This window comes from Aquarana catesbeiana, linkage group LG01 (assembly GCF_042186555.1).
Source record: "Aquarana catesbeiana isolate 2022-GZ linkage group LG01, ASM4218655v1, whole genome shotgun sequence".
Lineage (NCBI taxonomy): Eukaryota > Metazoa > Chordata > Amphibia > Anura > Ranidae > Aquarana > Aquarana catesbeiana.
This window is the reverse complement of record NC_133324.1, coordinates 966,736,332-966,808,420: the sequence shown is the minus strand read 5'-3', so window position 1 is coordinate 966,808,420 and position 72,089 is coordinate 966,736,332. Positions and strand designations below refer to the sequence as shown.

At 46.1% G+C, this 72,089-nt stretch overlaps 2 protein-coding genes across 4 annotated transcripts; both read right to left on the bottom strand.

Moving 5' to 3' along the window:
• Positions 1-25,009: 25,009 nt before the first annotated feature.
• On the bottom strand, positions 25,010-48,357 carry MYORG (myogenesis regulating glycosidase). 3 transcript variants are annotated; one of them, XM_073611963.1, is made up of 2 exons: positions 48,253-48,357; positions 25,010-28,395 (listed from the first exon to the last, which is right to left on the bottom strand). In XM_073611963.1, exon 2 carries the CDS (start codon positions 28,314-28,316, stop codon positions 26,292-26,294), a length of 2,025 nt encoding a protein of 674 aa, XP_073468064.1. In that variant the 5' UTR covers positions 28,317-28,395; positions 48,253-48,357; the 3' UTR covers positions 25,010-26,291. The 3 variants fall into 3 exon arrangements, with proteins under 3 accessions (XP_073468064.1, XP_073468065.1, XP_073468066.1); XM_073611964.1 differs by lacking the exon at positions 48,253-48,357 and adding an exon at positions 38,502-38,658; XM_073611965.1 differs by lacking the exon at positions 48,253-48,357 and adding an exon at positions 36,214-36,292.
• A 14,567-nt stretch (positions 48,358-62,924) lies between these two features.
• Positions 62,925-70,060, bottom strand: B3GALNT2 (beta-1,3-N-acetylgalactosaminyltransferase 2). Its single transcript, XM_073611961.1, has 2 exons — positions 69,925-70,060; positions 62,925-65,732 (listed from the first exon to the last, which is right to left on the bottom strand). The coding sequence occupies exon 2, from the start codon at positions 65,011-65,013 to the stop codon at positions 63,556-63,558; it is 1,458 nt and encodes a 485-aa protein (XP_073468062.1). The 5' UTR covers positions 65,014-65,732; positions 69,925-70,060; the 3' UTR covers positions 62,925-63,555.
• Positions 70,061-72,089: the final 2,029 nt, after the last annotated feature.

Below are 72,089 nucleotides of genomic sequence, written 5' to 3'. Positions count from 1 at the left end.
CCTGCCTACTCACAAACTGTCCTATTTCAAGAAAAACACATAGGAAAGTATTTTAATATAAAAAAAATCTCCATTTATTCTAGCTCATAATAACAAAATAAAGAGGGAAGGCAACGCAGGAGAAACAGCTGGATTTTGCAAAGCCTTTGGCCCCCAGGGCAGACATCAACTCTGTGGCAAAAAAAAATGGTAGCTTGAGAAGTCTATATATAAGGGAGCACAATTTGGTCCAGGACTCACAGAGATCAGGAACAGCAGGAGATGACATATATGTCCCCAGGCTGTGGTACTACAACAGCCTGCATCTTCTGTCAGACCAGACTGAACCCAGGCAATCACTTTCTTCTCTTCGCTGCAGCCTTCCCTCCATGCTTCCCTGCAGCCTTCCTTGCAGGCTGTGGCTCTGGAGGTGGACATGTGGCAGGAGGAGGAGGAGAAGGAGGATGGGCGAGCTGACATAAGTGGACATCATCGGTCATTTGCCCCCTCAACCCCTTGTGAATGGCCTAAAAAAAATCTTTTTACAGTTGAAGCGTTGGCACTCCTCCATTTTGTGCAAATTCGAGGCTAGATAGTAGCTATAGGCCTCTCCAGCATCGAGGGGGGCTTTCAGGGCTTCATTAGCCTCCTTAATGAGGACAAGTGCTGCCTCCTCCACGTTCCTCCCCTTCCTGGGCCTTTTGGTTGGAAGGCGGAGGGGAGGCACCTGCGATTGGGTGAGGCTCCTACTGGGCTCGGCCACCTGCTGGCTGACACTAACCCCCACCTGGCTGACAGTTCCCCCCGCCTCCTCCTGTGTGCCACATTCCAGAGCCTCGTCCTGGCTGAGGTCCTCCTGTGTATGAAAAGGGACATAGTTTTAGTTTTTGGTTCATCGATCACACACAATTTTCAGCTCATGACTTGCCATTTGAATGTTAATAAATAGAAAAGACTATCATTCTGAGCCCAGCATTTTTTCATTCTTATCCCAATCATTTTTGGCCCCTACTGTCTATTGATATGTAAAACACTTTTTGGTAAATCATTCATTTGTTAGCAATAATAACATCTAGTTAACAACACTAATTTTACAAAAAAAATATGTTTACAAATAATATACCTGGCTCCAGCTGGGCTCCTCAATTTCTTCCTGGATGGAAAGCCTAGGTTGGTCCTCGGAAGCCTCAGCTGTGGTTGAGGGAAGGGTGGATGGAAGGGGGGCCGGAAGAGTCAAAAGTGATTCCCTGGCTTCCATCTGTTCTTCCAGAAACCGCATCTTGTTGTAGTACCACAGACTGGGTACATACACATCTTCTGCTGCTGCTCCTGACCTAATAGACTTCTGGACCTTCTGAAGCTCCTTCCTATACGTGCTTCTCAAGCTACCAATTTTCCTCTCAACAAAGTCGATGTCTACGTTGGGGACCTGCGTCTTCACAAGTTCCAGCAGTTTCTCCAGCGATGCCTTCCTAGCTGGTTTATTTCTATATAAGGGGTTTTTCACCTCCCACAAATTGCGCATATCCCTGTATTTATCAATGAACTGGCCCATGAATTCCGGGTCTTTAAATTGTTTCATTTTTGCCGCAAGACCAAACAAAATACAAAAATACTAATGTCAGAAGAACATGATTGATGTACTAGGAAGAATATAAATACCCAAAAAATGACACTTCTTTTTGTTTTTAACACATTTGTATGCATTTTAAAAGCCAAATTTTGAAGATGCACACAGTGTGTCAACATGTGCTATCTGCCATCAGGGGATATCAATGTACGCCTTTTGTGGCTGCAACCCCTTCCTCGCAACTCAAGTAGCTGAGAGGAAGTGGTTGCACCCCCAAAACACGTCCATTGATCCCCTATGATGGTAGCTAGCACATGTTGACATTAGGTATGGAATCAGGAGGAAAATCCCCAGTTTGACTCCCAATTTGTGTGCATCCTCAAAATTTGTCTTATACAGGGGTGACATCACCCAATCCAAGGAAGGCAATATCAACACATTTTGGACACTATAATGTCTGATATTGCCTTCAGTTTTTCAATGTTGAACTTTGTAAGTTCCTGAGTTGTGTATGTTATGTTTTGAAACATGCCTGTTTATGTACCCTAAAAAAAAAGAAAATCAAGGTAAAACTTTAAGAAACCCATATTTAAAAAAACAAGTTTTAAAACGCACATGTGCATGGAGTAAAAGGTTTTATACTCAACAATGTATGACTTCTTCTTTCAATGCTCAATACCAGTTTTTGTGTATTAAGTTGGTGTTTACAGTGACAATGGGTGTTATTTAATAATGGATAAACCACTTGGCACTAGGAGAACCTAGGAGACAGAAAAAAGAAACACAAGCAGTAAATGAAAATAAAGATTTTATCTGATAAAATACAAAATTTATTCAAAATTGGCTGTCAATGCAATGGCCCCCCTACCCGTAAAATATTCTACATATTTTTCCCGCACTTCACGGACGCTTTGGGCGGGCAAGCCAGGACGGCCTGCTTCCAGGGCCGTCAGTGTTTCATGAAGTCTGGCCTCAGGCACAACTAAGGCAACATAACTAGGTTTATTATTTTTTTAAAAGTTGTGCAGTATGCAGCAAGCTAACACAATGTGGTTTAGTTTGTACTCCGCCATATTTATGGCAATTAAAAAAAGGCGGAACCGGCTGGCCATTATCCTAAACGCATTCTCCATGACTCTTTTGGCTCTGGCCAGCCGGTAGGTAAAAACCCTCTTCTCCGGGGTGAGGGGGAATGGCCTCATCACGTGATCACCCAGATGGAATGCCTCATCTGCGACAAACACAAATGGCAGTCCCTCAACGTTCTCTGTGGCAATCCCAAGCCACCACTCTGGAAACATCAATAGAACTCGGTCCGGGCAAAAACTCCACCATCCAACATCCGTCCATTCCTCCCTACGTCCACATACAGAAACTCTTATGTCGCTGACACCACTGCCATCAACACGATACTATGAAACCCCTTATAGTTATAATAGTATGACCCCGAAAGGGGTGGTGGTACCATGTGGACGTGTTTCCCATCAATTGCCCCTCCACAGTTGGGAAAGTCCCAACGGTCGGCAAAGTGGGATGCCACAGTCTGCCATTCCTGTGGCGTTGAAGGAAACTGTGGAGTCAAACAAAAACATACAAATTAGTCATTTTGCACATAAACATTGCAAGCAGATTGGACACAAACATTCTTGGCCAACACCAGTATAACATTTTTTTTGAAGGAGTATTTAAATGCAAAAATCTTAAGGTCCACTTATCAGATTCCTCACCCCCTCTGATGGCCCATTGTAAAAAAAAAAAAAAAATGTTTTTTTTTTTTTGGGGGGGGGGGGGGAGATGTTTTGGACAGGCAACCCTCTCAACTTCATTGAGAGCTGAATGCATAAATAATGTGTATTACTTTGGCCAGCCCCTCCATAATTACACTATTGGAAGCCCACTGGACAGGTAAGAAGTGTCATACAAAAATATAAATACACACTGTACACAAATGGAGGCACATTTTTACATTCTGCAATTAACTAGCAAGATAATAGAAGAACAAAACTTTAAACAGTACCATTTGAAAGTATTCAGGCAGGCCCTTGCACTACATGCTTTGGGGAATTCATCCATAAATATGACCACAAAAGAGGTAGGTATAGTGTGTATGGGTTTGGTAAAACCAGCAGATAGAGGATTGGTATTGGTTGACTTAGCGGTTGGGGGGAGGGAGGGTTCCAAATGAGTTTGGGACCCCCAAAAAAAAAAAAAGCCTCTGGCACTCTGCCTGAATTTAAGGACACAAAAACATTTGTACACATTTTAAGGGGTGTTTAGGGTAAAGCACATCAATGGAGCTGTCAAAATACATTGTTAAATGACTAGGCTAGGTGGTATGGAGTGCTAAAGGTGCTGCCGCCCTAGGTAATAGAATATGGGAAGGTTCCCCCATTAGGGTATTGTCGCAGCAAAAGGTGGCGAATTAGAAAGTTGTTAAAAGAAATTCTTTATTTAAAAAGTTATCATCATAACATGAACACATTGCCATTAACCGCTTCAGCCCCGGAAGAATTTACCCCCTTCCTGACCAGAGCACTTTTTGCGATTCGGCACTGCGACGCTTTAACTGACAATTGCGCGGTCCTGCGACGTTGCTCCCAAACAAAATTTACGTCCTTTTTTCCCACAAATAGAGCTTTCTTTTGGTGGTATTTGATCACCTCTGCGGTTTTTATTTTTTGCGCTATAAACAAAATAAGAGCGACAATTTTGAAAAAAACGCATGATTTTTTACATTTTGCTATAATAAATATCCCCCAAAAATATATAAAAAAAACCATTTTTTTTCCTCAGTTTAGGCCGATACGTATTCTTCTACATATTTTTGGTAAAAAAAAAAAAAAAAAAAAAAATCGCAATAAGCGTTTATTGATTGGTTTGCGCAAAAGTTATAGCGTTTACTAAAAATTGGATAGTTTTATGGCATTTTTATTAATTTTTTTTACTAGTAATGGCGGCGATCAGCAATTTTTATTGTGACTGCGACGTTATGGCGGACATGTCGGACATTTTTGACACATTTTTGGGACCATTGTCATTTATACAGCGATCAGTGCGGTTAAAAATGCACTGATTACTGTGTAAATGACACTGGCAGTGAAGGGGTTAACCACTAGGGGGCGGGGAGGGGTTAAATGTGTCCTAGGGGAGTGATTATTAACTGTAGGGGGGATGGGCTAGCAGTGTCATTACTCTGATCACAGCTCCCAATGACAGGGAGCTGTGATCAGTGACACTTGTCACTAGGCAGAACGGGGAGATGCTGTTTACATCAGCATCTCCCCGTTCGTCCTCTCCGTGAGGCAATTGTGGGTATCCCCGCGGCGATCGAGTCCGTGGGACCCGCGACCCGACTCACGGAGCTCCCGGCCAGCGCGCACGCAATGGCACGGCGGGGAATTCAAATGGACGTACAGGTACGCCCATGAGCCCAGCCGTGCCATTCTGCCGACATACATCGTCGCGCGCCGGTCGGGAACCGGTTATGGTATGAAATCTGATTGGGGAATGTATTGCCATTAACAAATATACAAAAAAATTCAAAGAATTACACACAACATTGTCTATCGAATGTGTGTTGAAAAAAGTTGCCGACGCGTTTCAACCTGAATAATCACGGTCTTCCTCAGGGCATAGGTTTGCTGTTAACAAATTATATTTTAGCATTTCAATAGTCAACATATTAAAACAAAAAAGATAAATTTGTCATATGTATATGAGAAAGTTACATGGAGTATAATTACCAATAGGGGTATAAATGCAAAATTTCCCAAACAGAATTCCTCTAGAATTAGATCGGAAAATCACAGATGTTCTTGGCCACTCGTATTCTAGGGAAGGGGCGCCATAGTCACACATGTCTTACGAGGAGTCACACTGAAGAACACCCACTATGGAGACCGAGGGGTGGGAAGCCCTTCATCTGAAGCATAAACCCCAAAGGGGGTTGTCATGAAGATCCTGCCAATAATCAGCGATCTAGACGCAGGGGGACTCGGCCGCGGGTTCCACTGCGCATGTGCGCGCGTTCACGGGTGCTGTCACGCACGGGCATGCGCGCGCGCGCACTCCCGCTAGTGCCAGGCGGGCTATTTAAACCGGCCTGTCACACTCCATCCCCGCTGTCTGCTCTACAGCGTTCCGTGTGCCTTAACCTGATCTGACCTGTGTACCCTGCTATCTGACCCGGCTTTCTGTTAGACCATCCTGCTATCCGCCTGCACCAGACCCTCTTGGCTTGCCTGACCATCCCTCTGTGTTGTCCCTGGTACCTCTGCTGATCGACCGATACCGACCTCTGGCTTGTTTGACCACCCCTCAGTCTGATACCTGTATCCAGCATTCCAGTCTACTACCTGCTGCCTTGTTCCTGGTTCCAGTCCAGCGTTCCAGTCTACTACCTGCTGCCTTGTTCCTGGTTCCAGTCCAGCGTTCCAGTCTACTACCTGCTGCCTTGTCCCTGGTTCCAGTCCAGCGTTCCAGTCTACTACCTGCTGCTTGTTCCTGGTTCCAGTGCAGCGTTCCAGTCTACTACCTGCTGCCTTGTCCCTGGTTCCAGTCCAGCGTTCCAGTCTACTACCTGCTGCCTTGTCCCTGGTTCCAGTCCAGCGTTCCAGTCTACTACCTGCTGCCTTGTCCCTGGTTCCAGTCCAGCGTTCCAGTCTACTACCTGCTGCTTGTTCCTGGTTCCAGTGCAGCGTTCCAGTCTACTACCTGCTGCCTTGTCCCTGGTTCCAGTCCAGCGTTCCAGTCTACTACCTGCTGCCTTGTCCCTGGTTCCAGTCCAGCGTTCCAGTCTACTACCTGCTGCCTTGTCCCTGGTTCCAGTCCAGCGTTCCAGTCTACTACCTGCTGCTTGTTCCTGGTTCCAGTGCAGCGTTCCAGTCTACTACCTGCTGCTTGTTCCTGGTTCCAGTGCAGCGTTCCAGTCTACTACCTGCTGCCTTGTCCCTGGTTCCAGTCCAGCGTTCCAGTCTACTACCTGCTGCCTTGTCCCTGGTTCCAGTGCAGCGTTCCAGTCTACTACCTGCTGCCTTGTTCCTGGTTCCAGTCCAGCGTTCCAGGCTACTACCTGCTGCCTTGTTCCAGGTTCCAGTCCAGTGTTCCAGGCTACTACCTGCTGTTTGTTCCGGGTTCCAGTCCAGTGCTCCAGGCTACTACCTGCTGCTTGTTCCTGGTTCCAGTCCTGCTTACTTACCTGCTTCCTTATCTGCTGTGGCTCCGGGTCCTCTCTGCGATCCAGCGTCCTCTTCAGCTTCTGGACCCAGAGGGTGTCACCACTCCTGAACTTCCGGTGACTGTCGATCCTGCCAGGCACCCATACCACTCCTCACTCCTGGCCCTCTGTCTCCATTCCAGAGGAACAGGAGTGGGAGCTGTAAGGGAGGTCCTTCTCTGCACTTCAGGCTCACAACCTACCAGGTACGTGACAGGGGTGCCATTAGCTATACTTTTATATATTGGTTAAGGAATACTATCTTGGTTCTAAAGGGTCAAAAATAGTCTCCAACGTTTGTTCTACATATGTGTTCACTTTATATGAATGATTATAATTATGTAATAAAAAAGAGTTCCTATATACCAATCTATTATAGTTTATATATGTGATTGTATGTATTGCTGTGTAATAGAGGTGTGGTTAAATTAAAAAGAGTGACTCAGTGATTAGATAGGTGAATGAAAAAAGTGTTGAATAATAAGCAATGTTGCAACGTTGTAGGAGATAGAGAAAAAGAAAGTGAAATAGTGAAAAACTGTGTGGAAGGGTGTGAGTGAATGTGTGCAGTTGTGAAAATCTATGTTAATGTCACTGCAAACAGTGTAGGGCAGTAATGTGTATATATGGGAATAAAACTAGTACTAATATGTGTATCAATCATTGAGAGTATGCTTCAGTTAAGCTTAAAGCTAAAATTGGTGACAGTGACTGTTAAGGAAATGCTCATTAATATCAGACTGCGGCTCACACATAGAGCCTACAACACAAGAGTAGATAAACTTGGTTGCAAAAGACACATATAATGTGTGAGGCAGACAGAAAGTTAAACTGACCTGTATCAAGTAGTTAGAGCGTAAGAGACATATATGACCCTTCTATTCCCAGACGCTGGGGATCGATTTGGGATCCCCAAGCCTCATGGGATTTTTTATAGTGTTGCCGATTGGTAGATTAAACTATAATGCGCATCAGGTGCCAGGTTTTCAACCACTCCCTCCCCCAACATGGGCAACTCTGCCAACCGTGTGGTTCCCTCAGTGTCCCCGAAGGCAGGAAATCCCTGATAGTCATCGTCACATCCGCCGTAAATACGTGACGTCATGACATCGCACATGCGCACAAGGTGCTGAGCTGTCCGGAGGTGATCCGGGACGCCGCCAGCAGTGAAAGAGCTCCCTCAAGTGGCCGAAAGTGATTTCGGCCTTCTCGTGGAGCATAATGGGAGCAGACAAAAAACGTGTAAATGAAAAGTCATCCAGGACTTCATATATAAATGAAAGGTGACCCAAAATCCAAATGATGTGATGGGGAAAACACTCAACAGCCGCCCAGATCAATACTGGAGGACAAATGGATCCGAAGATGGCATCCACGGGATCTGGTGATAAACTTCTGTATAAAAAGTATAGGCATATGTACCCTTACCAGAGATGGTGGACTCCCAGTCAGCGACTTGGGAGTCAAACGAACTTGTATTGAAGTAGGGGGGGTAGCTCCTGGAACCCAATAGCTGCAGATGGTAGAGGAATGGCAGCACTCACCGACTCAATCACTCTGACCTCACCGATTATCCCATCAAAGGTGTCTGTGCTTGTTGTAGATCTAACTCCATAGGTAGGAAGTCAATCCTCAAAGGAAAAAAACGAAGGCTTCCCCATAGTGTGAATAGGTTAAGAACCAGCTTTATTAAACGAATAATAAAAACACTATGGCTCTTCAAAAAGAAGGACAATAAAAAATATAGCGCTAAAATTCAAATGGTGGCAAGACAGGCATAACAAACCCTACGCGTTTCGTCCAAAGGGACTTCAACTGGGGTATATATTGTGTGTGACACATATTTGTGACGTATCAAACTTCCTTTTGTTTTTTTCTGCACATGACCATTTTTCCCTATTGTTGGGTTAGGTGGTTCCTTACTTATTAATTTTGGGTCACTCATTTTATTTATATAGAAGTCCCTAGAAGGACTTTTTATTTACACGTTTTATTTGTGTATATTACCCATTGGAGACGTATTTAATATATTTTTTTGGTTCTTTTGTATCCAACTACTTTTCCCTAAAGTTGGGTTAGGTGGTTCTTTATTGGTTCATATATATATATTTTGTACATATGCACAGGTAATGTTTTGTCACTTTAGGGGCCACAACAATTTATATATGCTTCACTGATATATATATATTATTCTTATATTCTTACCATTTGTTCTGTTTTTTGGTGAAGACAACAACAGTCTTATAGGACCTAGTTTCATCAATATTCTTTATTGTGCATATTGCCTCTCAGACACCATTCTGTTTGGCTCCGCCCATTAAAGGACATCTTTTTAGCGCCACACTTATTTTATATATTCTTTACAATTTTGTCTGATTGTTGTGATTGGCTGCTCTGCCTTCTGGTTGGCGCATCATCATTTTTGATTTTGATAATGGGAGCAGGACAAGCCTGAACGCCTCTTTCCTGCCGGGAAGACACATGGGGGAGGCATCATGCAGAGGAAGTCGCCATGACTTGAAACCGCTGAGAATTCCAAAGGATGAATAGAGGAAAGGAGTATCAGTATATTAATAGTGATGGTGATTAATACTGTGTGGAAGGGTGTGAGTGAATGTGTGCAGTTGTGAAAATCTATGTGCTAATGTCTTAAAAACCTAGACTAGTGTGCACAAGTGTAGGGCAGTAATGTGTATATATGGGAAAAAAACTAGTACTAATATGTGTATCAATCATTGAGAGTATGCTTCAATTAAGCTTAAAGCTAAATTTGGGGACAGTGACTGTTAAGGAAATGCTCATTAATATCAGACTGCGGCTCACACATAGAGCCTACAACTCTGAGGGTAGACCAACAGAGGTCCAAAAGTTTATTTAGAGGAAATATTGGTATAACAAGGATGGTTTGTTAATTACATTTAGCTGTCAAAATTATACTAGGCCGACACAAGAGTAGATGAACTTGGTTGCAAAAGACATATAATGTGTGAGGCAGACAGAAAGTTAAACTGACCTGTATCAAGTAGTTTGAGCGTTGGAGACATACAAGACCCTTCTATTCCCAGACGCTGGGGATCGATTTGGGATCCCCAAGCCTCATGGGATTTTTTATAGTGTTGCTGATTGGTAGATTAACTATAATGTGCATCAGGTGCCAGGTTTTCAACCACTCCCTCCCCCAACATGGGTAACTCTGCCAACCGTGTGGACACTGGAGACACAGGGATTCTGGTGAACACTAGAACTCAGGAGGACACTGGAGACACGGGATTCTGGTGAATACTAGAATGCAGGAGGCACATGGGGAGGACACTGGAGACACGGGAATTCTGGTGAACACTAGAACTCAGGGGGAACGTGGGAGGACACTGGAGACATAGGGATTCTGGTGAACACTAGAACTTAGTGGGTACACAGGGGGACACTGGAGACAGGGATTCTGGTGAAATCTAGAACTCAGGAGGCACATAGGACGACAATGGAGACACGTTCTTTCTATTGAAAACTAGAATTCAGGAGGACATTGGAAACACAGGGATTTTGGTGAACTCTAGAACCCAGAAGGACACAGGAGACACGGGGATTCTCGGGAACACTTGAATTCATGAGGCACACTGTAGACATGAGGATTCTGGTGAAAACTAGAACCTAGAAGGCACACAGGAGGACACTGGAGAAATGGGGATACTCGTGCACACTAGAATTTAGGAGGCACACAGGAAAACACTGGACACACAGAGATTCTGATAAACACTAGACTGAACACAGGAGGCACATAGGAGGACACTAGAGACACAGATTATGGCAAATGCTATAACTTAGGAGGCACACAGTAGGACACTGGAGACATGGGAATTCTGGTGAACATTAGAACTCAGGAGGCACACAGGATGACACTGGAAACACAGGGATTCTGGTGAACCCTAGAACTCAGGAGGCATACAGGATGACACTGGAAACACAGGGATTCTGGTGAACCCTAGAACTCAGGAGGCACACAGGGACACTAAGGGGTTTCTGGGGAGGCAGAGGAAACTTAAAGTGTAACAAAGATACCAGAAAGACACTGAAAGCAAAGGGGGGGGGGGGGGCTCAGCTTTGAGTTGGTGACATGTTCTTTCATCACCTTGACATGAATGCCAGTTTCAACCAGATTTCATGATTGGCCGTGGCGAGACAAAAATGCTGTTGTACATTGCATTATGGCATGATTGGGCCCTATAGGACGTGGAAATTGTTTATCCAGGGAATATCTGATTGCCTTCGGGTATGAAGAAGCATTTTTTCCCCCAATTATAGCAAATTGTACCATGCTTCATAGGGCTTTTTTGCCTTTTTTTTTTTTTTTTTTTTAATATATTTTTATTAAAGTGAAATATAACAAAAATATACATATATCTCAGAATGATTGCATTCTTGAAAATACAGCAGCAAGAGTTTCAGCACTCGCAGATTTCAATGAGTATTTATAGGTTAACCCTCCAATAATTGGTTCAGAAGCTTAACAAAGTGTTGATATAGCATAGGGTTAATACTTTGTGAGCACCTGAAATAAACCAAGATAAGTGTACATAGGAAAAAACCTTACTTTGGTATATAGAAACTGAGAGATAAATAATAACAGAAAAAAAAATAAAATAAGAGAAATTATATGAAAGAGAAGAGAGTAGGAGAATAAGAAAGGTAAAAGAACAGAAGGTAGGGGGGGGGGTATGGGGGAGGGGTTGTTGTTGGCATGCATGTCTACGCACCAAAAGGGAATGATATGTTAAGGTGTAGTTGGCTAAGCTTAGACTAGAGGTTTAAGAGGTTTGCGTTATAAGTTCCTTATAGGCAGATGTAGATTGAAATTTTTTCCAAGAATCCCAGGTTAGAGAATGTTTCTTAGAGGTACCTCTAATGTCGTGGGTGATGCTCTCCATAAGATGTACCTTATCGACCATTTGTAACCAATCTCTTATGGAAGGGATTGTTGGTTGACCCCATAAAGTAGGAATTAAAGCTTTGGCCGTGTTTAGTAAATGTGGAATAATTGAACGTTTATATGTTCTTATGGGAGTTTTTGTGGAATGAAAAAGAATAGTCCATGGGTCGTTGGGTATATTGACATCTGAGATCTGTAATATTAGATTGCGGATAGTGTCCCAATAAGGTCGGATGAGTGGGCAAGACCACCAGATGTGTGCGTGAGTGGCTTTGTTCCCACAGTTCCTCCAGCATAATGGGGAACTGGCGGGGAACATTTGTTGTAATCTGACTGGGGTATAGTGCCATCTAGTAAGCAATTTATAGTTGACCTCTGACATTTTTGAGGCCAATGAGGAAGTGTGGACTAATTGGAGGATCTTTTCCTTTTGATTATCTGTAAGGGAAGAATCTAAGTCATGCTCCCATTTGGCCAAGAATGGTGGGAAGTTAGGGTTTTGAAGTGTAATGAGAGCTTTGTAAAATAAAGAAATTCCATGTGAAGGGGGATCTTTTGGATAGAATATTTCTTCTATGGTATTTAATTCACTCAGACCTCTAAGCGGATTGGGAAGGGATCTTAAGAAATGTTGTAATTGGTGATATCTCCATTTATCTAGAAATGTGGTGGGTTTAGGAGTAAGTATCATGTTTAATGGTTTGAGTATATTGTCACGGAGGACATGGTGTAATAGAAGAGGTTCTTCCGTTCCCCATGATTTAAAGCCTGGATCTAATAAACCTGGTAAGAAATATTTATGATTGAGGAGAGGTAGTAGAGGAGAATCATACTTCCATGAGAATTTTTTATGTAGGGCGTCCCAAATATCTAGGGAGGATATAGTGAGAGTCGAGGTAGATCGAGCTAGGTTCCTACAAGAGCGGGGTATCCAGGGGGCTACCGAGAGATCCACACCACTTAAAAAGTATTCAATTTGTACCCATAGTTTCGATCTAAAAGCGTATTTCCAATCAGCCAGCCTGGACAAGATAACTGCTTGATAGTATGCCTTAAAATTAGGAAGTGCCAGACCGCCTGAGCATTTGGTGCGAAATAGTAGCTCTCTCGATATCCTGGAGTGACCGCCCTTCCAGATATATCTGGAAATCAGAGTTTGTAATATAGTGAAGAACCCCACTGGTACTCCCATTGGAAGCATTTGAAAGAAAAAAAGGATGCGGGGTAGTATGTTCATTTTGATTATGTTCACTTTCCCCAACCATGTGTGTGATAAATTGGACCATTTTCGTAGATCCTCCCTGATCCTATTTAGCAAGGGAATATAATTGTGTTGAAATAAAGAATGGAGATTAGGAGTCAGATATATACCTAGGTATTTCATGCTTTTTAATACCCATTTAAAGGGAAATAAGGGCTTAAGGGAGAGAGCTTCGGACTTGGAGATATTGATGTTTAAAATTTCAGATTTGGATAAATTTATTTTGAAGTTAGAAATGGATTGAAAGGTAGAGAATTCAGACATTAAGTTGGGAATTGAGATACGTGGTTGCTGGATAAAAAATAGTACATCATCCGCATATGCCGCGTATTTATGGGATCTTTTGCCTATTTGTATGCCTTTAATATTATCATTATGCCTAATTGTAGCTAGGAAGGGTTCTAAGGTGATAGCAAAGAGGAGAGGGGAGAGAGGGCAGCCTTGTCTGGTTCCATTATGTAAGACAAAGGGGTCACTCAACGTCCCATTAATTCTAATTTGTGCTGAGGGGTTTGAATAAAGGGATGAAATTCGGTGGAACATCCTAGGTCCCAGCCCAAAGTGGCGTAAGGTCATCTTAAGATATTCCCAGTCCACCCTATCAAAAGCTTTTTCAGCATCAGTGGAGAGGAGTAGGGTGGGCTGGGCGCATCTCCTAACGTATTGGATTAGGGATATTGCACGAAGTGAGTTGTCTTTTGCTTCTCTATTGGGTATGAATCCTGATTGGTCTGCTGATATCCAGCTGGGCAGAAGAGGGAGCAGCCGGTTTGCGATTACTTTAGCAAAAAGTTTGATGTCAACGTTAATTAGTGATATTGGCCTAAAACTGTTACATAGAGTGGGGTCCTTATCGGGTTTAGGGATGACAGTGATGTGAGTTGATAGAGATTCTGGGCGTAGACCTGAAGAGTGAGATATAGAGTTTGCATAAGCGGTGAGACGAGGGAGTAGGATATCGCTGAATGTTTTATAATATAGAATGGTGAACCCATCCGGTCCAGGAGCTTTGCCGGATGGGGATGATTTCAATGCTACCAGGAACTCCTCTACCGAGAAATCCTCTTCCATTTCTTTGAGGGCAGATATGGGCAATTTGGGTAGGTTAGCTGCTCTCAAGTAGGAAAGCAGGCGGCTTCTTCTTTCTTTTTGTGGTAGAGAAGACAGGTCATTTTTAACATTATATAGGCCTTCGTAATACTCTCTAAAGGCCTTAGCAATATCTGGGGTTGCATGGGCTAAATTCCCTGTTGGAAGTTTGATTTTGGGAATAAAGGATTGTGATTGTTTAGTCCTTAAAGACCTGGCTAGCAGCTTGCTTGGTTTGTTACCCCATTCATAAAATTTCTGTGATAGACGTTGGAATTTTCTTTTAGTATCTAAATTGAGAAGGGATTTTAGTTCTTCGCGTTTGAGTGTTTTGAAGGTGTTCTTTATGCATGGAGAGTTTGTGTTGTTTGTCTAGAGCTGCTATTTGCTGTAGAACCTGATCAATCTGTTGACCATGCTCCCTCTTTTTCCTAGCCCCGAGCTCGATAAGACGACCCCTAATAGTAGCCTTATGGGCTTCCCATACAACAGAGGGAGAGGTGTCAGAGGGTTTATTTTCCTTAAAATATTGTGAGAGATGAGAGGCTAACATGGAAACTTCGGCTTCATCAGAGAGAAGGCAATCATTGAGTTTCCAATTGTTAATGCGTCGTGGTAAGGAAGGCACGGTCAACGTCAGTGATACAGGTGCGTGGTCTGATATAGATGCGGTGCCGATGTGAGCAGATTGCAGGAGGGGAAGATGAAAATGATCTAGGAATATATTATCTATTCTGGAATAGGATTGATGTGTTGTGGAAAAGTGTGAATAATCCTTCTCCTTAGGGTGGAGAAGGCGCCAGACATCCATCAATTGAAGATCCAGGAGCTTTTTTTTAACAAGTTTCAGTTGTTTAAAGGAAATATTAGAGCGGCCTTGGGATGTGTCAATTGTTGGATCAGGGCTTTTTTGCCTTCTTCTGGATCAACTATGAGTAGAGGATTGTATATATTGAGGTTTTCTTTTTTCATTTTTTTCTATTGCTTTAACAAGACAGACTTGGCATGTAGTGAAAGTGTAAATGTTTTATTAAAATATTTAATTAACTGAAGATGGGGGTGGATCAGGGATGGCAAACTATTAGTAAATTAAAACCTCAGTTTTAACTTCAGACAAACTCAACCGTACAAAAGAATTTCACCCAAACACCACATTTAGAAATGCACGTATTTTATTTTGTATCCCAACATTCTCAATGACATGGATATACAATTAAAGGCACATCACACAGACATATTGTAATGATAAATTCCCTTTTAAAAACAAAAATGAGACACAATAATACTTTGTTCGCTTTAATGCCTAGAGTTTTCCTTTGTGTGTCAGATCCTACGTCTTTATTTTAGTTTCCTCTATGGATAAACATTTGTAAACACGCCTTTTATTACACGCATCACTCTAGATGTAGAAAATGGACAGGACAGAATAAGATGCGGTTATTTTCATCCCTCTTTCCAAAAATAATCTAAGCTATACCCATAATATCTGTATTAAAAATATATAAATCAGTAGAAAACATGTTTTTAGCTTATTACGTTCAACAAAATGAGATTTTTACTTTGGTTGTTCACATTCAAATGATGATTAGTCGATGTGTCTTTTTTTAACGTGGGGTGGGAACAGCAGCGTCTGGATACGGCTACAAGCACCGTCATCATCATTTTGCGTCCCCCACACAAGACCCCTATACAATTGTTTGCTGCTGGTGTCACCCATACAAGAGCCCTGTACCACTGTTGTCTGCTGGTGTCACCCATACAAGAGCCCTGTACCACTGTTGTCTGCTGGTGTCACCCATACAAGAGCCCCGTACCACTGTTGTCTGCTGGTGTCACCCATACAAGAGCCCCATACCACTGTTGTCTGCTGGTGTCACCCATACAAGAGCCCTGTACCATCGTTGTCTGCTGGTGTCATCCATGCAAGAGCACCGTACAATCATATCCTTATCAGGTAATTATGGGACCATAACCTGGGCTGGAACTGCCAACATTATATTTATGTCAGGGTCAGTTCATCCAAAATTGACCTTTCAGTCGTAGGGGTCTAGTCTACTGAGCTGGGCCTCCTGTCCATTTATATGTCTTGGGGGCTTCAGCAGTGGGATCTCTATAGTTTCAGCTCACCTTGAAGTCTAACACAGCTCCAAGGTGCTCCTCCTTGTTGTATTGGATTTTCCATAAATACATCATGACCACAGCTGACCTGGCAACTCAACATAAAGATCTCACCAATGGAGTTCCCAAGAGATGGAATCTGTAGATTTCCCCAGCATCTGCCATGCAATCAATTTCAGGTGGACCCTTTAAAAGGAGGAGATCTCCAGGAAATATCTAAGACCAACAAGAGGTAAGTGTAAGGTGTTGATTACCTCCATGTTGTCCTTTCCCAGATACAGCTCTCTAAAAACTCTAGAGAAGCCATTTTCAACAAGGGTTCCGTAAAACCCTAGTGAGGTTTATTAAAACCCTTCAGGAGGTTGCTAGGGAATTCCCTGAGCTTAGGTGTAGACTGACCTATTATTTGATGGTGTCTGCATAGTTCTGGGGCCAATGCCACTTGGCAGAGTCATATGCATAACACCAGTGATCTTGTTAACTATCTGTAAGGGTGGCATTCCAACCACCACTCCTCCCACTGTCCACAGACGCAAGCAGAATTTTCCTAATTACCCCCAATGGACTAATCTTAGCTAGGGTTCCCCAAGCCCTAAAACAATTCAAGAGTTCCTCTGGTTAAAATAATTGAGAAAGGCTGCTCTAGTGCATGCAGTAGCATGTGGGGCACAGTGATATCATTAGCTCAATGCTCCTTGTCTGTGTGCTCTTTAGCTCCTGTTAATGATTTTTTGTGAATAGAAATGGCCGTTGCAGGGACAACTTGCAAAGTGGCCTCGAAAAAGGCAATGAAAAAAAACAGCAAGTTTCAACTCCCATAGACTTTAATAGGGTTCAGCACAATGTTCAGGGTTAGACTTCCCGCTTGGTTTGCAGAATGTCCTGCAAACCGAACGTTGCCAAGTTTACTCATCCCTTCAATCATGCAGTGGCTGGTGTAGCAAGCCAGGGCTGTAGAGGTGGTTAAGGCTAGGAGCTCCTCTAGCTCCTTCCTCTGGACACTGATTGTGTATGTTGAGATCAGGAACTAACACCTTCTGCTGGAACAGAGGCCTCGAGCAAAGGGAAGAAAAGTTGGATGGAGGCAGTCTGGACAAGTGCCCATTTACTGCCAACATACTGCAACAATTGCCCATCTAATGCCACAGTCAAATTCGGGGGGGGGGGGGGAGTAGAGAGTGCTCATTCAGGAAGCATTGAGCCAATTGTACCAATAAGCTCTAGGCAGAGTCTTCAAAGAGCTGTATCTGGGAAAGGAAAGCACTGTCCTTGCTACAGATAAATCCTAAGGCATGTAGGCCCATACACTGCACAATATACTAAATAGAAACTTGAGCGGAAAGCAGATTGTTTATATATCAGTTATTCCTATTTTCTGTACAATCAAAGCTAATCCCGCCCTAGTGCAAAAACATAAAAATAGAATTCTAGCAAAGACAACCACTGATTCAAAACATAAAGGAGACTGGGTAGACATCATGTATATTGGCCACTGTCAACCTCCAATACACGGAAGTTCTAAGCCTCAGGCCTCTACATGTTCCAGAAACGTACTTCAGAATATTTAACAAAAAAAAAAAAAAACACAACAAATTACCGGTAGGTTTGTTAATGGTTTTGTTTGTATGGACATAGTTCCTCTTTGTCTGATCTATGATGGGTGGTCATTCACAGCCAGACGAATGCAAGTCATACAACAGATACGAGAATCACTGAAGGTAATGTGTAGTGTGTGACAAATGAGTCTGAGCATAGAATAGCTTGGTATTGGATGTAGTGAGAACATGCTGGAAGCCTTCAGTGATCACCAATTGTTCTCCATATAAAAAGAGAACTAACACTTCACTAAGTATGCTCCAGATGAAGTATGGTAAATCTGTGTTCATCTACTGGTGGGTACAAAGACTAGAAGAGGCCACCCATCTGTTCTGGGGAGATACCCGCCCAATGGTGGAGGACAGCTGATGGAGATACATTCTGCAGTCACATGTGCCCTGTCATTGGCCAGCCTTCACTGGAAAATGACAGCCGATATCCGATTACTATTGTTTCCCCTAGAAATTATGAAAAAGTCAACATTTTCTACAATGGGAAATAACGGGTTTTAGGTCACCTCTGTGCATTTCCTTTAGCTTCCATTTGACAGACCATAAATCCTCTTCTATTTCTAGGGCATACAACTGCAAAAATAGATCAGACACAGAAACAAATACTGTGTCTAGTGGTGAAGGATGGTTTTGGCCATTTATATTATGCTAAATACGGCCAGTGGCAAGTGGGGCATCAGTGACATCATGAAAAGAAGACTAAAGCCAGTCATAGCTGAAGCTTGATTCCCCTATCAACACAGTCAGTGTTGATGGGCTAATCCCTCCCACAGAGGCATTGTGTTCTCCCAGCGAGGGGGCGACCCATCCCCACTGGGAGAACACAATGATTATTCCTAGCGGCTATAATAGCCACTGGCAATAATCACATGTAAAATCCAACAGGCGGGCTATACCCAAGTTGATAGATCAACTTGGGTACATTTAGCCTGCCTATACATGGTTCGTATCTTGGCCAGTCCCTGCGAAACCTGCCTAGATTCGAACCATCCATAGCCGGCTTTAGGGGATATTACTGGTTCAAAAAGGCAAGATAGCATTCCTGGATTAGGAGGATCTGGTGACCTCCTCCAGGGAGAATATGGCAATATATAAACTGTTTGGCACAAATATTAAATCACCTAATTAACAGAGTTTACTGTGGTGTTACCCAGATGGTTCCTGGTGTGTTACTCTGAGAATTACTACGGGGCAAGTGCAATGTCTAGAGAGCAAAATCTCTTATTTTAGGCTCTGTTCGGTAAGGGACATCCTGAGGGACAATGCTGAAATTGCTCTCTAAGGGTCTATTAATGAAGATCTAGGGGATAGTCTTCAGCAACATTCTAACACTGAAAATCCTTTCATTGGTCACATAACATCAGTGGACCAAAACACTTCAGACTGGTCCTCGTTGTGTGATCCTGTGTGTAGGTTGTTTGTTGTGGAGACCAGCTATGACTAAGGACTGGTTCTGGTACAAAACAATACAGACTGGTCCTCTTTGTGCTGCTCTTGTGTAAAGGTAGTTTGTTTTGAAGAACGACTATGACTTGGTCCAAAAACCTTTAGACGGTTCCTCTTTTTTCTGATCTCATGTGAAGGTTGCTTGTTATGGGACCCAGCTACAACTAAGGACTTTTTCTGGTACAAAACTGTACAGATTAGTTCTCCTAGTGCAGATCCTATGTATAAGTTGTTTGTTGTGGGGACCAGCTATGACTACGGGAACATTCTGGCAAAGAACCTTCTCTGTGATCACCATATGTGAAGGTTGTTTGCTACGGCTGAGGACCTGCTCTGATACAAAACACAACAGACTGGTTCTATTTGTGCTGATCCTACATGTAGGTTGTTTGTTGGGGGACCAGCTACAACTAAGAACTTTATCTGGTACAAAACCCTTCAGACTGGTCTGCTCTGTGAAGATCCCAAGTGACGGTTGTTTGTTGGGGGACCAGCTATGACTAAAGGAGTTTATCTGGTATAAACCCCTTTAGACTGGTCTTCCCTGTGATGATCCTATGTGAAGGTTGTTTGCTGTGGGGGACCAGCTATGACCAAGGACTTTATTTGTTAGAAAATCCTTCAGATTGGTCTTCTTTATGATGATCCTATGTCAAGGTTGTTTTTTTGAGGGACCAGCTATGACTAAGGACTTTATCTGGTAGAAACCCCTTTAGATTGGTCTTCTCTGTGGTGATCCTATGTGAAGGTTGTTTGCTGTGGGGACCAGCTACGACTAAAGACTTTATCTGTTAGAAAACCCTTCAGATTGGTCTTCTCTATGACGATCCTATGTGAAGGTTGTTTGTTGGGGGACCAGCTACTACTAAGGACTTTATCTGATACAAAACCCTTCAGACTGGTCTCCTCTGTGATGATCCTATCTGAAGGTTGTTTGTCGTGGGGACCAGCTATGACTAGGGACTTTATCATCTAGTAGAAAACCCTTCAGACTGGTCTTCACTGTGACGATCCTATGTGAAAGTTGTCTGTTGGGGGACCAGCTATAACTAGGGACTTTAGCAGGTACAAAATCCTTCAGACTGGACCTAAGTGAAGGTTGTTTGTTGGGGACCAGCTACGACTAAGGGCTTTCTCTGGTACAAAACCCTTTACTCTGGTCTTCTGATGATCCTATGGTAAGGTTGCAAAGAAGACCCCCAATTTAGTTGATGATGGTTCCTCCAACTTGTAACGGGCTCACTGAAGACTATTGTGTACTCAAAGGTGAACCAAGTCATTTTATTGTTAAACTGGGCCTAGTTTTCCCCATTTTATAAAAGTCTGGCTTTAAAAATGCCACAATTGAGTTAAATAAAGAAGAATGGTAATCAGTGGTGATAGGCACATCACTAGAATTGCCAGGACAGTACTGTACCTTGGCCCGCTGTCCTGCCAATGCAGTGTCCTGAGCCATGTCCTGGGATCCCAGCATCAACCTTATCTGAGATACTGCAATTGTGCAGTAACTGCCCCTGACATCACCAAAGGGTCACACATAATTGTTAATTGCTTGTAATGCTACAAAAACAGCCAGAGACTGGAAACTTGCTACAGTAGATAATCATAGACAGGGGGCACATTACAGGAGATGATTAGAGACTATGGACATACCACAGGTATGACATTTTGTAGAAGGTACTTTTATCTGGGCCTTGGGGCATCCCCCCCCCCTGTGATCAACAGTGGGGCATAGTTCCTGCCACTCTATTCCTCCTACTGACACCAATGATGGGGCACTAGTCCTCTCACGGACACCAAGTGTGGGACACTATTCCTCCCAATGACACCAACAATGGGGCATAGTTCCTGCCACTCTATTCCTCCTACTGACACCAATGATGGGGCACTAGTCCTCTCACGGACACCAAGGGTGGGACACTATTCCTCCCAATGACACCAACGATGGGGCATAGTTCCTGCCACTCTATTCCTCCTACTGACACCAATGATGGGGCACTAGTCCTCTCACGGACACCAAGGGTGGGACACTATTCCTCCCAATGACACCAACGATGGGGCCTTATTCCTCCCACTGATACCATTGATGGGACACTATTCCTTCCTCTGACACCAATAACTCCCAAATACACCAACCATGGGGCACTATTCCTCTCATTGACATGAACGATGGGCCATTATTCCTCCTAATTACACCAATGATGGGGCACTATTCCTCCCACATACACCAACCAAGGGGCACTATTCCTCTTACTGACATGAATGATGGGCCATTATTCCTCCTAATTACACCAATGATTAGGCACTATTCCTCCCACTGCCACGAATGGTGGGCCATTATTCCTCCTATTTACACCAACGATGGCCCACTATTTCCTCCCACTGCCACGAATGGTGGGCCATTATTCCTTCCAATTACACCAACACTGGGACAATATTCCTCCCACTGACACCAACGATGGGACACTATTTCTTCCACTGACACCAATAATGGGGCACTATGCCTCCCCCTATTACCAAATATGTGGCACTGTTTACTCCCACTGACACCAGGTCATTTTCTACTCCTACCGGCCACAGTCCTGTCCGCCTAAAGTTTGAGGGACCATAAACTGGACCTTTATTTAGAAAGTTTGGAGACCCCAGCAATAGATTGTTCTGCCACTGCCATTACAGTCCCTTTACAAGGCTCACACCATATAGCTTACTATACTAAAATATATATATTTTTCTCATCAAGATTCATTATAAAAAAATATGCATTTTACCTTACTGGCCCTGCATAAGCACCTTGGCAAGGAATACCTGCTGGGGCCACACAATCTGTGCCGGTTGGACACTAAGGCCCTAGAACACCAGGGGCAGAAATATAACCTCCATTAAAGCCCTGGGGGCAATGAATCTTTCTTTGCCCCTTTTGCCCTTTATTGAATTTGCCGGAAAAGGATCTGTCTGGTTCACCTATAAAAGGTTTGTGCAAACTGAACAAAGTTTTACTGTATGTTTTCCAATAGATTAACTCCTGTATCATCAGCTCCATCTAGTGGCCAAAGTGCAGTATAGTTTCTCATTACGGTATTTTCAGAAAACAATGCCGCATTTTGACCACTAGATGGAGCTGATGATACAGGATTTAATCTGTTCAGTAACATATGGTGAACGTTTGTTCAGCCTGCATGAATGTTTCTGAAATTTGTGCAGCGAATGTTTTAAGAATAGACCTCCTTTGTGTTCGGAAATTTAGGATGATGTATATTAACCATTAGAAAGTTTATGTAAGAGGACTCGGCCATACACGTGGTGATTTGATAGCAACATTTTCTGTTGGATTGCTGAGTAACCAGACACTTAAATTGTGGTTTGGACCACAAGGAGATGGATTGAGACATGCATGTTAGAAAAATTGAAAAAAAAAAGGAGCCCTTTGCTTACACAGAACAATGGCTTTCTACCACCCCCACGGACCAATCAGACCTCAGCAATACATCTATAGTGCAAGGACAGCCCCGTGCTCTGTATTTTTGGTGCTTGTCATGAACTTTGCCACCTATGGAGTAACAAAGGACATACGTGGCCCACAGGTTTTGAAGCGTTCGAATGGGCCTCACCAGGGCTTTTTTTCCAGCGGGAACGTGGGGGAATGCAGTACCAACACCTCCAGCACTGGATGTATGTAGTGGCAAGGGGGTGCTGGGGTGTGCTGCTGGGTCTATTGATACCAGCTGCCGGGGGATCTATTGTTGCTGGAGGGGGATCTATTTTTGCAGGGTGGGGTCTCTATTGTTGCTGGAAGGGGGTCTATGGTTGCTGCCTGCAGAGGGTTCTATTTTACTGCTTTTCTTGTTATCATTGACAAAATACTGAGCACCACAAATGTTATTTGGTTCTGTATTCTCTAAAAGGGGTGGTACTGAGAGGTGGGTGGGGGTTGGAAACCAAAAGGGACGGTGCTCAAAAGCGGGTAGGGGAGCGGAAACGAGGGGTCACTCTAAAAGTGGGGGTTCCTGCACTTACTCTCTGAGAAATAAAAAAACCCTGGGCCTCACACTCATCGTCCTTTTGCACCGACAATTCCACAACAGTAGTAGGAACCTACACCGAGGATGTCCATCCCCGTACGCCTATCAAAAGATAGGAAGATTTGCATTCCCGTAATCTATCAAAAGAACAAACCTCCATGTGAGGTCATAGCTTAATTTGACACCTAACTGACCTTGACCTCCAGACAACCATGCAAAAAAATTAATAATAATAATAATAATAATAATCTGTTCACGTCTTATACATGTGCGTTATTCTGTAAAACCCAACTTTCATTTTAAAATTAGCTAAAGACATTACAGGGGCATCAAAACAAAGTTAATTTGTTTTAAGACAGCAGACACAGCCTAAGTAGAAAATCCTATCCCCTGCCAGAATGGTGCAGAGAACCCTTGTGTAGAAGCAGTGTTCTCTCTGTAGAGGTCCATCACATTCCTGCTCAGTCAGAGCTCAGCGATTACTTAAACTCCCGCACCCTACTGATTATCTATAGGTCTGACTCAATAGGGGGGGGATTTTGGACCTCTGGTCCACGTGGTCTCTCTGCAGAGGTCCAACACACCCCCAGCTAAAGTGGTGGAGATTGGTTTGGGACTTTAACTGGTAAAGTCGTGTATTTCCATCCCAGGGGACTTTAAATGAAACCATGGCCTGGTAAGGTCATAGGTTTCCATCCCTATTGAGTTTAAAAGAAGGGGCGCAGGCTAAATCACAGCAATCACAAACTCCTGCTCCCTTCTATTTACAGGTTGGATTTAAAAGAGGGAGGGGGGGATTTTGGACCTCTTGTCCAAGTGGTCTCTCTGCAGAAGTCCAACACACTCCCTGCTAAGTCAGAGCTAGAGCTCAACAATCACTAAAACGCCTGCTCTTTTCTGATTGAATATCTATAGGTTTGACTCAATAGGGGGGATTTTGGACCTCTAGTCCAAGTGGTCTCTATGCAGAGGCCCAACACACTCCCATCTGAATCAGAGCTAGAGCTCGGCAATCACTAAAACTGCTGCTTCCTTCTATATTTTATATTTCTCTAGGCCTGACTCAATTGCGGTCTCCAAAACTCCTGCTCCCTTCTGTTTGAATATGTATAGGTCTGACTCAACAGGGGGGAATTTGGGCCTCTGGTCCAAGTGATCTCTCTGCAGAAGTCCAACACACCCCTTGCTGAGTCACAGCTAGAGCTCGGCAATCACAAACGCCTGCTCCCTTCTATTTAATATGTATAGGTCTGACTTAAAGGAGGGGAATTTTGGACCTCTGGTCCAAGTGGTCTCCCTGCAGAGGTCCAACAGATACCCTGCAATATCAGCTAAAGTTCAACAATCACAAAAACTCCTGCTCCATACTGATGGAATATATATAGGTCTCACTCAATAGAGGAGGTTTTGGACCTGTGCAGGGAGACACAGAGAACAAGGCCCTTCCACGCAGCATGTTGGCAGGGGACAGGCTTTTCTACTCAGGGTTGGGCTGCTTTCTAAACGGAAGCAAACTGAACAACTTTAAAGGTTTATTTTTCACTCAAAATTCACACAACTAGATAGATATCTAGTTGTTATCTACCAATAGAAAATTGTAAGAATCTTGGGTGTAAACATTGATGAAATAAAACCTTTTCTGTGGATACACCTATAAAGGTAATTTGCTGATTTAAAATGAAAGTTCAATTGGGTTTTAAACCACTTTAATATATATATATATATATATATATATATATATATATATATATATATAAATAATTTATTAACCACCTGACACCTTTATATGGCCACGTCTAAAATAAAAAAACAAAGGGGGGGGGGATAGAAAATTTCTTAGTTCCCCTCTCTGGGTCTACAAATTTACTGATTATATCAGTCTTCAGGCAATGTGATAAAATAAAGCCAAATAGCAAAACCTACCATCTGGACCATTATCAAAAATACGCAACAGGACAATTTCTTCTTAACAAAGTTGTCTTTGTCAGTTTAGGAAACAATTATGTTCATTATGAGCCATCTCCTATACTAATGAAAAGTCTAACGCTCTCAACATAATCTTCCCAAATTGGAGCTACAACCAACCTTTATAGTCTACCACCAACTAGGGACGGATATTCAAAACATGACCTCTTCCGTAGTGTTCTGATACACCTCTGATTGACTGGAGAGCAAAACCAAAAATTGCAGCAGAAAATTTTTACAATTCCCAAGTTTGAGGAGATGAATCGTAGCAAAAGGCAATGTTTCCTGTATAGTTATAGGTTCTCCTGGCTGCCCAGGCCAGCAATCTTGCCGGCGTGGCAGATGGATTATTGTAGAGCTGTACGGCACCTCCTCGGAAAGGGGCGCCTGGTGAGCACCAGCATTAATAACAAAACAAAAAAAAGAGAAAAAAGAAAACAGCGTATATATAAAAATAGATTCCCTTTTTCACATCAAGCATTTTCTGAACTTGGCAGGACAGATAAAGTGCATCATAATTACTGTCCTCGTAAATCAATCTAAGGCAACCAAAATAACACTGGACTTTAACCCTTTATCCATGTGCCCAGCAGACCAGACTGGTTAAAAAAAAAAAAATGAGCACAATGCTTGTATTCCATGTAGTTTAATTTCCAATGTCTGAAGGAGATTGTAACCTTTTCTATGGTTAGAGTTTTCTTTCCTTGGCCATAAACACAATTAGTGAAGACGAAGATATGGTGACACCATGGCCCAGTAGTGTTAGTTGATGGAAAGTCTTTCAATATTACTAGGATTAGAGTCTTCCTTCCCTGGCCATAAACGGAATTTGTGAAGACAAAGATATGGTGACACCATGGCCCAGTAGTGTTAGTTGACGGAAAGTCTTGCAATATTACTAGGATTAGAGTCTTCCTTCCCTGGCCGTAAATGCAATTTTAGAAGACACAGAGATGTAGTGAAACCATGGCCCAATAGCGTTAGTTGACGGAAAGCCTTTCAATATCACATTAATACCCATTTGCTTTTACAATGATATGCTGGTGCTATGGCTAAGTGAGATGCTGAATTTTCTTTTACTATTACCTCCGATTATATTTAAGACACCCATGTGAAATAGGCCACTTCGTCCAAGTCTACAGGATAATCCGTCAGAAGTATGGGTGTCCTTTGATAGAGCTCTCCCTTGTAACTACGCCACTTGCCGATGGGAAGGTAGACGTCGCGCTCCTGCTTTCCCGGCTCCAGAACAGGAGCCACCATTAAGGTGTCTCCAATCAGAAACTGGGAATCAATTTTGTGGGCTCTTTCGTCATTTGGAGCAATCCACCAGATGGGTCGTATGATGGGGTCGCCAGTGTCGGTCACTTCCCCAGCAAGCTCTAACAAAAGGGGGGCCACCAGAGATTCGTGGATTCTGGTGAACTTCTGGGCAATTTCAATCACTTCCTTATCAAAGAACCAAGGAGGCACAGAGAACTGCATTGAGGGCATGAACGCAGACAACTCCAACCACCGGATATAAAGCTCTTTCATATCTTTTGAAAAATTGCCGTAGACATTTCCACCAATCATATCTGGAAGAATGAAAGGATATCCAAGCATGCTTATGGTAAGGACAGTAGGTATGAGAGACTTTAACCCAAGCTCGTAACCCCAAACAGAATCTCGATCGATGATCCTGAAGAAACATGATATGTTTTGAGACTGGTAACCAACCCTGAGCTCAGCAAGGTCATAAAACTGGTCAGCCATCTCAGTGTACCGCCTGCTGAATATGTTGGGATCCGCCAAAGGTTGAAAGGTGCTGAACTGTTTTGGGAGATAGCTGGTTTCCCCAGCATCAAACTTGAATGATGAAATTCCGTACTTTGTTCTCAGCTGTCTGAGGTTGTTCTGAAACCATTCCTTTGTGCTGGGGTTTGTGAAATCAAGTATAGCTCCAATCCCATTCCACCACTTAACCATGGCGGGCAATTGACCTGTAGGCTCCTTCACAAACAGTCCCCTCTCTATGGCAACTCCAAAGTTGGAGGAGTTATAGTTGATGAAAGGATGAATCCAAAGGGTCACTTTGAACCCATCTTCCTTTAACTTCTTAAACATAGCCGTTGCATTTGGAAACTTCACCGGATCAAAATCAAAATCACCGTAATACTTGGAGTACATATCGTCTATCTCTATGTGACTATAATTAAAGTTGTATTTCTTTATGTTCTCTGTAAAGTTAAGCAGCTTCTCCTGATCGATGTTGGTTTTATACAGCGCCCATGTTGACCATATCGGATACTTGAAGGCACTTTCTGAAGGTATCCGACTGGGCTTATTGAAGTATCTCCTCACCATGTACTTATGGATGGAGGTCACGTCTGACCCCACGCAAACTCGGTAGCTGAGTTCAGGGAATGGCGGTTTATCTGGAGGGGGTTTGTAAGGGGAATTGGTATACCTTGCTTCAAAAAAGAAAACCTTCTCTGTGCTATTCCATCCAAGGTGGAAAGGGACAGAGGCGTTAATTTTAATGGCCGTCGCATTGGATGACAGCCAGTAGCTTTCCAAGATTCCGCCAAAGCTATCTTTAAAGGTATAAACATCACCAGTAATAAACGGTTTGGGTTCTTGGTATCCGGATAATTTAATTGGCCAGTTTTGTGTACGCATCTCAGCACCTCCGTACCAGTAGGCATCATCCCAATACATGGTGTGCTGGACTGCCGTATCGGCAACAAACTCTTCCCAGCGCACCCGGTAACACATGACAGTGTCTTTATCCTTGTGGACTGTCTGAACAAAGAATTTTAGGGGTCCCTTTTCTGACCTGGAACAGGACAATATCGCCCCCTCTTTTGTGCAAGAATCTAAATCCAGAACTCCAGACTGAAAAGCCATTCTGAACACCACCCTCCCCTGGTGGTTTTGTATGATGAACCCATCCTTTTTTAGATACAGCAGCTCCGTCTTCAGCCGATCAGCTTTCCGGAGAGAGATGGAGTAATAGCACCAAGACACTATTGCACAGATCACTAGGGCGATACCCAGAAGGACAGCACCGATGAGAGGCTTCTGCTCCTTAGAAACCTTCTGTTTGACTGGCATAATGTTTTCGGGCAAGAAGGTATACATGATGGCGGATGAAGGTCACAGGTGACTATTCCTTGAAAATGGTCAGATCACTCTCAGTTCAGTTTGGGCTCCTTCATGTCTAGAAACAGAACAAAAAAAAAAGTTATTTGGAAAAGCTGGGTTTAGCCAATTTCACTTTCATTGTATGTGTGTGAGCTTTGCATAAGGATCAACCCCTGTGGACAGAGTATGTAGTGTTACCATCTGAAGCTATAGTGTCTCCACTATGATAGTCCTACTGACCATCTGCATTTTATCTGAAGCCTTTGTCCTCTCTTTCCATCCATCATGGAATGGAAATTTATAGAATGGTCTTTGACTGAAGTGTTAACAACCACTATATTGGGAGCACATTGGCGAGACGGTCCCCAGGTTCTTCCAGTTGGCCATGAGCAGCTATATAGTGGAAAATGAGACAAACAGCTACATCTACAGCCAAAATATGTCAGGATAAACAGTCTTAACGGCCAACAACTTTTGAAAAATTGTCCAGCCTGTTTTTCCAACCCAGATATTCCCATCAGAAAGCACAGCCAGCATCTGACTTAATTTTTCTAACTGCAGGTAAAGCCAAAGCCTTGATGCAGGACCGCCCGAGATTTATTTTCCCCCCAGAGCTGAGGTTTCACAGTGCTTAAAGCAAAAAATGTTTTCCCATGCAGTGGCAATCCACGGGTCAACTGCTCGTTTTTGTCTAGGTGATTTGAAAACAAACATATCTAATCCTCCTACCCAAACTGGTCCCTGTGGCTCCTGCCCCCAATCCCCCCCCCCCCAGTGTAGTGGTCTTGTGAGGCAGACCTGCTCTGGACATGAGGATGTCAGGAAAAGTCCACTGCTGGGTCATGGGGGAGCACTGTTTTCCTTAGTAGATGCAATATCACCAATGTTGGATAATATATACCAAGCCCCAAGATATCCATCTACAAAGGACACAAATGGAGTTCCCCACTAAAAGTATAACAAAAACCTCCAAGTAGATGGCTATCACCAATGTTGGATAACATAAACCCATCTACAAAAAGGACACCAATGGAGTTTCCCACTAAAAGTATAACAAAGACCTCCAAGTCCAAGTAGATGGATATCACCAATGTTGGATAATATAAAATAAGCCCCAAGATATCCATCTACAAAAGGACACCAATGGAGTTTCCCACTAAAAGTATAACAAAGACCTCCAAATCCAAGTAGATGGCTATCACCAATGTTGGATAATATAAACCAAGCCCCAAGATATCCATCTACAAAGGACACAAATGGAGTTCCCCACTAAAAGTATAACAAAAACCTCCAAGTAGATGGCTATCACCAATGTTGGATAACATAAACCCATCTACAAAAAGGACACCAATGGAGTTTCCCACTAAAAGTATAACAAAGACCTCCAAGTCCAAGTAGATGGATATCACCAATGTTGGATAATATAAAATAAGCCCCAAGATATCCATCTACAAAAGGACACCAATGGAGTTTCCCACTAAAAGTATAACAAAGACCTCCAAGTCCAAGTAGATGGCTATCACCAATGTTGGATAATATAAACCAAGCCCCAAGATATCCATCTACAAAAAAGGACACCAATGGAGTTTCCCACTAAAAGTATAACAAAAACCTTTAAGTCCAAGTAGATGGATATCACCAATGTTGTATAATATAAACCAAGCCCCAAGATATCCATCTACTTGAACTTGGAGGTTTTGTTATACTTTTAGTGGGAAACTCCACTGGTGTCCTTTGTGCTCCAACAGTTTGGAGCATTTCGTGTTTTAGGATGAATGGGCTCCTCTCCTCCAGAAATATACTGATACTGATACGATAAGTATCAAGAATTGAAACACGTTGGGGTGTATATGCATTAGTATGCTTATGTTACATATTGTGGTTTTGTCCATTTGACTATAGACTAAAATTTTAATGTATGTTTATATGCATGTTTTTTTTGTTTTGTTTTTTTTTTTTACACTTTTTAAACCTAGCATAATAAATATTTTTATTTTAATCACTGTTTTTTGCTAATATTTTTCTTATAACTAGCTGGACAAGAGTCCAAATTTTTTGGGCCAGTATGACGGTTCACCCAGTCACAGTCCAATTAGGAGACCATTGTATGAATTTCCTGCCAGGATCTTTGACCGTGATTGGAGGACAAAGGCTGCAGATGAAATGTAGATTGTCAGTATGACGACCGTAGCGGAGGTGGAGGCCGCCATATGGTACTCCGTTACACAGGAAGAGCGCCAGCTGCCTCATAATCACTTCATGGCAAGTTCAAACACAAGCTGAATAGAAGAGCAAACAACACTTATATTTATATTTATACAAAGAAAAGGTTCATTTAAAGAACACATAGAATATGATACATTACACATATACAATCATCAATGCACGCATAATCATCATAGGAAGATAAGTGTGATTAACCCCTTCCCGCCCGGCCTATTGTAAGAGGCGGGAGCTCCGGCGCGATCTGTCACTCGCTATGTGTCCACCGTAAATGGCCGATGGCAGATCATTGTGCTGGTCCGCTGCCAGTACCATGCGATCCCTGTGGCCAATCACAGCAGATCATATGATAATTGTACACAACAAATGGCTTTGGATTGTGTATTATAGTGATGAGCTCTGTGATTGGTCACAGTGATCACATGGTACAGATAGGGCCAATCACAGCCCACCTGTACCATGTGATTAGCTGTGGCCAATCACAGCTAATCACAATAGTAAACACTGAATGAGAAGTTTTCATTCAGAAAAAAAACGGTTGCTTACCGTTCACAGTTATAAGCAATCAGTGTGTAAAAAAAAGTACAGTGCTACTACAGCAACACCGTATTGCTCTGGTCACTGTATGTAAAAGAAAAAAAAAAAAAATGAAGAAAAAAAAAGAAAAAAAGAAAAAAAAAATTATTACTTTTTTTTTTTTTTTTTTTTACATACTGCGACACCACTGATGACGATGCACTGCACTATGTAAAACATTGAAAAAAAACTTTTTTTATTTCTTAATTTTCCCAAAAATTGTGACAAAAAAAAAAAAAACTCGCCATGCCTCCTACTAAATACTTTGGACTGTCTACTTTCCAAAAAGGGGTCATTTGGGAGATATTTGTACCGTCCTGGCATTTTTGGGGCCTCAAGAAATGAGATCGGCCATCAGGATTAACCCATTTTCAGATATACTGTATATCCCATAGTTTGTGAACTCTATAACTTTCTTACAGACTAAATATTATACAATGATTTGGGTTATTTACACAAAAGAATTGCAGCAGAATACATTTTGGAGTAAATTGATGAAGAAAGATTATTGGCAAAATGTTGTAACAGAAACTAAGCAAAACACTTTTTTTTCAAAATTTTCGGGTTTTTCTTTGTTTATTTAGCAAAAAATAAAAAAACCCAGGGGCGATTAAATACCACCAAAAGAAAGCTCTATTTGTGTGAACAAAATTTTATAAAAAGGACATATGGGTACAGTGTGGCATGGCCGCGCAATTGTCATTCAAAGTGTGACAGCACTGAAAATTGGCCTGGGCAGGAAGTGCCCGGTATTGAAGTGGTTAATAAACATCAAAGTCCAATAAAACTTATATCACCAACTTATTGTGCCCATGTAATATTCTGATATTCCACTCTTTATAGTAATGCAGATCAAAGAAAAAGTACCAAGCGATCCAGTTCTTCCAAGTGACTATTTATGAGTGAAGATAAGAACCAGTGCTCCACTAAGCGAGTAGCAGAGGCTCTAACCAGACTCATGTGACCACCATATAATACATGGTCAAACTGTGCTTAAAAAGGGTTAAATAATCCCGGTTCCTATGATATGCCGGCATGCTAACATCCTGGGAAATGCTCACAGGCTCATAGGTAAGAGAACACAATGAGGAAGAGACAACTCGCATAGGGTAATAAAGTTGCGTGTTTCGTCGTAGTGGACGTCATTAGGGGGAGTGGTGATGTCTACTATGACAAAACGCATTGGGAATACTCATAAATACACCAACATTATGATTTTGGATCCCAGGTCACTGTTAATTTTATCTGACCACAATGAGGGTGGGTGTGCACACCCACTGTACGGGTTGGTTTGTGTCAGGGCTAGGCTCAGCCCTTCCTTCTCTGAGCTGGCCGCTCAGCTGTCAGCTAATTGCCAGCTCCCATCTCTCTCCACAGTTACTCAGCTGTTGATAATCCTGCCTACATAAGCCGTCCAGTCCAGATGATCTCTGCCTTCGCCTTGGTAACATCACAAGAAACTATCTCCTGGGTTCCTGTTTAAAGACTGGCTTTGCTGACATCCCTTCTGGCTCCAGATCCTGCTTGCTGTTCCACTACATTGATCCCTAACTTCTGGCTTGGCTGACTATCCGTTCCGGTTACTGAACTTTGGCTATGTTTGTTCTTTTTACTTTTATTATTAAACAAGTGTGATTTAACTGTACTTCTGTCTCAGCCTGATTTCATGGTTTCTGACAGTTTGGCCCAGATTTCCCCTCTACATATGCAAGGACCTCCCACTTGCAGCCCTGATCCCAGCAATGAAGGTGTTTCTTTGCACATGTGCCGTGACTCAAATACAGTTGATGCTGTGATCCCCGGACATGTCCCCGGAACACAGAACTGACAGAACTAAGGCCAAGATGTGGGACTGTGCTGGGCAAATCCATGGTGGAGTAGCTCTGTCAAACAGGCGCAGGACTAGAGAACATCTCTCCTCCTCTATACCACAGTTGGGCAGGTGTTATGCAGTGTTACAAAAGAGAACCAGGAAAGCAGAGAATTAACAAGTTTCAAAAGGTCGACATTTCTGTACTTCCAGAAAATATAACAAAAAAAAAAAAAAAAAAAGAAAACAAATGCAGTCGCTAAAATTTAAAGCTAAACTCCGGGCGCAAAAATCTATTTAAATCTATTCATCAGTAGCCACAGAGCATAAATATCCACTTTGTGCCCTTAAAAGGTCTTTGCAAACCCAGATACTACCTTGTAAAAGCAGCAGCGACATCACTGTGCTGTGCATAGCCTCTGCAGAGAGCAGAACTATGGGAGGGGCCCATCAGGCTCCACCCTCTACAAGAAACTATAGGAGGGGGTGGAGACAAGAATAGTCACCTTGCACGACAAGAGAGAGCAGAGCTGTGGGAGGGCCCCAGAAGAGAAAGCAGAGCTGTAGGAGGAGCCCACCAGGCTCCACCTACTGCAGAAAACTATAGGAGGGGTGGAGACAAATGACCCTGCACAAGGAGAGAAAGCAAAGCTGTGGGAGTGGTCCAACAGGCTCCACCCACTGCAGAAAACTACAGGAGAGGGTGGAGCCAAAACCAGTCACCTTGCACAAGGAGAGAGAGAACAGAGCTGTGGAAGGGACCTGACCCCACCTACTACAGAAAACTACAGGAGGGGCGGAGACAAGAACAGTCACCTTGCACAATGAGAGAGAGAGCAGAGCTGTGGGAGGGACCCAGCAGGCTCCACCTACTACAGAAAACTACATGAGGGGGTGGAGACAAGACCAGTCACCCTGCACAAGGAGAGAAAGCATAGCTGTGGGAGGAGCCCAATAGGCTCCACCCACTGTAAAAAATTATAGGAGGGGGCAGGGTCAAGACCAGTCACCACCCTGCATAAGGAGAGAAAGCAAAGCTGTGGGAGTGGCCCAACAGGCTCCACCAACTGCAAAAAACTACAGGAAGGGGCGGAGACAAGACCAGTCACCATGCACAAAAAAGGAGGGGCCCAGCAGACTCCACCACCCACTGCAGAAGACTACAGGAAGGGGGCAGGGACAAGACCAGTCACCATGCACAAAGAAAGACGGACTCCACCCACTACAAAAAAACTACAGGAAGGGGCAGGGACAAGACCAGTCACCATGCACAAAAAAGGGAGGGGCCCAGCAGACTCCACCACCCACTGCAGAAGACTACAGGAAGGGGGCAGGGACAAGACCAGTCACCATGCACAAAGAAAGACGGACTCCACCCACTACAAAAAAACTACAGGAAGGGGCAGGGACAAGACCAGTCACCACGCACAAAAAAGGGAGGGGCCCAGCAAACTCCACCCACTGCAGAAATCTACAGGAAGGGAGCAGAGACAAGGCCAGCCTCCCTGCACAAGGAGAGAGAGTAGCAGCAAGTGGTCTTTATTACAGGAATATGCATAAAATATGAGTGCAGCACTAAACAAACAACAAGAAAAACTATTTTCAAAAATTTGCAAGTGAAAAAAAATTTGTAAAAAGAGAGAACTAAGGCAGAGTCCCAGTGCAAAAAATTATTTTTCAAATTGGCAAGTGAAAAATAAAGACTAAAGCAAAGTCCCAGTGCAAAAATCAATCCATATATATAAGGAAACCAAACATCCATCCATGTGTCGGTGGCAAATTATAAAAAAATCGTGAAGAATCTTTAAATAAATGTGCGTCCAGCCCCACACCTAAGTGAGTAAGTAGCCTGCTTACCAGCCATCCGTGACTCCTGAAAAGCAGTCTCACCCAGCACAGGGAAATCACTCTCCCCAAGACCATTAAAAGATGTTTTGGAACCGCAGCTAGACCGATGTCAGTATGTTTAAAAATGCAGTTTAATGAAATAAGTGGGTTACACTTATGAGATAAATGACTAGGGGCGGACTGACCATCCGGGCACTCGGGCACTGCCCAAATGCCCCATGCCACTAAGGGGCCCCATCAGGGTTGCCAGCCTCAATAAAACCCGGGACAGTATGTAAAAATCTGTGTTTTTTTAAAAATCCCAAGATTATAGCTGTCCCACCTCTCCAGTACCTTTTCAGGGTGAGTATGTGTATTCTGTGTGTGTATATTGTGTGTCTGTGTGTGTATACTGTATGTGTGTGCTTGTGTATACTGTGTGGCCCCATAATCTATTGCCTGGGGGCCGCATAATCTCCTATTGCCTGGGGGCCCCATAATCTCCTATTGCCTGGGGGCCCCATAATCTCCTATTGCACAGGGGCCCCATAATCTCCTATTGCCTGGGGGCCCCATAATCTCCTATTGCCCAGGGGCCCCATAATCTTCTCCTATTGCATGGGGGCCCCATAATCTTCTCCTATTGCATGGGGGCCCCATAATCTTCTCCTATTGCCCGGGGGCCCCATAATCTTCTCCTATTGCCCGTGGGCCCCCATAATCTTCTCCTATTGCCCGTGGGCCCAATAATCTTCTCCTATTGCCCGGGGGCCCCATAATCTTCTCCTATTGCCCGGGGGCCCCATAATCTCCTATTGCCCGGGGGCCCCATAATCTCCTATTGCCTGGGGCCCCATATTCTTCTCCTATTTCCCGGTGGCCCCATAATCTCCTATTGCCCGGGGGCCCCATAATCTTCTATTGCCCGGGGGCCCCATAATCTTCTATTGCCCGGGGGCCCCATAATCTTCTCCTATTGCCCGGGGGCCCCATAATCTTCTCCTATTGCCCGGTGGCCCCATGAGTTGTCAGTCCGCCCCTGTATATGACATATTAAAAGGCAGTAAAACTGTGGGTGGAGCCTACGACGGTGACGTCATCACGTTTTGTATTAGACTTTTTAGTGCTGGCAGCTGGTCATAGTTCACATTTCAATATCTTCGATCCTCTAGCGCAGCGTCGGCCCACCTTGGGGGTTCCTTGAACAAAACTTTAGATGTGGAAGAAATACACAAAGATCAGCGAGATTCCAGAAGAAGACACGCGACCGATGGATTTGGATGATATTTACTGATCTCCGAGTTCAGCGTTAAGGTCCTATATATTGTCCTTGGGGTATAGTCACCCTTTAAACCCGGCTGTCAGCAGATGAGCAGAACAAATGGTGAATACAATGAAGCTTTGATACAGAATAACGGAATGATAATCACATTTAGCGTGTCGGTAAAATCAACTTACAGTAAAATCAGGCCGACTCTGCCGGCTCAGAGGTAACCTCTGTAGAAGAGGGAGGGTGGCGATCACAGAGTTCCCAGGAAAACGTTGGGCATGTCTGCCAGGAAAGTCATCTGATTCTCGGCGCTCCGACAATGTGCCAGGGACAGACTATTAATACTGACACGGGGGAGGGGAGGGGGGTGCTCTCACCCTCGGAGTCTCCTCGGATACAGAGAGCTCGGTGTCACCGTGCAGAGACTGAGCACGCTCAGAACTTTCTATTGGAGATACATCAGGATGGATTCCACACATAAAAGACATCCGGAGGAGGAGATTACTTTTCAGAAAAAGTGACAGTTACTTTCTGCAGAGGCCAATCAGTTTAGAAAATGGCAGTCACATGACTAGGATAGGGATACCTGTCCAGGTGTTCTATCCTTCCATTTACGTGTGATGGGGCGTCATTAGCAATTAGCTTGCATTCACATCTGCGTACTTTCAAACGCGCGGATTTGCCACAAGTTTTGGAAACAGGCGGCAAGCGGGCATTAAAAAAAAAAGGTATGCGTTTCCAAACGCGTGGCCGTCTGCACAGAAAATGCGCGACCTAAATTGCAAGCTGCGAGGTTTTTTTGTGCATGTTTCCCCACATTCAGGAATGCACTCTAAATGGCAGCGTAAGCGCGATGCGTGCGTTGCCACGCATTTTTTGAAAAGCATGTGTTCGCATCTGAGGCGTTTCCATAAGCGCGACTCGCAACTCGTGCGCTGCTGTGCTTCGCTTTTCAAAAAGAGTGGAAACTGCACGTCACGCTTGCGTTGTGTTCGCATCTGCACGTTTCAGAACAAATGCGACAACTCCCAAAGAAAACACACTTATTGCTGTGCGGTTTCGAAAAATGCGATGGAACGCGCGAGAGTCACACTTGTGTTAGCATTTAGGCTGCATTCGCACCTGCGCGTTTCCGAGAGCGCAGCAAGTAGAGCAGAAAACGCGATTTGCTGTGCGTTTTCAAAAACGTGCGAAAATGAGCCTCAAGCTTGCATTACCATCTAAGGCTGCGTTCTCATCTGCGCATTTCCAAACTGATGGCACCAAGCACAGAAAAACGCACACTTTGCCGTGCATTTCAAAACTGCGCTGCAATGTGAGCCACTTAGACAGCATTCTTATCTGCGCATTTATGAACGCACGGCAACCTGCAAGAAAACACACTTTGCCGTGCGTTTTTAGGCAGCAAGAATGACCAGGGAGGAGAGGTGAGGATTAAAAACGAAACCACTGCTCCTTCAAAGTCACACAGGAATGCTTATCAGCAATGTCGCATGGAAGTCGCAGGGAAGGTGCTACTTTCACAAGTGTGAACCAGGGATAAAGCACTGAAGACTCACATTAAATTACATTTCAATGAGCTGAGGACAATAGGTGCTTACCTAAAGATATAGTCCACCTTCTTCAATCAATAAATACAACCATATTGATTTATTTTTTTAAAGTTTCAATTTTTTTCTTTTTTTTACATTCAATCCCACAAAGCATTGTACCACAATCAGTGGATCACAGGTGCAAAAATCCAAACCAAAAAGATTACGCCAACCCAAACCACGGATCACACTGACTCAAATCTCAGATCAAACCGACCCGAGCCACAACTCACGCCGACCCCAGCCACAACTCGCGCCGACCCGAGCCACAACTCACAGCGACCCGAGCCACAACTCACAGCGACCCGAGCCACAACTCACAGCGACCCGAGCCACAACTCACAGCGACCCGAGCCACAACTCGCACCGACCCAACAACTCACAGTGACCCGAGACAACTCACAGCGACCCGAGACACAACTCACAGCGACCCGAGACACAACTCACAGCGACCCGAGACACAACTCGCACCGACCCGAGACACAACTCGCACCGACCCGAGACACAACTCGCACCGACCCGAGACACAACTCGCACCGACCCGAGACACAACTCGCACCGACCCGAGACACAACTCGCACCGACCCGAGACACAACTCGCACCGACCCGAGACACAACTCGCACCGACCCGAGACACAACTCGCACCGACCCGAGACACAACTCGCACCGACCCGAGACACAACTCGCACCGACCCGAGACACAACTCACACCGACCCGAGACACAACTCACACCGACCCGAGACACAACTCACACCGACCCAAGCCACAAATCGCACATCGACCCAAACCCCAGACCACGCTGACCCAAACCTTGGATTATGCCAACCCAAACCACAGACAGTCACCTGAGCCGGGGACATCAGGACAGAAATGTTACTTACATCTGTTCCAGGAATAATTAGCAAGGAATGAAATCCATCAGAGAGCGGAGAGGAGCCGATAATGTACAGAGGACACAAACATCTCTGTATGTGAAGAGCACAAGATAGAGATCACATGACCGCCTGTCCTAGGGCAAAGTCCTTATCACCGGAGACATCCAGGGGGGAGGAGGACAGACTGCAGATATACACAACACACTACCCACCGAGGAGAGGCAAAGATCTGCTCAGCATATATAGGACACATATTATGTAACCACCAAGTGAGCTGTCTGAAGATTACATCTCATCTATCATATGGCTCCCCTCAGTCTTTCTTTACCAACCATGTGTTTTGCCAGACCACCACATGGCATGATGATGGACACTGGTGCAGGGCCAGGTCATCCACATGGTACAATGCTGGGCATGGGAAAGGAGTCAGATTATCTCCACAGCATGATGGTGGGCATTGGCACATAGTTAGATTATTCCCACGGCATCATGGTGGGCATTGGCACAGAGCTAGATTATCCCCATGGCATGACGGTGGGCATTGGTGCAGAGCCAGATCATCCACGTGGTACAATGGTGGGCACTGGCGTGGAGACAAAGGAACACACGGTAGGAAAGTAGGCACTGCTGTAGAGCCAGACCATCACATGGTATGATGGTGGTCTCTGGTTTAAAGGTCAGATTATCTATATAGTACGATGGTGGGCAATGGCACTGAGCTAGATCTCCACAGTAGAATGGTGGGCACCGGGCAGAGATTGATCACCATGTGGTACAATGTTGGGCACCGGCAGAGTCAGATCACCATATGGTATGGAGATGGCCACTAGTGTAGAGCTAGATCTCCACATAATTTTATGGGCAATGGCACAGAGTCAGATCACCACATGGTACACTGATGGGCACTGGCACAGTGCTAGATCATCCACATGGTATGATAGTGGGCACTGGTGCAGGACCAGATCATCCACATAGTACAATGGCGGGAACTGGCGTAGGGCCAGATCACCACATGGTACAAGAGCGAGCACTGATGCAGGCTTAGATCATCACATAGTACGATGGTGGGCACCGGCACAAACCCAGATCATCACATGGCACGGTGGGCACTGGCACGGAGTGAGATCATCACATGGTACGATGATGGGCACCAGCACAGAGTCAGATTATTGCATGGTATGATTGTGAGCACTGATGCAGGACCAGATCATCACACTGTATGATGGTAGGAACTGGCACAAAGTCAGATCACATGGTACAATGGTGGGCACTGATGCAGGACTAGATTATCACATGGTACGATGGTGGGAACTGGCACAGAGCCAAATCATCACATGGCACGATGGTGGGCACTGGCACAAAGCCAAATCATCACATGGTATGATGGTAGACACCTGCACAGAGCCAGACCATCACATGGCAGGATGGTGGGCACCGGAACAAAGCCAGATCATCACATGGTATGATGGAGGGCACCAGCACAGAGCATCACATGGTACAGTGGGCACTGGCACAAAGCCAGATCATCACATGGTACGATGGTGGGCACTGGCACAAAGCCAAATCATCACATGGTATGATGGTAGACACTGGCACACAGCCAGATCATCACATGGCACAGTGGGAACTGGCACAGAGCCAGACCATAACATGGCACAGTGGGCACTGGCACAGAGCCAGACCATCACATGGCAGGATGGTGGGCGCTGGAACAAAGCCAGATCATCACATGGTATGATGGAGGGCACCAGCACAGAGCCAGTTAATCACATTGTACAGTGGGCACTGGCACAAAGCCAGATCGTCACATCGTACAATGGTGGGCACTGGCACAGAGCCAGATCATCACATGATACAATGGAGGGCACCGGCACAGAGCCAGATCATCACATGGTACAATGGAGGGCACCAGCACAGAGCCAGGTCATCACATGGTACAATGGAGGGCACCAGCACAGAGCCAGATCATCACATGGTACAGTGGGCACTGGCACAGAGCCAGATCATCACATGGTACAGTGGGCACCGGCACAGAGCCAGATCATCACATGGTACAGTGGGCACCGGCACAGAGCCAGATCATCACATGGTACAGTGGGCACCGGCACAGAGCCAGATCATCACATGGTACAGTGGGCACCGGCACAGAGCCAGATCATCACATGGTACAGTGGGCACCGGCACAGAGCCAGATCATCACATGGTACAGTGGGCACTGGCACAGAGCCAGATCATCACATGGTACAGTGGGCACCGGCACAGAGCCAGATCATCACATGGTACAGTGGGCACTGGCACAGAGCCAGATCATCACATGGTACAGTGGGCACCGGCACAGAGCCAGATCATCACATGGCTTAGCTCTACATGGCCCTGATACTACACAGATGACACCAGTATGAGCTGCTCCTACCACTATGACCTGATCACACCATAGTACTGAGATAACACAGGTTAATGCACACATTGCTGCAATGCATGTTACTATGTGTGTGAGGTGGTTCCAGTCATCGTGAAAGAACCTCTAAGCAACGTAATGATAGACGTGACTTCCTCAGTGCAAAGCACAAAAACCAACAACATGATAAACATTACATAACACAGCGCTGTGATTGGGTCCCGGAGAAGAGCCCGCAGGACAGCACTGGTTTTACTTCTCCTAGAAAAAGCAGAACATGGGAAAGAGCTGACTTCCAATATGAACACATGACAGTCCAATCTATACATTGTATCCGTGTCATCACATGACAGTCCAGTCTATACATTCTATACGTGTCATCACATGACCGTCCAGTCTATACATTCTATCCGTGTCATCACATGACCGTCCAGTCTATACATTCTATCCGTGTCATCACATGACCGTCCAGTCTATACATTATATACGTGTCATCACATGACCGTCCAGTCTATACATTGTATACGTGTCATCACATGACCGTCCAGTCTATACATTGTATACGTGTCATCACATGACCGTCCAGTCTATACATTGTATCCGTGTCATCACATGACCGTCCAGTCTATAATTATATACATGTCATCACATGACCGTCCAGTCTATAATTATATACGTGTCATCACATGACCATCCAGTCTATACATTATATACGTGTCATCACATGACCGTCCAGTCTATACATTATATACGTGTCATCACATGACCGTCCAGTCTATACATTATATACGTGTCATCACATGACCGTCCAGTCTATAATTATATACGTGTCATCACATGACCGTCCAGTCTATACATTATATCCGTGTCATCACATGACCATCCAGTCTATACATTATATACGTGTCATCACATGACCGTCCAGTCTATAATTATATACATGTCATCACATGACCGTCCAGTCTATAATTATATACGTGTCATCACATGACCGTCCAGTCTATACATTATATCCGTTTCATCACATGACCGTCCAGTCTACACACTGTATCTGTGTCATCACATGACCCTCCAGTCTATACATTGTATCCGTGTCATCACATGACCCTCCAGTCTATACATTGTATCCGTGTCATCACATGACCCTCCAGTCTATACATTGTATCTGTGTCATCACATGACCGTCCAGTCTATACATTGTATCCGTGTCATCACATGACCCTCCAGTCTATACATTGTATCCGTGTCATCACATGACCCTCCAGTCTATACATTGTATCCGTGTCATCACATGACCCTCCAGTCTATACATTGTATCCGTGTCATCACATAACCCTCCAGTCTATACATTGTATCTGTGTCATCACATGACCGTCCAGTCTATACATTGTATCCGTGTCATCACATGACCCTCCAGTCTATACATTGTATCCTTGTCATCACATGACCGTCCAGTCTATACATTATATACGTGTCATCAAATGACCGTCCAGTCTATACATTGTATCCGTGTCATCACATGACCCTCCAGTCTATACATTGTATCCGTGTCATCACATGACCGTCCAGTCTATACATTATATACGTGTCATCACATGACCGTCCAGTCTATACATTATATACGTGTCATCACATGACCGTCCAGTCTATAATTATGTACGTGTCATCATATGACCGTCCAGTCTATACATTGTATCCGTGTCATCACATGACCGCCAGTCTATACATTGTATCCGTGTCATCACATGACCGTCCAGTCTATACATTATATACGTGTCATCACATGACCGTCTAGTCTATACATTATATATGTGTCATCTTGCACATGACTAAGATAGGGATACCTGTCCAGGTGTTCTATCCTTCCATTTATGTGTGATGGGAGCCCACGTGATGGGGCGTCATTAGCAATTAGTTTGCATTCACATCTGCATATTTTCAAACATGCGGCTTTGCCACAAGTTTCGGAAACACGTGGCAAGCAGGCATAAAAAAAAAAAAAAAAAAAAAAAAGTTATGCGTTTCCAAACGCGAGGCCGCCTGCACAGAAAATGCGCGACCTAAATTGCAAGCTGCCTTTTTTTTTTTGGGCGGGGTTCCCCACATTCTGACAAGCACAGATGGAAATGCAGCCTAAATGGCAGCGTAAGCGCGTTGCCACACATTTTTTGAAAAGCATGCACCTGCACGTTTCCAAAAGCGCGACTCAAGGCGTGCGCTGCTGTGCTTCGCGTTTCAAAAAGTGTGGAAACCGCACGTCACGCTTGCGTTGCATTCGCATCTGCATGTTTCAGAACATGCAAAAATTTGCGCAGAAAACGCACTCTTTGCTGTGCGGTTTCGAAAAATGCGATGAAACGCGTGAGAGTCACGCTTGTGTTAGCATTTAGGTTGCATTCGCACCAGCGCGTTTCCAAGAGCGCAGCAACTAGAGCAGAAAACGCAATTTGCTGTGCGTTTTCAAAAACGTGCGGAAATGAGCCTCAAGCTTGCATTACCATTTAATGCTACGTTCTCATCTGCGCATTTCCAAACTGAAGGCAGCAAGCACACTTTGCCGTGCATTTCAAAACTGCGATGCAATATAAGCCACTTAGACTGCATTCTTATCTGCGCACAGCAACCTGCAAGAAAACACACTTTGCCGTGCATTTTTTAGAAAACTCGCAGCAATGTGCGTCACACTTCAATTACCGTGTAGATTGTAGTCCGATTTGTGCATTTGCAAAAGTGAGCAGGGGCGCCGCCCCCCCCCATCCATGCATCTACATACAGGGCGCCAGACGCATGGATTCCAATGCAGGGTGGTTGTTTTTTTTTTTTTTAAGCACGTGAATAGAGTCAGAGGCTCTAACAGGCTTCAAAAAAGGGTGGGCTTGGGGTACAACCATTTTCCGATTGGCCGAAAGGAGACGCTACCCTATTGGCCAAGGGAGGAAGAGGGAGGAGACACACAGCGAGGAGACCGCCAGGATGTCGAGGAGGAAGGGGAAGCCGGCTGCCCTTCGCCCGGAGGGAAGCGCTGTCTGTGCACTGCTTGCCATCGCCAACCCCCCCAAGAAAATATACCACCGGCCGCCCCACTGCATGTGATATTTCACAACTGGGGCATTTATTGCTCGTAGGGCAGCACATTCAAATGCAAGGGGGCTGCCCTCTGTGCGACGCACGTGAAAAACGGGCAGAAACTCGTAAGCGGAACACGCGTTTTCGCTACGCTCGGGTCTGAGTGGAATGTGCTTGGGAGGAAATTTTTAGGCAGCAAGAATGACCAGGGAGGAGAGGTGAGGGTTAAAAACGAAGCCACTGCTTCTTCAAAGTCGCACTGGAATGCTTATCAGCAATGTCGCATGGAAGTTACATGGAAGGTGCTACTTTCACAAGTGTGAACCAGGGATATAGCACTGAAGACTCACATTAATTACATTTCAATGAGCTTAGGACAATAGGTGCTTACCTAAAGATATAGTCCACCTTCTTCAATCAATAAATACAACCATATTGATTTATTTTTTTTAAATTGCAATTTTTTCTTTTTTTGCATTCGATCCTGCAAAGCATTGTACCACAATCAGTGGATCACAGGTGCAAAAAAGGATCCAAACCAAAAAGATTACGCCAGCCCAAACCACGGATCACACTGACTCAAATCTCGGATCAAACCGACCCCAGCCGCAACTCACGCCGAGCCCAGCCGCAACTCACGCCGAGCCCAGCCGCAACTCGCGCCGAGCCCAGCCGCAACTCGCGCCGAGCCCAGCCGCAACTCGCGCCGAGCCCAGCCGCAACTCGCGCCGAGCCCAGCCGCAACTCGCGCCGAGCCCAGCCCACATGGTACAGTGGGCACCGGCACAGAACCAGATCATCACATGGTACAGTGGGCACCGGCACAGAACCAGATCATCACATGGTACAGTGGGCACCGGCACAGAGCCAGATCATCACATGGCTTAGCTCTACATGGCCCGGATACTACACAGATGACACCAGTATGAGCTGCTCCTACCACTATGACCCGATCACACCATAGTACTGAGATAACACAGGTTAATGCACACATTGCTGCAATGCATGTTACTATGTGTGTGAGGTGGTTCCAGTCATCGTGAAAGAACCTCTAAGCAACGTAATGATAGACGTGACTTCCTCAGTGCAAAGCACAAAAACCAACAACATGATAAACATTACATAACACAGCGCTGTGATTGGGTCCCGGAGAAGAGCCCGCAGGACAGCACTGATTTTACTTCTCCTAGAAAAAGCAGAACATAGGAAAGAGCTGACTTCCAATATGAACACATGACCGTCCAATCTATACATTGTATCCATGTCATCACATGACCGTCCAATCTATACGTGTCATCACATGACCGTCCAGTCTATACATTCTATCCGTGTCATCACATGACCGTCCAGTCTATACATTCTATCCGTGTCATCACATGACCGTCCAGTCTATACATTCTATCCGTGTCATCACATGACCGTCCAGTCTATACATTCTATCTGTGTCATCACATGACCGTCCAGTCTATACACTGTATCCGTGTCATCACATGACCCTCCAGTCTATAAATTGTATCCGCCGAGCCCAGCCACAACTCGCGCCGAGCCCAGCCACAACTCGCGCCGACCCGAGCCACAACTCGCGCCGAGCCCAGCCACAACTCGCGCCGAGCCCAGCCACAACTCGCGCCGAGCCCAGCCACAACTCGCGCCGAGCCCAGCCACAACTCGCGCCGTGCCCAGCCACAACTCGCGCCGTGCCCAGCCACAACTCGCGCCGACCCGAGCCACAACTCGCGCCGAGCCCAGCCACAACTCGCGCCGAGCCCAGCCACAACTCGCGCCGAGCCCAGCCACAACTCGCGCCGAGCCCAGCCACAACTCGCGCCGAGCCCAGCCACAACTCGCGCCGAGCCCAGCCACAACTCGCGCCGAGCCCAGCCACAACTCGCGCCGAGCCCAGCCACAACTCGCGCCGAGCCCAGCCACAACTCGCGCCGAGCCGAGCCACAACTCGCGCCGACCCGAGCCACAACTCGCGCCGAGCCCAGCCACAACTCACTCGGAGCCAAGCCACAACTCGCGCCGAGCCACAACTCACAGCGACCCGAGCCACAACTCTCACAGCGAACCGAGCCACAACTCTCACAGCGAACCGAGCCACAACTCTCACAGCGAACCGAGCCACAACTCTCACAGCGAACCGAGCCACAACTCTCACAGCGAACCGAGCCACAACTCTCACAGCGAACCGAGTCACAACTCACACCGACCCAAGCCACAAATCGCACATCGACCCAAACCCCAGATCACGCTGACCCAAACCTCGGATTACGCCAACCCAAACCACAGACAGTCACCTGAGCCGGGGACATCAGGACAGAAACGTTACTTACATCTGTTCCAGGAATAATTAGCAAGGAATGAAATCCATCAGAGAGCGGAGAGGAGCCGATAATGTACAGAGGACACAAACATCTCTGTATGTGAAGAGCACAAGATAGAGATCACATGACCGCCTGTCCTAGGGCAAAGTGCTTATGAGGAGGACAGACTGCAGATATACACAACACACTACCCACTGAGGAGAGGCAAAGATCTGCTCAGCATATATAGGACACATATTATGTAACCAGCAAGTGAGCTGTCTGAAGATTACATCTCATCTATCATATGGCTCCCCTCAGTCTTTCCTTACCAACCATGTGTTTTGCCAGACCACCACATGGCATGATGATGGACACTGGTGCAGGGCCAGGTCATCCACATGGTACAATGCTGGGCATGGGAAAAGAGTCAGATTATCTCCACAGCATGATGGTGAGCATTGGCACAGAGCTAGATTTTCCCCATGGCATGACGGTGGGCATTGGTGCAGAGACAGATCATCCACGTGGTACAACGGTGGGCACTGGCGTGGAGACAAAGGAACACACGGTAGGAAAGTAGGTACTGGTGTAGAGCCAGACCATCACATGGTATGATGGTGGGCTCTGGTTTAAAGGTCAGATTATCTATATAGTACGATGGTGGGCAATGGCACTGAGCTAGATCTCCACAGTACAATGATGGGCACCGGACAGAGATTGATCACCATGTGGTACAATGTTTGGTACCGGCAGAGCCAGATCACCATATGGTATGGAGATGGCCACTAGTGTAGAGCTAGATCTCCACATAATTTTATGGGCAATGGCACAGAGGCAGATCACCACATGGTACACTGATGGGCACTGGCACAGTGCTAGATCATCCACATGGTATGATAGTGGGCACTGGTGCAGGACCAAATCATCCACATAGTACAATGGCGGGAACTGGCGTAGGGCCAAATCACCACATGGTACAAGGGCGAGCACTGATGCAGGCTTAGATCATCACATAGTACGATGGTGGGCACCGGCACAAACCCAGATCATTACATGGCATGGTGGGCACTGACACGGAGCCAGATTATCACATGGTACGATGATGGGCACGAGCACAGAGTCAGATTATTGCATGGTATGATTGTGAGCACTGATGCAGGACCAGATCATCACACTGTATGATGGTAGGAACTGGCACAAAGTCAGATCACTTGGTACAATGGTGGGCACTGATGCAGGACTAGATTATCACATGGTACGATGGTGGGAACTGGCACAAAGTCAAATCATCACATGGCAGGATGGAGGGCACCAGCACAGAGCCAGATCATCACATGGTACAGTGGGCACCGGAACAGAGCCAGATCATCACATGACCGTCCAGTCTATACATTATATCCGTGTCATCACATGACCGTCCAGTGTGTACATCTCTAAATGTGTCTGTGATCAATGTATACAGATCTATATGGAGGAATCTTGTATACAATGTATGTCTGTGTATGGAATACATAGTTGGTAAGGATGAATAAAGACACCGGTCCATCCAGTTCAACCTGTGTGAGTACATGGAGCTTGTACATAATGTTTTGGTGTATGGAGATTGTACACAATGTATCTGTCTGTGTGAAGATTGTATACAATGTATCTGTCTGTGTGGAGATTGTACACAATGTATCTGTCTGTGTGGAGATTGTACACAATGTATCTGTCTGTGTGGAGATTGTACACAATGTATCTGTCTGTGTGAAGATTGTATACAATGTATCTGTCTGTGTGAAGATTGTATACAATGTATCTGTCTGTGTGAAGATTGTATACAATGTATCTGTCTGTGTGGAGATTGTATACAATGTATTTGTCTGTATGAAGATTGTATACAATGTATTGCTCTCTACAGATCATGTAAACAATGTATCTGTCTGTATGAAGATTGTATACAATGTATCTGTTGATCACACACAGCCCCCCACATATCACTGACCTGTGTCTGGGGGCTCCCAGGGGCCACACTCTGCAGCCTCTCTGCTCCTCTCTGCAGCCTGAGATCCAGGAAGTTCCTCTCGGCTGCTGATTGGCTGGGGGTTGTGGAGCCCAGAGCATTGTGGGAAATGTAGTTCTCTGTAGTCACATGCTCACACACAGCTTCTCCCTTATACAGAGAGCTCTGCCCGGAAATCCTACTGGAGGACTACAACCCCCATCATCCCGCCTGGTAACCAGAGGCTGCCAAGCATGCTGGGAGTTGTAGTTCCTCTGCACTGTCCTTAAGACATCTCACCTTTGAGTTCATTGAATAGATAGGATTGTGGAATGATAATATGTCTGTAAGTCATAATATTTATAGTAACATTGTTACTTTGTAGTAGGATGATCTCTGATTACAATGTATCTTATAGATTTAAATGTTTCCTTTCTAGAGATAACTCCGGGGGGGGGGGGGCGGTGCTGCAATATTATAAATGATTTCCATCTCTATATAAATAATGGGGGGGGCTTCTTAAAGAATGGACCGGGGGGGGGGGCTGTAGGGTTTCCATTGGTGACCATCCTGATCACCCTCCTCAATGTACATAGTGACACAGCTCCTCTTACATCACTGTCCCCAACAGAGTCCCCCCTTACATCACTGTCCCCAACAGAGTCCCCCCTTACATCACTGTCCCCAACAGAGTCCCCCCTTACATCACTGTCCCCAACAGAGTCCCCCTTACATCACTGTCCCCAACAGAGTCCCCCTTACATCACTGTCCCCAACAGAGTCCCCCTTACATCAGTGTCCCCAACAGAGTCCCCCCTTACATCACTGTCCCCAACAGAGTCCCCCCTTACATCACTGTCCCCAACAGAGTCCCCCTTACATCAGTGTCCCCAACAGAGTCCCCCCTTACATCACTGTCCCCAACAGAGTCCCCCCTTACATCACTGTCCCCAACAGAGTCCCCCTTACATCACTGTCCCCAACAGAGTCCCCCCTTACATCACTGTCCCCAACAGAGTCCCCCTTACATCACTGTCCCCAACAGAGTCCCCCCTTACATCACTGTCCCCAAAAGAGTCCTCCTTACATCACTGTCCCCAACAGAGTCCCCCCTCACATCAGTGTCCCCAACAGAGTCCCCCTTACATCACTGTCCCCAACAGAGTCCCCCTTACATCAGTGTCCCCAACAGAGTCCCCCCTTACATCAGTGTCCCCAACAGAGTCCCCCTTACATCAGTGTCCCCAACAGAGTCCCCCTTACATCAGTGTCCCCAACAGAGTCCCCCCTTACATCACTGTCCCCAACAGAGTCCCCCCTTACATCACTGTCCCCAACAGAGTCCCCCTTACATCAGTGTCCCCAACAGAGTCCCCCCTTACATCACTGTCCCCAACAGAGTCCCCCCTTACATCACTGTCCCCAACAGAGTCCCCCTTACATCACTGTCCCCAACAGAGTCCCCCCTTACATCACTGTCCCCAACAGAGTCCCCCTTACATCACTGTCCCCAACAGAGTCCCCCCTTACATCACTGTCCCCAAAAGAGTCCTCCTTACATCACTGTCCCCAACAGAGTCCCCCCTTACATCAGTGTCCCCAACAGAGTCCCTCCTTACATCAGTGTCCCCAACAGAGTCCCCCCTCACATCAGTGTCCCCAACAGAGTCCCCCTTACATCAGTGTCCCCAACAGAGTCCCCCCTTACATCAGTGTCCCCAACAGAGTCCCCCCTTACATCAGTGTCCCCAACAGAGTCCCCCTTACATCAGTGTCCCCAACAGAGTCCCCCCTTACATCACTGTCCCCAACAGAGTCCCCCTTACATCACTGTCCCCAACAGAGTCCCCCTTACATCACTGTCCCCAACAGAGTCCCCCTTACATCAGTGTCCCCAACAGAGTCCCCCCTTACATCAGTGTCCCCAACAGAGTCCCCCTTACATCAGTGTCCCCAACAGAGTCCCCCCTCACATCACTGTCCCCAACAGAGTCCACCATTTACATCACTGTCCCCAACAGAGTCCCCCTTACATCACTGTCCCCAAAAGAGTCCCCCCTTACATCAGTGTCCCCAACAGAGTCCCCCTTACATCACTGTCCTCAACAGAGTCCCCCACTTACATCACTGTCCTCAACAGATTCCCCCCTTACATCAGTGTCCTCAACAGAGCCCCCCCTTACATCAGTGTCCCCAACAGAGTCCCCCCTCACATCACTGTCCCCAACAGAGTCCCCCCTTACATCACTGTCCCCAACAGAGTCCCCCCTTACATCACTGTCCCCAACAGAGTCCCCCTTACATCACTGTCCCCAACAGAGTCCCCCTTACATCACTGTCCCCAACAGAGTCCCCCCTTACATCACTGTCCCCAACAGAGTCCACCATTTACATCACTGTCCCCAACAGAGTCCCCCTTACATCACTGTCCCCAAAAGAGTCCCCCCTTACATCAGTGTCTCCAACAGAGTCCCCCTTACATCACTGTCCCCAACAGAGTCCCCCTTACATCACTGTCCCCAACAGAGTCCCCCCTTACATCACTGTCCCCAACAGAGTCCACCATTTACATCACTGTCCCCAACAGAGTCCCCCTTACATCACTGTCCCCAAAAGAGTCCCCCCTTACATCACTGTCTCCAACAGAGTCCCCCCTTACATCACTGTCCCCAACAGAGTCCCCCTTACATCACTGTCCCCAACAGAGTCCCCCCTTACATCACTGTCCCCAACAGAGTCCACCATTTACATCACTGTCCCCAACAGAGTCCCCCTTACATCACTGTCCCCAAAAGAGTCCCCCCTTACATCAGTGTCCCCAACAGAGTCCCCCTTACATCACTGTCCTCAACAGATTCCCCCCTTACATCAGTGTCCTCAACAGAGTCCCCCACTTACATCACTGTCCTCAACAGATTCCCCCCTTACATCACTGTCCTCAACAGATTCCCCCCTTACATCACTGTCCCCAACAGAGTCACTCCTTACATCACTGTCCTCAACATAGTCCCCCTTACATCACTGTCCCCAACAGAGTCCCCCCTTACATCACTGTCCCCAACAGAGTTACCCCTTACATCAGTGTTCCCAACACAGTCCCCCTTACATCAGTGTCCCCAACACAGTCCCCCTTACATCTCTGTCCCCAGCAGAGTCACCCCTTACATCAGTGTCCCCAACAGAGTCCCCCTAACTCATGTGTCCCCAACAGAATCCCCCACTTACATCACTGTCCCCAACACAGTCCCCCACTTACATCACTGTCCCCAACAAAGTCACCCTTACATCACTGTCCCCAACAAATTCCCCACTTACATTAGTGTCCCCAACAAAGTACCACCTTACATCACAGTCCCTAACAGGTTCCTCCATTACATCACTGTCCCCAACAAAGTTCCCCCTTACATCACTGTCCCCAACAGAATCCCCCACTTACATCACTGTCCTCAACAGAGTCCCCCAGAGTCCCCCACTTACATCACTGTCCACCCTTATATCACTGTCCCCAACAGAGTCCCCTTTACATAAGTGTCTCCAACAGAGTCACCCCTTACATCAGTGTCCCAAACACAGTCCCCCACTTACATCACTGTCCTCAACAGAGTCCCCCACTTACATCACTGTCCTCAACAGAGTCCACCCTTATATCACTGTCCCCAACAGAGTCCCCCTTACATAAGTGTCTCCAACAGAGTCCCCCTTACATCAATGTCCCCAACAGAGTCCCCCTTACATCACTGTCCCCAACAGAGTCACCCCTTACATCAGTGTCCCCAACAGAGTCCCCCTTACATCAGTGTCCCCAACAGAGTCCCCCTTACATCACTGTCCCCAACAGAGTCACCCCTTACATCAGTGTCCCCAACAGAGTCCCCCTTACATCAGTGTCCCCAACAGAGTCCCCCTTACATCAGTGTCCCCAACAGAGTCCCCCTTACATTACTGTCCCCAACAGAGTCCCCCTTACATCACTGTCCCCAACAGAGTCCCCTCTTACATCACTGTCCCCAACAGAGTCCCCCTTACATCACTGTCCCCAACAGAGTCCCCTCTTACATCACTGTCCCCAACAGAGTCCCCCTTACATCACTGTCCCCAACAGAGTCCTCCCTTACATCACTGTCCCCAAGAGAGTCCCCCTTACATCACAGTCCCTAACAGGGTCCTCCCTTACATCACTGTCCCTAACAAAGTTCCCCCTTATATCACTGTCCCCAACAGAGTCCCCCACTTACATCACTGTCCCCAACAAAGTTCCCCGTTACATCACTGTCCCCTATGAGTAAGCACTCAAACTAGAGTGCGAAACGCGTCAGCTGTGTCTGTACCATCTGCCTGATTGTCCTGTATCTTTAATGATCCTATTTTTACAATAAAGAAGAATTTTCAACTTTATCCAGTGTGCGGCATCCAGATTCTCTTGTTTCAAACCTTACATCACTGTCCCTATCAGAGTCCCCCCCCCCCTTACATAAGGGTCTCCCAAGAGAGCCCCTCTTACATCAGAGTCCCCCTCCTATATTGATGGTCCTAGCAGCTAATGAAACAGAAAAACAGGCATAAGGGGGATTTGTTGAAAAAACTGTGCAATTCAGCAGATTAGCTGTTGGGGGATGTGGGAGCACAGACTATGCACATTAGCTGTTGGGGGTGGGGGAAGCTCAGACTATACACATTAGCTGTTGGGGGAGAGGGAAGCTCAGACTATACACATTAGCTGTTGGGGTGGGGGAAGCTCAGACTATACACATTAGCTGTTGGGGGATGGGGGAAGCACAGACTATGCACATTAGCTGTTGGGGGAGAGGGAAGCACAGACTATGCACATTAGCTGTTAGGGGGTGGGGGAAGCTCAGACTATACACATTAGCTGTTGGGGTGGGGGAAGCTCAGACTATACACATTAGCTGTTGGGGGATGGGGGAAGCACAGACTATGCACATTAGCTGTTGGGGGAGAGGGAAGCACAGACTATGCACATTAGCTGTTGGGGGAGGGGGAAGCAGAGACTATGCACATTAGCTGTTGGGGGAGAGGGAAGCACAGACTATGCACATTAGCTGTTGGGGGAGAGGGAAGCACAGACTATGCACATTAGCTGTTGGGGGAGAGGGAAGCACAGACTATGCACATTAGCTGTTGGGGGATGGTAGAAGCAGAGACTATGCACATTAGCTGTTGGGGGATGGTAGAAGCAGAGACTATGCACATTAGCTGTTGGGGGAGGGGGAAGCAGAGACTGTGCACATTAGCTGTTGGGGGAGGGGGAAGCAGAGACTGCACATTAGCTGTTGGGGGAGGGGGAAGCACGGACTATGCACATTAGCTGTTGGGGGAGGGGGAAACAGAGACTATGCACATTAGCTGTTGGGGGAGGGGGAAGCACAGACTATGCACATTAGCTGTTGGGGGATGGGAGAAGCAGAGACTATGCACATTAGCTGTTGGGGGATGGGGGAAGCACAGACTGTGCACATTTACATTTTTGGTTGTAACATTACAAAATGTGGGAAATTTCAAAGGGTATGAATACTTTTTCAAGGAACTGTAAATGAGCGCACGTACTTTTGGGTGAACTGGGGGAGTACCCTCACCTTATTACTTAATGTAAATATATGCCTGTTAGGAGTCCAACATGATTGCAGCACCAGGATATCAGAAAACAGGAGCCCAAGTAACATACCAACTGCCTAAAGGGAGGGGACACACCCTTAATGAATTATTTAAACTAAATATGCTGAAATATGTCCTATAGAATCACAAGCGTCAGTTCGAGGTATGATTTCCCTTTCTCCTCTTAGTTATTTAGTTTAAATAATGAATTAAGGGTGTGTCCCCTCCCTTTAGGCAGTTGGTATGTTACTTAGGCTCCTGTTTTCCTCTCTGTGGTCACAGATATCCTGTTGCGGCTTTCATGTTGGACTTATAACAGGCATTTATTTACATTAAAGAGGAACTGCAGTCCGCTCACATAATTTGTAATAAAAACATCTTTGCCATTCTGAAGCTTCCCTCCCACCACCTTGCGTATTATGTTATATATACTGCGATTCTGTACTTGCCAAATATGCTGCAGAAATCTCCCTCCACTGAGCCTGGCTGTAGCCATTTTAACTGTGGGCAGCTGAAGCTGCTGCCTGTTCACTTCCTGGATTTACACAGACACACAGAGGCACACCTCCAGCTCTGCAGCTCTCATTGGCCCGCTTATGACTCATGCCCCCTCCCTTCCTGGCAAACTCTCATGAGAGTGATCGAGAGAGAGAGAGCTGTGCATGTTGTCATAAGCATAGGCTAATGACCAGACAAGAAACAGGAAGTGGGCTGTGTAAGGGATTTACTGGTAGAAAAAAAGTTTTATTATCCAAAGTTAAAACAACAAGGATAGAAGATTTAATAGATGGAAAGATGAAAAAATTACTGAAGTTCCGCTTTAAGTAATAAGGTGAGCGTACTCCTCCCTGTTCACCCAAAAGTATCTGTGCTCATTTATATCAAGGGTTCAAATTACCCAAGTCTGTATTAAAAACATATATCATGATTCAATTCCTTTGTGTTGATGTATCTGTATACTAATATATTACTCATTTGTAGTGAACTGTTATGCGATACTCTAGAAAAGCGTCCTGAAGAAGCCACAGTCTGGTGAAACATGTAGAGATGAATACATTGCAGCAGTACTGTATGAACAATTTTTTCTAATGTTTTTATCTGAAAAAATATTTTAATGATTTTAATATTTATATCAAGGGTTTAAATTACCCAAGTCTGTCTTAATTACATATATCATGATTCAAATGCTTAAATGTAAATGTATTATTCCTTTGTGTTTATAAATCTGTATACTAATATATTAACCTTTTGTAGTGAACTGTTATGCGATACTCTAGAAAAGCGTCCTGAAGAAGCCATAGTCTGGCGAAACATGTAGGATGAATACATTGCAGCAGTGCTGTATGAACATTTTTTTTCTAATGTTTTTATCTGAAAAAAATGTTTTAATGATTATAATAAAAAAACATTTTTACATTATATTTTGTGTGTGGCGCCTTCAAAATCCTGTTTCCTACCTCCTCATTAATTTAAAGAGAATCCGTCACTCAGAAGTATGCTGTGTACCTGTCCCCTCTTCCTGTAGGGGGCAGCAAATTTCCAGAGGGCTCTGTGCTAACATGGCAAAAGTTAGTGAGAGTCTGTCACATGCTGCTCCTGGGGCGGTGAAGTCCCTATGACAAGCCAATCTGTCCACCTGAGCCCCCCCCCCCAAAGAACCAGGAGTGCGCCCTTTCCTGAAGATGTAACACGATCACATGCCTGATGAAGGGGTCCTGTGTGGCTCCGAAACGTTGCTTCTATTTATTTTTTTGATACTATGTGATTAAAATTTTGGACCCAATTTTGGAGATCCTGGTGTGCTGGTGACACTTCCTTCTCTTTCCCGAAGATGGGCACATTGTCGGAGCACTGCCCCCCGATACAGCAGGCTTTCTGCACCAATACGTTACAGGTTCTCTTTTGGCACCGCGCTCCTTCTGGTGTTTAACCCCTTTCTTGCTGGTCATATGCACAGATGTGGCAGAATGCTGGTGGGTCTTATTCCATGCTGTCAGATCATCGTTTCATGCTGGGAGCGTGCTCAGTTGCACCCCCCAAGTGCTGAGACTGCATTGTCACCCGACAGCTCCAAGTCACACAGCCGCAAAGGATGAGTTCCCAATCACATGATCACTAAGACAGCCAATCATAGGAATCCAATGAAGTGTGGTCTAAAAGAGGTCAACCCTGATGCCTAAGAAGTGCAAGAAAAGCTCCACCCAACACAGGATTCTTGAACTTTCATGTACTTAAAGCGCATGTGCACCTCCATCTCCTCTCGCACTCTTCTAGCAGGGCTCAACATGAAGGGTAAAACCAGGCAAAACATTGGGTATTACCTTTTTTATCCTTTCATTCCAGTGGTCATACAACTACTATTCGATACATACGTGCAGGGAACCATGCAGCCGATACCAATCCCCTCGCACACAGTTCCCACCACTCCGCACCTCTGGTGTGAGGTGCCAAGCCGTCAGGTCACCTGCTGTGGCACACCGGGCATAGACTTCCTCCCCTCCTTGCACCAGGGTCCAGCAGGCACAGTGTGCTCTTCTTCCCACGCTGTGCCCCTCTGAAAAAAAAAAAAAGAGCTCGGCCCCAGCCTCACGCCTGATGTGCCCAACCAGGGAAGGGGGCCTGGGTCGTGAGATGGCATTCCAGCTCAGGTATAACTACCTGGGCTGGGGAAAACAGTTCCAGTTTTCTTCTACTAGTCCCCCTAGATGCCCCATGTACCTGTGAGGAACCCAGACTGAGGTTGGACCTCCTTTCTGCCTATGCCCACTGCTATCCTCGCCCCGATCCATGGCCATGGTGTACAATGCGCCTCTCCCTTTGCTGGGTGACCGTCCCCTACAGACCCTGCTGGACCTGCCAGCCATCACCCAGACCACCTCAGCAGCAACCTGGGGCTGGCCAGCCTCCTCAGCATGAGTTCCTGAACCTTCCTGTCTCTCTCCTTGCTGCGCCATATTACCGCCCAGAGGATCCCTGCCCCCATCCATGCCTACTGTTGCCCTATAGACTGTTTCCCTTTGGCTGTACCACATTTCCACTCCATGGATGGTTAACCTTTGCTGTGTAGTTCTTCTGCCCTGAGGGTCACTCTCCTTGCCGTGCCTATCATTACCCTGTGGACTGTTTATCTTTGGCTGTACCACATTTCCACTCTATGGATGGTTAACCTTTGCTGTGCAGTTCTGCCCTGAGGATCACCTCCCCTTGCCCTGCCTATTGTTGCCCTGTGGACTGTTTCCCTTTTGGCTGTAGCACATTTCCACTCCATGGATGGTTAACCTTTGCTGTGTAGTTCTTCTGCCCTGAGGATAACCTCTCCTTGCCCTGCTTAATGTTGCCCTGTGGACTGTTTCCCTTTTGGTGCACCACGTTTCAACTCCATGGATGGTTAACCTTTGCTTTGTAGTTCTTCTGCCCTGAGCATCACCTTTCCTTGCCCTGCCTATTGTTGCCCTGTTTCCCTTTTGGTGCACATTTCCACTCCATGGATGGTTAACCTTTGCTGTGTAGTTCTGCTCTGAGGATCACCTCTCCTTGCCCTGCCTATTGTTGCCCTGTGGACTGTTTCCCTTTTGGTACACCCCAATTCCACTCCATGGATGTTTAACCTTTGCTGTGTAGTTCTTCTGCCCTTAGGATCACCTCTCCTTGCCCTGCTTATTGTTGCCCTGTGGACTGTTTCCCTTTTGGTGCACCACGTTTCAACTCCATGGATGGTTAACCTTTGCTTTGTAGTTCTTCTGCCCTGAGGATCACCTTTCCTTGCCCTGCCTATTGTTGCCGTTTCCCTTTTGGTGCACGTTTCCACTCCATGGATGGTTAACCTTTGCTGTGTAGTTCTGCTCTGAGGATCACCTCCCCTTGCCCTGCCTATTGTTGCCCTGTGGACTGTTTCCCTTTTGGTACACCACAATTCCACTCCATGGATGGTTAACCTTTGCTGTGTAGTTCTTCTGCCCTTAGGATCACCTCTCCTTGCCCTGCTTATTGTTGCCCTGTGGACTGTTTCCCTTTTGGTGCACCACGTTTCAACTCCATGGATGGTTAACCTTTGCTTTGTAGTTCTTCTGCCCTGAGGATCACCTTTCCTTGCCCTGCCTATTGTTGCCCTGTTTCCCTTTTGGTGCACGTTTCCACTCCATGGATGGTTAACCTTTGCTGTGTAGTTCTGCTCTGAGGATCACCTCCCCTTGCCCTGCCTATTGTTGCCCTGTGGACTGTTTCCCTTTTTGGTACACCACAATTCCACTCCATGGATGGTTAACCTTTGCTATGTAGTTCTTCTGCCCTGAGGATCACCTCTCCTTGCCCTGCTTATTGTTGCCCTGTGGACTGTTTCCCTTTTGGTGCACCACGTTTCAACTCCATGGATGGTTAACCTTTGCTTTGTAGTTCTTCTGCCCTGAGGATCACCTCTCCTTGCCCTGTGGACTGTTTCCCTTTGGCTGTACCACATTTCCACTCCATAGATAGTTAACCTTTGCTGTGTAGTTCTTCTGCCCTGAGGCTCACCTCCCCTTGCCCTGCCTATTATTGCCCTATAGACAGTTTCCCTTTTGGTGCACCACATTTCCACTCTATGGATGGTTAACCTTTGCTGTGTAGTTCTTCTGCCCTGAGGATCACCTCTCCTTGCCCTGCCTATTGTTGCCCTGTGGACTGTTTCCATTTTGCTGTGCCACAGTTCCCCTTGAAGGATCATTTCCCCTTGCTGTGCAACATTGCCACCCTGGGGCCTGTTTCCCTGTTGCGGTGTATGCCCACGCCAAGGATTGTTCACCCTGGTTGTGTCTATCCCTGGCTTGAGGATCACTCCCCAGTCATGTGCCATGTAGCTACCCACAAACTATATATATCCGTGTTGAGCCCAATGTTAACTGTTCAACTGTGTTGTCCCCGCTGCTACTCCATGAACTGTTTTATCTGTATTTTGCTCCTTGCTACTCTGAGGACTATCCCTCTTTGCGTTGTCCTAAAGCCACCCCTCTCTGTACATCCATGTCTCCCAATAAATGCCCACACATCAGGTTCTCTCTCTATGCCCCCAGCCCGGCACCTGACCACTTTAACCACTTCAGCTCTGCAAGATTTACCCCCTTCATGACCAGGCCATTTTTTGCTATATGGCACTGCTCCGCTTTAACTGACAATTGCGCAGTCGTGCGACGTTGTATCCAAACAAATTTTATGTCCTTTTTTTCCCACAAATAGAGCTTTCTTTTGGTGGCATTTGATCACCTCTGCGTTTTTTTTTTTTTTTGCGCTATAAGCAAACAAAATCCTGAAAAATTTGGAAAAAAAAACAATATTTTTTACATTCTGCTCTAATACATATCCAATAAAAAAATGTAAAAAATCAAATTTCGTCATCAGTTTAGGCCGATATGTATTCTTCTACACATTTTTGGTAAATAAAATCCCAATAAGCGTATATTGATTGGTTTGCGCAAAAGTTATTGCGTCTACAAACTATGGGAAAGATTTATGGAATTTTTTTTTATTGTTTTTACTAGTAATGGCGGCGATCAGCGATTTTTAGTGGGAGTGCGACATTGCGGCGGGCAAATCTGACCCTAAGTGACTTTTTGGGGACCAGTGGAACCAATACAGTGATCAGTGCTAAAAAAAAAGAAATGCACCGTACTAATGACACTGGCAGGGAAGGGGTTAACATCAGGGGCGATCAAAGGGTTACCTGTGTTCCCTGGGAGTGTTTTCTTACTGAGTGGGGGATGGCTTAAAGTGGAAGTAAACCCCACTATCGTTTTCAGCCAAGGAAGCTGCCATCTTTGCATCACATGTGATCAGTTATGACACCAGCCATTGGATGGTTTGACAGTTTGGTTGAGAGCACAACCAATGTGAGTGTTACATTTCTGGCACGTGCTGGAAATGAAACTGTTTTATGGATGGGTTTACTTCCGCTTTAAGAAAGACGGAGATCCGTGTTCCGGGTCTCCGGCGGCGCGCGTTTGTGTGCCCGAGACCCCCGAAGAAGAAATCGCGTACAAGTAAGGTGATTTTGTGATCAAGGGCCGACTTGGTGCAGTAAACGTGGGGCGGTCCATAAACGGTTAATGATGCAGCACCTAGTACACTTGGCCCTGTACCAGAATAAGGAAAGAGATGGTCAGTCACTCAGAATGACATCCAAAAAAAATAGCATTCCTTTATTGAAAAGACATGTATTATGCCGCAAAAACACCTACGCGTTTCGTATACGCGTTTCGGACAGTAATCCTTAGTCTTAAAGACGCAGGGTGTTTTTAAAGAGTTGTACATGTCTTTTAAATAAAGGAATGCTATTATTTCGGATGCGGACCATCCCATTGCTTATTTTGGTATGTTGGAGTTGTCGGCAGACTCGAGGTCTGGGCACCGGGCGGAGCCGTTAAGTGGGGAGGTTGCAGCGCCTATTTTTCACTTTGCTCCACGCCAACTCCATTGTCCCCCATTATTCTGCATCCTTCATATTCTAGGATTATAGTCTGGACCCCTATCAGTTCCATTCTCTCCAATAACGGGAGTAAGGGCAAAGTGGAGGGGGTGGTGCACACAGTGGGCACAGGAACGACTTTTCTCACACAATCCCAACCACCACTCAGGGATGGGTTTATAATATTTTGCACAGCTGCTCATACATCGATACAGCATGGGGCAAAATCAAAATGTTCTCATGCTTTATTCTCTGCAGATAGCATATGTGAATGGGGAGAATACCTCAATATAACCACCAGATGGCGCTGTTTATCATAGGAAGTAAGCACGCTCAACAAGTGGGCTGGTTCAGGAGTAGGTTATTGTAGTGAAGGACACCTGGCCTGATCCAGAAGTCTATCATTTACTTTCTTCCACCTTCCTATCATCAATCTATGTTCTCCGGATGTGTCCTTTCACCACCTCAATAGCGGCCACTTTCACCCCCTTCCTGCCCAGGCCAATTTTCAACGCTGTCCCACTTAGAATAATTACTCAGTCATGCAACACTGTACCCATATGAAACTTGTATCATTTTTTTTTTTTTTTTTTTTAGACAGAAAGAGCTTTCTTTCTGGTGGAGGGAAGGGGGCCTGGGTCATGAGATGGCATTTTTTATCATTTTTAAACTTTTTTATACAGTTTGTTTTACATACTGTGACCAAAGCAGCCAACAGTGTCACCATAGTGGCACTGTACTGCACTGGTGAGGTGATCAGGATTTTTTTTTTTTTTTTACACTATGATTGCTTACAACAGTGATGATCACTGTTATAAGCAATCATTTTTACGAATGGCATCCATTCATGTGCCATTGTATACTATTGTGATAGCTGTGATTGTCTACATATAACACATGTTGCAGGTCCTCTGTGAATGGACCCTGTACCATGTTATCACTGTGACCAATCAAAGAGATGACAATAGTACACAATGAATGGCTATGGAAGAAAGTCATTCTGTACTATTGCCATGGAATCATCTGGTACAAGGGCCAGCTGGGTACAAAGATCTGTCTTCCACTGTGTCCGGTGGACCCAGCAGGCCAGACAGATCATGCGGCTGCTTGGAACCTAGGGCGTGCAGCTAAAGGACGTCATATGAGGCCACCCAGAATAAAGAAGCTCCTGCTCGCCCATCATTTTACAACAGGCCGGACGGGAAGTGGTTAAGAACTGTGTTTGTGTAGGGAAGGTTTCACGCCCCCTAGGGGACGCTTCCTCATGTAGGCTGAGCTCATAGTACTCCAGGGCTGAGAGCCGCTCATACCTCATTATGCAATCACTGCTCTGTCCTGGAAGGATGTCCATCCCCTGCTCTGGAGGAAGGTAAGGAAGCTTCCATGATGTCACCAAACCAGAGAAAAGTCTGCGGGAAAGGCCCTTTCTGGAGGCCCTTTAGGTGGATCTTACCACAGGACTTCCCGATAATGTGAAGACTGTGATTGGCTGTCACAACGGTCACATGATCAGCAGCCCATCCCACCAGTCCCAGATCATAGAAATCTCAGTGCCCATAGACCAATGGTCTTTGAAGCCCACCCTCCCTGCTGACACACATGGTCAGCAAGACCAGGATGGGGGGGTGCTTTTGAGGGTAGGCGGAGGCAACATGCTGCCGTTCCACTTTTGTTGTGTCTCAATGGGGAGACTTTCCTTCACTTCCTGTACTGGAGACACAACAGTGAAAGGAAATGTTAACAAGAGGGAATTCCCCACCTAGACAACTGTCCTCCAGGCCTCCCCATTGGAGGATTTCCCCTTAACTTCTATTCTGGTGACAACTGTAACATTCTGGATTTCCCATCATTTTCTGACTCCATGATAATGCTCTCCATGACAAACAGGGTGAATCTCACCAGCGGGGGACACAGCAATAAGCACCCTTTTAAGCCCACCCCCAACATACCTCTACTTAATTCAGAGAGTTTCCCCCATGCAGTACCCTTTTTCTGCCACTAGGTGACCTCCATCGTTCAACCCACTTCTACTGACCTCCTCCATGCTCCCCCACTGCTCCTTGCTTCATCACCCCAGATCAGGCAGCCGCAGCTTTGGGTCAGAGCTTACACAGTTGACGTGGTCACCCCCAACTGTCATGTGACCAGGTCACATGCTCCCCTATCTGCAGAAGCACCAGGATAGATTGTCAGAATTTTAGAGAGACACAGTCAAGCAGGATTACCGGGTCTTTTTATTTATAGAACAGATATGACCGGTGTGTCTCCAGCCAAAAATAAAAAAATTGAAAACTAAATAGTCAATACAAACCAGATTTTGCTGCAATATTCCCCTGCAATCCAGTTTCCCGCTGCAGTACCTTTTTTTTCTGCCACTAGATGTCCTCCATCATTCAACCCAATTCCTCAGAGCATAAGTCATCCCGGATGTGCTCCCAACCTGTGACTGGACGGTGAAAGGAGAAGCAGCACAGTGACAAACTCATCTCCCCCATCACCTTTTTCTCTCCTCCTATCAGCATGCATGAACCAATGGGCTCCCTGTGCTGCTTCTTCCTCACACGCTCCAGCCCTGCTGGACAGGGAATGCAAGAGGCCGATTCAAGGTTAAATTGAGGTACACGGCTTGTATTTATAAAATACATTTATTGATGTATCATTGATTACAGACCTGCATTCATTTGTATCTTTTTTTTTTTATCTAGCTGGAGTTCAGCTTTAAGGTAAGACCTCCCGGGGCCCCAAATCCCCTCCATATTTGATGTACCCTGTTTTTCCCCCATTAAGAGGGCTTGCTCAAGTATGAACAGGTTAAAACCTTTGGAGGTGACATTGACCTTTGCCCCCCTTTGAAGTCAGTTACCCCCATCCCTCCCCCCCGGGTACTGTCCAGCTTCAAGGTAATACTGACTTTGGGGCCCCACATCCTCGCCATTCTTTTGTCTATCCAGTTTTCCCCTTTAAGTTGGCCTGCTCAAGTCTGAACATGGTTTAGGTGTTGGAATTGACCTTTGTCCCCTTGGAAGTCAGGTACCCCCCCTCCCGGGTCTGGGTACTAGATACAGGTATGACTGGGGCCCCAAATCCACTCTATATTTTTATTTACCCTGTTTTTCCCCTTAAAGTGGGCTAGCTCAAGTTTCAACATAATTTAGACGTGGAGGTGACCCTAGTCCCCCCTTGTAAGTCAGATACCCCTCAGGGGTCTGGGTACCAGATATACAGTTGCCCTGATATAAAGCACATCTCATCTTTGGTTATCTGTTAGGACATCCACATGCCCTCCCGCAACGTTCCTTCTGCTGCCAAAGCTCGGATAACTCTTGTGGTGAATACTGCGGCGAGGACAGCATCCCGCTCTCGCATGTCTTCTCACACAACCAGCTCTCGTCTTGGTAGCGCCGGGGGCCGATGGCAGACATCCAGATGCCCATACTCACATCTTCTCCCTGGTAGGTCTTTAGCCGGTTGGCATTGTCGGCAAGCCAGCGTACGATATCCTGCGATATAACGTACCCGGAACCGCAGGTAAAGGGAGGGTAGGCGGGGCTCAGGTACTCCAGCTCCTGCCATTTGCCGGTACGGTCCACACCCCAGTTCAGGCGGAAGTTGCCCCACCAAGCATTGGGCCCCTTCAGTTCTTTGGCCTCCAGGGCCCGGAAGACGTTATCCAAGTCAACGAAGCAATCGTCGTCCGTCTTCAGTAGGAAGTCGAAGTCTACTGAACCCACTAGCCAGTGGTAGAACAGCAGCAACTTGCGTGGGACGTTCCGGTAAGTGTCCACCACATCCACAAAGACGATGTCCCTGTGGGTGTCACTCTCCTCGCGCAGGTCGGACTCCTCCGCCGCAAGCTTGGCCTGGTACTCTTGCAGGCGCTGTGGGTAGGTGTGCAGGTGCTGTAGAAGGGCTTCGCCATCATGGATGGAGTAGATGAAACCTCCCGCGATGCCCTCTACGCCCTGTGAGAAGTCATAGGGTAGCAGCCCTTCCTCTGCTGTGATAAGACGCAGGACCCCACCGCCGTTGTTTAGGGTGACCTGGTGAACGCTCCATATGGGTAACCCTTCTGGGTCATGGCTGTCCCACCGTATAGTACCATGGAAACCTTCTGGAAGGATAAACTGCTCCACTGGCTTGTAACAGATTTCAGTAGTTGACTCTTGGTTAGCCGGGGTGACCCAGGCGGTGGTCCTGGGACTGTTTGGGGCCACTCGGGAAGGTGTCCCTGGGCTCAGTGGGGTGAACCGGGCTCCACACAGCGGCTCCTCATGTTCAGCCTGGAAAAGACGAACGCTAAAGTTGCGGGAGGACCCTGGACACCAAGCTCCCAAGCGGGTGATGATTATAGGGTGGAGGACTCGGAAGGTGACACTGAGTGCGTTGTGGGTGGAGCTAGAGGGCAGCGGTCCGGTAAAGGCTGGGATCTCACGATGCAGTGTAGGGGAAGTAATATTTAGCAGATGGCAGGAATAGGGGTCCTCACGATCCTCATGGGGCACCGAGCAGGGCTCAGAGCCAACAATGAAGCGCAGGAAAGGTTTGTAGGGCTTCTGGGAGCCCCAGGTGTTCCGGATCGTGTCCCGAAGTGGGCGGTGCTGGCGGGCTGACAGTATACCAATCACCAGTGGGTGGTGTGAAGTCGAGAAGAGCCACAGCTGCAAGAGGAGCCCCAACACACCGGGACAAATCAGCAGCAAGAGCAACCGACGCATCTACACTCACATTGGACACCAGAGAGCCAACAGCCAATAGAAGGGCAGTTCTGAGATCCACCAATACTAGGAGTGGGATCTGATTGGCTGAGAAGAGTCTTGCTCTGTGGTGACTGGCTGAGAAGAGTCTGGCTGAGTATGGCTCTGTGGTGATTGGCTAGGAGTCTGGCTCTGTGGTGATTGGCTGAGAAGAGTCTGGCTCTGTGGTGGTTGGCTGAGAAGAATCTGGCTCTGCGGTGATTGGCTGAGAAGAATCTGGCTCTGCGGTGATTGGCTGAGAAGAGTCTGGCTCTGCGGTGATTGGCTAAGAAGAGTCTGGCTCTGCGGTGATTGGCTAAGAAGAGTCTGGCTCTGCGGTGATTGGCTAAGAAGAGTCTGGCTCTGCGGTGATTGGCTAAGAAGAGTCTGGCTCTGCGGTGATTGGCAGAGAAAAGTCTGGCTCTGCGGTGATTGGCAGAGAAGAGTCTGGCTCTGCGGTGATTGGCAGAGAAGAGTCTGGCTCTGTGGTGATTGGCAGAGAAGAGTCTGGCTCTGTGGTGATTGGCTGAGCTTGTCAGGAGCATTTACTGGCTATGCCGGTCATCATATCGGAGAGAACCTTCCCTTTTATTGGCCGTGGTGAATATTTGCAGTGATTTCTTGAAGGGGACAGATGGGAGGAGCTGAAGAATTGTGACTGGCTGGAGACATCACATGCTGTCTTACTTCCGTATTCAGATCTGTAAAGTAACAAATAAATAATAATTATTAATACTATAGTACACAACATAGTGCTCGCCGAATGCTCTGTCATTAGATACTGCTCACTGACTGCACTGTCACTACATACTGCTCACTGTCCTACCACTACATACTGTTCACTGACCACCCTGCCACTACATACTGCTCACTGACCACCCTGCCACTACATGCTGCTCACTGACCACCCTGCCACTACATACTGCTCACTGACCACCCTGCCACTACATACTGCTCACTGACCACCCTGCCACTACATACTGCTCACTGACCACCCTGCCACTACATGCTGCTCACTGACCACCCTGCCACTACATACTGCTCACTGACCACCCTGCCACTACATACTGCTCACTGACCACCCTCCCAGTACATACTGCTCACTGACCACCCTGCCACTACATACTGCTCACTGACCACCCTGCCACTACATACTGCTCACTGACCACCCTGCCACTACATACTGCTAACTGACACACCCTGCCACTACATACTGCTCACTGACACACCCTGCCACTACATACTGCTAAATGACCACCCTGCCACTACATACTGCTCACTGACCACCCTGCCACTACATACTGCTCACTGACCACCCTCCCAGTACATACTGCTCACTGACCACCCTGCCACTACATACTGCTCACTGACCACCCTGCCACTACATACTGCTCACTGACCACCCTGCCACTACATGCTGCTCACTGACCACCCTGCCACTACATGCTGCTCACTGACCACCCTGCCACTACATACTGCTCACTGACCACCCTGCCACTACATACTGCTCACTGACCACCCTCCCAGTACATACTGCTCACTGACCACCCTGCCACTACATACTGCTCACTGACCACCCTGCCACTACATACTGCTCACTGACCACCCTGCCACTACATACTGCTCACTGACCACCCTGCCACTACATACTGCTCACTGTCCACCCTGCCACTACATACTGCTAACTGACACACCCTGCCACTACATACTGCTAAATGACCACCCTGCCACTTCATGCTGCTCACCGACCACCCTGCCACTACATACTGCTCACCGACCACCCTACCACTTCATGCTGCTCACCGACCACCCTGCCACTACATACTGTTCACCGACCACCCTGCCACTACATACTGCTCACTGACCACCCTCCCAGTACATACTGTTCACTGACCACCCTGCCATTACATACTGTTCACTGACTACCCTGCCACTACATACTGTTTATTGACCACCCTGCCACTACATACTGTTCATTGACCACCCTGCCACTACATACTGTTCATTGACCACTCTGCCACTACATACTGTTCACTGACCACTCTGCCACTACATACTGTTTATTGACCACCCTGTCACTACATACGGTTCAAAGACTGACATAAGCTGACACACATCACCTTTTTTCCCCATCCATCATCACCCAGGCTGTCACTCCCCAGCAACTCCGCAGCTCCACCCCCGGCTGCCACACATCACTATGTGGCCAATTTTTAGACCCCAACTGTCCTTGGCTTATATCACTCACAGACCAGTGCACACCTCCATCTGGCAGGAATCACTCCTGGCCACTTCCTTACCCCCCCCCAGCTGACAGACATTATTCCATGGACTTCATGGAGAACCGGTGCGACAGTCAGTCATGGGTGGCCAAGGCTCATTATTGGAGGAGGGGGGAGGGAAGGCTCATTGATGGAGGTGGAGGGAGGGAAGGCTCATTGATGGAGGTGGAGGGAGGGAAGGCTCACTGATGTAGGTGGGGAGGAAAGGCTCATTGATGGAGGTGGGGAAGGAAGGCTCGTCGATGGAGGTGGGGGGGGGGTTCATTGATGGAGGTGGGGAGGAAAGGCTCATTGATGGAGGTGGAGGGAGGGCTCATTGATGGAGGTGGGGAGGGAAGGCTCTTTGATGGAGGTGGGGAGGGAAGGCTCTTTGATGGAGGTGGGGAGGGAAGGCTCTTTGATGGAGGTGGGGAGGGAAGGCTCTTTGATGGAGGTGGGGAGGGAAGGCTCATTGATGGAGGTGGGGAGGGAAGGCTCATTGATGGAGGTGGGGCGGGAAGGCTCATTGATGGAGGTGGGGAGGGAAGGCTCATTGATGGAGGTGGGGAGGGAAGGCTCTTTGATGGAGGTGGGGAGGGAAGGCTCATTGATGGAGGTAGGGAGGGGTGGCTCATTGATGGAGGTGGGGAGGAAGGCTCATTGATGGAGGTGGGGAGGGAAGGCTCATTGATGGAGGTGGGGAGGGAAGGCTCTTTGATGGAGGTGGAGGGAGGGAAGGCTCATTGATGGAGGTGGGGAGGGAAGGCTCTTTGATGGAGGTGGGGGGAGGGAAGGCTCATTGATGGAGGTGGGGGGAGGGAAGGCTCATTGATGGAGGTGGAGGGAGGGAAGGCTCATTGATGGAGGTGGGGGGAGGGAAGGCTCATTGATGGAGGTGGAGGGAGGGAAGGCTCATTGATGGAGGTGGGGGGAGGGAAGGCTCATTGATGGAGGTGATGAGGAAAGGCTCATTGATGGAGGTGGGGGGAAAGCTCATTGATGGAGGTGGGGAGGGAAGGCTCATTGATGGAGGTGGGGAGGGAAGGCTCTTTGATGGAGGTGGGGAGGGAAGGCTCATTGATGGAGGTGGAGGGAGGGAAGGCTCATTGATGGAGGTGGAGGGAGGGAAGGCTCATTGATGGAGGTGGGGGGAGGGAAGGCTCATTGATGGAGGTGATGAGGAAAGGCTCATTGATGGAGGTGATGAGGAAAGGCTCATTGATGGAGGTGATGAGGAAAGGCTCATTGATGGAGGTGGGGGGAAGGCTCATTGATGGAGGTGGGGAGGGAAGGCTCATTGATGGAGGTGGGGAGGGAAGGCTCTTTGATGGAGGTGGGGAGGGAAGGCTCATTGATGGAGGTGATGAGGAAAGGCTCATTGATGGAGGTGATGAGGAAAGGCTCATTGATGGAGGTGGGGGGGAAGCTCATTGATGGAGGTGGGGAGGGAAGGCTCATTGATGGAGGTGGGGAGGGAAGGCTCTTTGATGGAGGTGGGGAGGGAAGGCTCATTGATGAAGGTGGGGAGGGAAGGCTCATTGATGGAGGTGGGGAGGGAAGGCTCTTTGATGGAGGTGGGGAGGGAAGGCTCATTGATGGAGGTGGAGGGAGGGAAGGCTCATTGATGGAGGTGGGGGGGGGAGGCTCATTGATGGAGGTGGGGGGGGCTTGTTGATGGAGGTGGGGAGGGACGGCTCATCACTGGAGGTGGTGGAGGAAAGGTTTATTGATGGAGGTGGAGAGTGAAAGCTCATTGGTGGAGGGGAGAGGGAGGCTTGCTTGGCTTGTGTAGTCAGATCCAATAGAAGAGCTACTGGAGCTCAAATTGCTGGTGAAGGTAATGCTGGTTCTGATAGAAAGGTGTCAGAACAAAGAGAGCATCGCAGTTTGTTTTGTATGGGGCTGGATAGTCGCAGAGCGGTCAGGGTGCCCATGCTGACCCGTGTCCACAGAAAGAAACATCTGCAATGGGCACGTGAACATCAGAACTGGAGCACGGAGCAATGGAAGAAGGTGGCCTGGTCTGATGAATCCAGGAATGGATTGAGGAACACAATAACGAGTTTGAGGTGTTGACTTGGCCTCCAAATTCTCAAGATCCCCATCCAATCGAGTGTCTGTGGGATGTGCTGGAGGTCTGATCCATGGAGGCCCCACCTCCCAACTTACAGGACTTAAAGGACCTGCTACCGAGGGCTTGGTGCCAGATACCACAGCGTACCTCCGGAGGTCTAGTGGTGTCCATACCTGGACGGGTCAGGAAAGGGAGGACCTACCCAATATTAGGTGGGTGGTCATAATACATGATTGGCCGATTCTAAAGTACGGCATTAGGTTAATGATATTCTGTTGGTGAAACCACGCCCATTTTAAATGAAAGCCACGCCCCCTAATTAAAAATACATTCTCCGCCAACAACGGCTCGCTGGACGCACAGCGAAAAAAGGGGCCCCAGAAATATTTTTTTTTTAAATGTTGTCACCTCTGAGGGTGCCTTAGATCTATCATATAATGATACATTGTATCTGGGATGGGATTATATACAATATATGTGATGCCAGCTCCCTGGAAATCTCCCTATAGAATGGGGAACTCAGGGTCTCTCAGTATACACAGAGAATATATCACACACCTTTATCTTGGGGGGCCCCCGGGGGCCACACTGCACCCTTCTCTGTAGCTATCTCCAGCCTGGGCTCCCGGAAGTGCAGGAAGCTGATCTAAACCGCCGATTGGCCGGCTGAGTTGTCAGTCAAGATGTGGGGCGAGCTGTGAGTCCAGGTGGATTCTGGGAGGTGTAGTCTTCTATGCCGCGCTCATTTCTGGTCTATTCCAAAATGGCCCCCGAAGTCCTGACCGAGAAGGCTTTGACCTCTAGAGTCTGGAATGCGCTCCTATGGAATCTCGTTCATTTCAGGCCCACCGCAAAATGGCAGCCTCCAGCCGGAGTCCTGAGGGAAAGAGATTGACCTCTAGTGTCTGGAGTGCTTTACAGGGCATGAAGGGAGGGGGGAGGGAAGGGATCGGGCTACCAGAGTTCTATGAATAGAAAGGGCGAGGTCTGCTGAGTAACACCCCATCTTCATCAACCCCTTCACTGCCAGACCTTTTATTACTACTTGTTTCATTCATTTTATTTTTACTAATTATTATTTTTTTTTATTTGTAATTATTTTTTTATTTTATTGTTCCTATGTATTAATTATTATTTCAATTTATTTTATTATCATCATTTATTAATAATAATACAAATAATAAGTAAAAGAAAAAAATAATAATACTTAATATTATTATTAATAAACATAAAATAAATACAATTATTATTTGTATTTATTTTATAATATTTATTACTTTTGTTGTTTTAGCTTTTCATTTACTTGTTATTTTTCCTATTATTATCTGTTTTATTTATTTTTACTAATTAATAATATCATTACTATTATTATTTGTTATTGTTTTCATTTTACTTATTGTTAATTTTATTCTGATTATTATTTGTTTTGTTCATTTTATTTTTACTAATTGTCATTTTTTTTATTATTTGTAATTATTTTTTCATTTTATTGTTACTATGTATTAATTATTAATATTATTATTTCAATGTAATTTATATAATTTATTATTATTAATAATATTAATAAAAATAATAAGTTAAAAATAAAATAATTATTAAACATACAATACATATGATTATTATTTGTATTTATTAATAAGTATTATTTTTGTTGTTTTAGCTTTTCTTTTACTTACTATTATTATTTTTTACATTATTTATTTTTTACTTAATATTATTATTACTACTTGTTATTTTATTCATTATACTTTTACTTATTCATTTTATTATGATTATTTTTTTTTCTACTTTTATTTTACTACTTATAATACTATTTATTATTACTATTACTACTATGTTTGCTTTGGTTATTCTATTTTTACTAATTATTATTAATAAAAGTATTATTTGTTCTATTGATTTTGTAGTTACTATTTATTACTATTATCATGTAGAAGATACAAAAGTAAAAATAATTTTTTATTATCATTTTTTTTGCACACAATGCACACAAAAACATACATAAACCTCCATCTATTTCCTGAGAGCGGTGCACCCACAGAACATTTATTTTACTATCATTGACGGGACAAACCCGTATATGTGATTGTGAATTTATTTTTATGACAGGTCCTCTTTATGGTCGGTTAGCCAGCCCCCTTCCCAAGGCCCCTTTTGTACTTTGCCTGAACTCATGGACTACAAAATGTGATCGGACAGCTCAGGCCCCCCGGAGGTTCTCAGGGTGCTCCTGGTGTCCAACCTCACAGATGGAAAAATGGAGGTCTCTGCTCTCCAGAGGCTGCATGGAGATCCCAGAGAGCCACAGGACTGACATGAGCCCTGAACACATGGTGGAGGGGACATGTAGAAGTGGATGGGAGGTTGTTAGGCCTGGTTCTTAACTGCCCTCCTCTGATAAGCAATTGTGACAGTGCAAGGCCCTGCCACTGTGGAAACATAGGAGAACATGGAACAGGATTCTCATTAGGACTTCCAGTGAGGTTCCAGACTATCATGGAGCTTGAAGGTTCCAAAGTGTTTTGGGTGAGATGGAACCTTCAATCCCATGTCTGGATTTTACTCAATGCCAGCAGCCTTTGTGAGTACACAGGTGTGCAGGGTCCTTATATACTCAAGCCTGAGGATAGCTCAGAGCTTCCATATTGGGGACAGGAGGTCTCACCCAAGGGTCAGAGGAGCCTCAGCCAGGAGTCAGGAGACAAGAGGTCTCAACCAGGGGT

Coding starts and splice junctions, on each gene's coding strand:
- B3GALNT2 (XM_073611961.1), bottom strand. CDS start 65,013: ATGCGTCGGTTGCTCTTGCTGCTGATTTGTCCCGGTGTGTTGGGGCTC.
- MYORG (XM_073611963.1), bottom strand. CDS start 28,316: ATGTATACCTTCTTGCCCGAAAACATTATGCCAGTCAAACAGAAGGTT.